The 65,637-nt window shown below is 46.0% G+C and overlaps 4 protein-coding genes and 2 pseudogenes across 5 annotated transcripts in view; 1 reads left to right on the forward strand and 5 right to left on the reverse strand.

Annotated features, from left to right (window-relative positions):
- The window catches only part of mfap5 (microfibril associated protein 5), a 5,044-nt gene extending 4,852 nt beyond the window's left edge, over positions 1-192 (forward strand). Inside the window, exon 7 of the mRNA XM_036968731.1 lies at positions 1-192. This exon is cut by the window's left edge and continues 507 nt beyond it. The gene's annotated coding sequence lies outside the window, so the exon portion shown is untranslated.
- Positions 193-1,877: 1,685 nt separating this feature from the next.
- On the reverse strand, positions 1,878-10,653 carry LOC110509040 (adaptin ear-binding coat-associated protein 1). The gene is made up of 8 exons (XM_021589987.2): positions 10,502-10,653; positions 9,444-9,544; positions 8,848-8,952; positions 7,630-7,711; positions 5,790-5,898; positions 5,332-5,590; positions 2,704-2,809; positions 1,878-2,608 (listed from the first exon to the last, which is right to left on the reverse strand). Exons 1-8 carry the CDS (start codon positions 10,594-10,596, stop codon positions 2,554-2,556), a joined length of 912 nt encoding a protein of 303 aa, XP_021445662.2. The 5' UTR covers positions 10,597-10,653; the 3' UTR covers positions 1,878-2,553.
- A 124-nt stretch (positions 10,654-10,777) lies between these two features.
- Positions 10,778-13,081, reverse strand: LOC110520834 (annotated as a pseudogene).
- Positions 13,082-24,399: 11,318 nt separating this feature from the next.
- Positions 24,400-25,884, reverse strand: LOC110520907 (annotated as a pseudogene).
- Positions 25,885-27,435: 1,551 nt separating this feature from the next.
- On the reverse strand, positions 27,436-38,481 carry znf628 (zinc finger protein 628). Its single transcript, XM_021590011.2, has 9 exons — positions 38,321-38,481; positions 37,252-37,862; positions 36,857-36,929; positions 35,823-36,695; positions 35,442-35,621; positions 32,477-32,831; positions 32,135-32,289; positions 31,529-31,771; positions 27,436-29,923 (listed from the first exon to the last, which is right to left on the reverse strand). Exons 2-9 carry the CDS (start codon positions 37,755-37,757, stop codon positions 27,836-27,838), a joined length of 4,473 nt encoding a protein of 1,490 aa, XP_021445686.2. The 5' UTR covers positions 37,758-37,862; positions 38,321-38,481; the 3' UTR covers positions 27,436-27,835.
- Positions 38,482-38,885: 404 nt separating this feature from the next.
- Positions 38,886-46,040, reverse strand: LOC110509048 (interleukin-11). 2 transcript variants are annotated; one of them, XM_021589998.2, is made up of 5 exons: positions 45,172-46,040; positions 44,064-44,230; positions 41,150-41,242; positions 40,867-41,028; positions 38,886-40,582 (listed from the first exon to the last, which is right to left on the reverse strand). In XM_021589998.2, the coding sequence occupies exons 1-5, from the start codon at positions 45,176-45,178 to the stop codon at positions 40,397-40,399; spliced, it is 615 nt and encodes a 204-aa protein (XP_021445673.1). In that variant the 5' UTR covers positions 45,179-46,040; the 3' UTR covers positions 38,886-40,396. The 2 variants fall into 2 exon arrangements, with proteins under 2 accessions (XP_021445673.1, XP_036824640.1); XM_036968745.1 differs by lacking the exon at positions 45,172-46,040 and having other exon boundaries at positions 44,064-44,385.
- Between the last annotated feature and the right edge of the window lie 19,597 nt (positions 46,041-65,637).

Here is a 65,637-nt window from a genome sequence, read left to right on the forward strand (position 1 = left end):
TGTATCATACTGTTCAGATGGAACGCTGTTGAGTTCCTGTAGTTGTGTACTGAAGAGACAGTCTGAGAACAAAGTATCCACTCTGTCATTGCTGACACCTTATTGTAAAGCACTCTATCACAATCCAATACCAAAGCAGTGCAATACTACAATACAGTGCAATACTACCCAATAAAATGTCATTCATTGGTTTGTGTGGATCACTTTATTGATGTAGTCCAGTTTTTTTCCTCACGTAGATAAAAAGAAAACAAGTCAACCTTGACTCAACATTAGTTGATATCTTTATGCTTTGATTTTCAATACATCAGCATTTACATACACATATACTGTATTTGTAATGTCAAGAATAAACACATAAACCAACATGAGTAGAGTCTACACAGACTCTCACCAGTTCATACCAATTCTCCCACTAGCTGTGTTCTCACACAGGAAATCAATCAATTATCACCTCATTAATAAACATCATGTCATCAGTCAATGCAAATCTTTGAGTCCATGTGTGTCCATGAGAGAAAGACACACACAATGATAAGTACAAAAGCCACATAACTGGCTTACTGTAATATTATGATGTCCTGTACAGCATTATAACCCTTCCCTCCCTCCCTCCCTCTATCCATCCATCCATCATCCATCCCTCCATCCATCCCTATATCCCTCCATCCATCCCTTTATCCCTCCCTCCCTCCATCCATCCATCATCCCTCCCTCCATCCCTCTATCCCTCCCTTCCTCCATCCATCCATCCATCCCTCTATCCATCCATCCCTCCCTCCCTCCCTCCCTCCCTCCCTCCCTCCCTCCCTCCCTCCCTCCCTCTATCCATCCATCCCTCCCTCTATCCATCCATCCCTCTATCCATCCCTCCATCCATCCATCCCTCTATCCATCCATCCCTCCCTCCATCCATCCATCCATCCATCCCTCTATCCATCCCTCCCTCCATCCATCCATCCCTCTATCCATCCCTCCCTCCATCCTTTTTCTCTCAATAACAACACAACAGTAAAGTAAAACACTGCATCTCACAAGGACTGGAATAGTCTGACTGCATTGACAGAGTTACGTTAGTTCCAGGGTTCAACGTATAGAATACAGACAGACGGACGGACAGACAGACAGTTGTATGTACACACACAGGGCTATTCATCCAGCAGGGCAAAAGTCGTGACCTAAATTAGTCATCTCTACCCAGAAACCCCTAGGGACTGTTTACATCACAAGGCCTAAATTATTACCTCACAAGGCCTTAATCAGGCCTGTCTATCACCCCATGGGTTTAAGCCCTTCCTCACCCTCCATCCCTCCTCAGAACCCACTCATCTTTCCCCTTCATCCCCTCACTCTGCTGTCCCTTCCCTCAATTAGCAAACTTTTTTCCTCTCACTCCCTCCATTTCTGTGTTAACTAACACCAGCCTCCTGTTAAAACAATGCAGCCAAGTGATCCAGACAAGTGCCCATCCCCAGCCAGCAGTGATAATGTCCACAGCAGCTGCTGTTGTGCATCTCACCACTCTCCCCGTCAGACTGTGGTTGTAGGACCGCAATAGCCCACTAAGGGGCGCCAAACAGCATGCCTGCTGTGTAAACTTACAGTAGATCAGTGTCCACTCAAAGCAGAAGCTGCTCCAAAGCACAGCTCCAGACTCACCGTGGCCTGACCTTAGCAATTAAGAGGAAAACGCAAATCTGACCTTAGATCAGATATGAGATAACTTGGTCATATACTAATGCATCCAGGCAAGCCTGTAAATCAGTTATTTCAGGCGATAATTCCAGTTGGAGATTCTAAAGGAAAATTAGCTACAACACTACCACAACAACCATGGGAATTACAAACTACTGACAATATATACATTTACAATAATATATTATGTACATAAATTAACTAATGTATTTATTTATCAAGACTATATTAGTGTGAGTCACCATCATTCCTTTCTGTACCATCTTTCATTTAAAGAGATTTGCCCTCAGTCTTTTCCCTCAGTAATAAATAAATACTCTGTTGCAATAGATAGAGAGACAGAGGGAGAGAAGGGCAAGGAGAGGAGATGGGGGGAGAGAGTGTAACTTTGGGGCTGAGAGGGAAAGATGTAGAGGGAGAGGATGGTAAGGAGAGGAGACGGGGGGAGAGAAGGGCAAGGAGAGGAGACGGGGGGAGAGAAGGGCAAGGAGAGGAGATGGGGGGAGAGAGTGTAACTTTGGGGCTGAGAGGGAAAGATGTAGAGGGAGAGGATGGTAAGGAGAGGAGACGGGGGGAGAGAAGGGCAAGGAGAGGAGACGGGGGGAGAGAAGGGCAAGGAGAGGAGACGGGGGGAGAGAGTAACTTTGGGGCTGAGAGGGAAAGATGTAGAGGGAGAGGATGGTAAGGAGAGGAAGCCAGGAGAGGGGTGAAGAGAGAGAGATAAATAAAGAGAGGGGGAAGAGAGAGAAAGAGTACACTGAGGTTGAGGTGATAATATACAGTGTTCTGCTGGAGTCCTCCTCTGGTCAGGGGTTAAAGGTCAGGTGAAGGTCAAGTGAAAGAGATTGTGCGACGACCTCAGAACTGCTGCCAGTTGGTGGAACCATCATCGTTGGTGAGAGAAGACATTGACCTTCATTATGGGGAAAAAGAGGAGAGCATTAATGGGGGGAACAGAATAATGAAAGAAGAGAGAAAAGGATGAAAGAGAGAGGATTTTCCCCTTACTTTTCTGGGGCAGAGAAGTCTCCCCACATGTCCGAGCCGCCTGCAGGGTTGGGGTTCGGCTGCACCACAGAGTTGGAGTTACTGCTGTCCAGGTCTAACAAACAGCCTGAGAACAGAGAGACAACGATAGAATTAGGAAACTAATGTAATAGGATCTCTATGGAGACAACACACATCAAACCCTTCAATACACACCCTCTACTGCTTTCTCTACATTCATACTCTAACGACAATAGCCTTTTTTCTTGGTTAGCTCATAAAACTAAAAAAAACAAACACGCAGGGCCCCATTCAACCCTTAACCTAATTACACAGTGGCATATAAAACATACACTTTTTCCCTTCAGTCAAATGAATTCACAGCATGGTTTGGGGAACTGTAAAAATAGTCTTCAACAATGGTAGCAAAATGCGCTATACAGAAAAAGCAGTTACTAGGGTAACTGAACAAGATAAACAAACAGATGAATCAGAAGCAGCAATATAAAAACAGGGTTGCATTCAGGAGAACACAACGCTCTGAACGTTGCACATAGAATTGTATTGTATGGAGCTGACATCTTCCCTAATCTACATGCCAGAGCAGATCTATACTGAACAAAAATATAAACGCAACATGCAGCAATTTCAATGATTTTAATGAGTTACAGATCATATACGGAAATCAGTCAATTGAAATAAATAAATTAGGCCCTAATCTATGTATTTCACAAGAGAGGCCAGGAGCACAGCCATAGGTGGGCTTGGGGGGACATAGGCCCACCCACTTGGGAGCCAGGCCCAGCCAATCAGACAGACAGTATTTCTGACAGACAGAGATACTGCTCAATATCATCAGTTGTCCGGGTGGCTGGTCTAAGACGATCCCGCAGGTGAAGAAGCCAGATGTGGAGGTCCTGTGTTGGTGTGGTTACGCGTGGTCTGCGGTTGTGAGGCCTGTTGGACGTACTGCCAAATTCTCTAAAACAGCGTTGGAGGCGGCTTATGGTAGAGAAATTAACATTAAATTATCTGGCGACAGCTCTCGTGGACATTCCTGCAGTCAGCATGCCAATTCCACACTCCCTCGAAACTTTAGACATCTATGGCATTTTTTGTGACAAAACTGAACATTTCAGAGTGGCCTTTTATTGTCCCCAGCACAAGGTGCACCTGTGTAATGTTATTTAATCAGTTTCTTGATATGCCACACCTGTCAGGTAGTACGATTACAGTATCTTGGCAAAGGAGAAATGCACACTAACAGGGATGTAAACACATTTGTGCACAAAATTTGAGAGAATTAAGCTATTTGTGCATATGAAACATTTCTGAGATATTTTATTTCAGCTCATGAAATATGGGACCAACACTTTACATGTTGCGTTACATTTTTTGGTTATTATATACACTATATATACACAATATGTGAATATCCCTTCAAATTAGTGGATTTGGCTATGTCAGCCACACCTGTTGCTGACAGGTGTATAAAATTGAGCACACAGCCATGGTCTTACTGAAGAGCTCAGTGACTTTCAATGCGGCACTGTCATAAGATGCCACCTTTCCAACAAGTCAGTTTGTCAAATTGTCAAACTTCCCTGCTAGAGCTGCCCCAGTCAACTGTAAGTGCTGTTATTGTGTATGGAAAGGTGGAAACGTCTAGGAGCAACAACGGCTCAGCCGCGACGTGGTAGGCCACACAAGGTCACAGAATGTGACCGGCGAGTGCTGAAGAGCGTAGCGAGTAAAAATTGCCTGTCTTCTGTTGCAACACTCACTACCAACTTCCAAACTACCTCTGGAAGCAACATCAGCACAGGAACGATTCGTCGGGAGCTTCATGAAATAGGTTTCCATGGCCGAGCAGCCGCACACAAGCCTAAGATCACCATGCACAATGCCAAGCGTTGGCTGGAGTGGTGTAAAGCTCACCTCCATTGGAGTCTAGAGCAGTGGAAACGTCTTCTCTAGAGTGATAAATACGCTTCACCATCTGGCAGTCCGACGGACGAATCTGGGTCTGGCAGATGCCAGGAGAACGCCACCTGCCCCAATGCATAATGCCAACTGTCAAGTTTGGTTTAGGAGGAATAAAGGTCTGGGGCTGTTTTTCATGTTTCGGGCTAGGCTCCTTTGGTCCAGTGAAGGGAATTCCTAAAATTACAGCATACAATGACATTCTAGACGATTCTGTGCTTTCAACTTTGTGGCAAAAGTTTGGGGAAGGCCCTCTCCTGTTTCAGCATGACAATGCCACAGTGCACAAAGCGAGGTCCAGACAGAAATGGTTTGTTGAGATCGGAGTGGAATAACTTGACTGGTCTGCACAGGGCCCTGACCTCAACCCCATCGAAGACCTTTGGGATGAATAGGAACGCCAATTGCGAGCTAGGCTTAATTGCAGAACCTCACTAATGCTCTTGTGGCTGAATGGAAGCAAATCCTCACAGAAAGCCTTCCCAGAAGAGTGGAGGCTGTTATATCAGCTAAGGGGGGACCAACTCCATAATAATGCACATGATTTTGGAATGAGATGTTCAGGGAGCAGGTGTCCACATAGATATGCACTCCATGACCAAATGTATCTGAACAACCAGTAGCATTACACTTCGCTGAACGTGGCCCAAAATGCTGTTCACCTACCTGTGTTATTTCCCTCTGAGAGCATGTCACTTCCTGCTGAGTATGTGTTGTTTCCTCCTGAAAATGTGTCACTTCCCCCTGAAAACGAGTCACTTCCCGCAGTGAATAAGTCTCCCCCTGAGAATAAACCTTCGTTGTCATTGGAGGAGCTTGACATAGGGGGAGGGGCTATCTTGGTGCCTCCACCGCTAGGGGGAGGAGGGAGGAGCCCAAAGCCACCAGCGCTCTGGGGGCGGGACTTGTCTCTCTTTCTGCCTTGCTGAGAGAGGAACAGAAAGAGAGAGGGGTGACGGGTGAGAAGGAAGAAGAGAGGAATAGGTGTTTGAGTGATAGCTGGACAAAGCTTATAAACAGAGCATGGGTTTGCAACGTGTGTGTGCATGTTCGTTTTTAGTTGTTAGGCGCTAACCAGATGGTACCATGGAAGGAGTATTATGGGTATGAGTTGAGGAAGTTACCCCGATATTGAGAGTGATGGTCTGTCCTTCTTTGAAACCCAGGTCCAGTTTAGGAGTGTTGTCTGGAGTCTGAGACTGCTTACTGATCTCAAGCTCCTGTTTCACCCACCTGAGAGAGAGACAGAGAGACAGAGGTGGCGAGCGAGCAGTAAACAGAGAGAAAGAATGAGAGGGAAAAAGGGACAGAGTTATTAGATATATATATGATCTGTAGATATTACATTTCAAGCGCCTTTATTCTTTTGAAAAATGTTCTGTGCATAATGTTTACTCTTAATTTGTGATTGTTTATTTCACTTGCATTGGCAAGACAAAAGAGATGATTGTGGACTACAGGAAGAGGAGGACAGAGCACGCCAACATTCTCATCGACGGAGCTGCAGTGGAGCAGGTTGAGAGCTTCAAGTTCCTTGGTGTCCACATCACCAACAAACTAACATGGTCCAAGCACACCAAGACAGTTGTGAAGAGGGCACAACAAAGCCTATTCCCCCTCAGGAGACTGAAAAGATTTGGCATGGGTCCCCAGATCTTCAAAAGGTTCTACAGCTGTACCATCGAGGTTACATCACTGCCTGGTATGGCAACTGCTCGGCCTCCGACCGCAAGGCACTACAGAGGGTAGTGCATACGGCCCAGTACATCACTGGGGCCAAGCTTCCTTCCATCCAGGACCTCTATACCAGGCGGTGTCAAAGGAAGGCCCTAAAAATGGTCAAAGACTCCAGCCACCCTAGTCATAGTCTGTTCTCTCTGCTACCACACGGCAAGCGGTACCAGAGCGCCAAGTCTAGGTCCAAGAGGCTTCTAAACAGCTTCTACCCCCAAGCCATAAGACTCCTGAACATCTAGTCAAATGGCTACCCAGACTTTTTGCAGTGCCCCTCTCACCCCCTCTTTACACCACTGCTACTCTGTTGTCATCTATGCATAGTCACTTTAATAACTCTACCTACATGTACATACTACCTCAACTAACTGGTGCCTCCGCACATTGACTCTGTACTGGTACTGTTACGACTTCTAGCTCCTCTCCCTGTTCGGGCGGCGCTCGGTGGTCGGCGTCGCCGGTCTACTAGCCATCACCGATCCCTTTTTCCTTTTCTGTTTGTTTTGTCTTTGGTTCTTTTTCACACCTGGTTTCATTTGCGTTAATTTCTGTGTGTATAATTGTAACCTGTTGCCTGCCTCAGTTTGTGCGGGATTAGTCGTTGATTGTGAGGTTCTCGGTAAGGTATTACCGTTATTTGTTTTCACAGGTTCTGAAGTATATGAGTGTCGGAACTTTGTTTGTTCCTCCGTACGTTTGTACGGGTTTTTTGTTGTCGAGGGCGTTGTCCTTTTGATTGTGCCATTCCCGTGCTGGTGGACTTTCTTATTAAACACGCTTCTCAGACATCCCTGCTCTCCTGCGCCTGACTCCTACACCTACCACCTAGACGCACGTTGTCACAGGTACCCCCCTGTATATAGTCTCGCTATTGTTATTTTACTGCTGCTCTTTAATTGCTTTTGCTTTTATCTCTTATTCTTATCTGTATTTTTTTGAAACTACATTATTGGTTAGGGGCTCGTAAGTAAGCATTTCACTGTAGGATCTACACCTGTTGCATTCTGCGCATGTGACTAATAACATTTGATTTGATTTTGATTTGAATATAAACATATTTTCCATGTCAATAAATCACCTTGGAATTGAATCGAGAGTTATAGAGTGAAACAGATGACAGGCCATTACTAATTCATGTCAGTTAGAAGTCAACATTGTAGCTCTGAGCTGCACTTGTTTGCTAATGTTATGAGTGTCATCTCTGTTGTGACAGCTGTAAGAGCAACACACTTGAAGTGGTCCTGCAGCGCCACGTTGAAGTCAAACGAGTCTCCTCTGTCCCCAAACCCGATGCCTATGAACGCACTGCGACCTGAGAGACAGGGGCCAAAGAAGAACAACAATGTAAATTACAAATCAAATCACTTGGTACACACACTGATCCTAAAACAGAGACGTAGCACAGTGAGAAACAACTGATCGTGTACTCCAAATGCTGTAGTAGAATACTGTTTCATACTACACACTCAAATGATCCAAAACAAACCTTGTTATTACTGTGGTATACTACTACTAATACTACTACTACTACTATACTGAACAAAAATATGAACGCAACATGCAACAATTTCAACGATTTTATTGAGTTACAGTTCATGTAAAGAAATCAGTAAATTGAATTAAATAAATTAAGCAATAATCTATGGATTTCACATGACTGGGCACACCCATGGGTTTGGCTTGGGAGGGCATAGGCCCACCCACTTGGGAGCCAGGTCTAGCCAATCAGAATAAGATTTCCCCCCCCGGTTGGATGTCCTGGGCTGGCGTGGTTGAATGTGGTCTGAGGTAGTGAGTCCGGTTGGATGTCCTGGGCTGGCGTGGTTGAATGTGGTCTGAGGTAGTGAGTCCGGTTGGATGTCCTGGGCTGGTATGGTTGAATGTGGTCTGAGGTAGTGAGTCCGGTTGGATGTACTACCAAATTCTCTAAAACGATGTTGGAGTTGGCTTATGGTAGAGAAATAAACATTAAATTCTCTGGCAACAGCTCTGGTAGACATTCCTGCAGTCAGCATGCCAGTTGCACACTCCCTCAAAACTTGAGACATCTGTGGCATTGTGTTGTGTGACAAAATGGAACACTTTAGAGTGGCCATTTTTTGTCACCCGCACAAGATGCACCTGTGTAATGACGATGCTGTTAAATCAGCTTCTTGATATGCCACACCTATAAGGTAGATGGATTATCTTGGGAAAGGAGATATGCTCACTAAAAGGGATGTCAACAAATATGTGCAAGTTTATTTTGATAAATAAGCTTTTTGGGCGTATGGAACATCTCTGGGGTCTTTTATTTCAGCTCATGAAACATGGGACCAAAACTTTACATGTTGCGTTTATGTTTTTGTTCAGTATAATAACTGCTAATAGAACATGTGGGGAAGTAGTGTGTGATACTTATTTCTAATTTGGCCAGATGGTGACTAGTGATGACAACCAACAACCCACCACTCTCATCCTGGATCCGAAGCACAAAGTACCGACTGGAGTCACTGACGGTTTCTATGGCGATGCCAGGGTACTCGTCCACTGGTGCCTGTGCAAACAGCTCCCCTGCAGAGACGGAGGGTAATTAGAACTTAGGCATTATAACTAATGGTTCGAGTCAAGAGTCAGAGGGCAAGGTGGAGAAGTTAACATAGTCCTTTCAGATCAACAAGAAGTGCCCAGGGGACAATTTGGAATTGGGCACGATGATCTTCTGACTAGAAGTGACTTGAGGTGGGCTAGGGGCTAGGGTAGGAGTCCCCGATTACATTCAGCAGTGGGCCAATTTTTCCTTGAGCGGATGCTCGGAACATAGTTATAAATAATTTGCACACTGCAAATTGACCGCAAGAAACAGATATAGTATTTGACAAAAACAGAATAATTTCAAACTTTGATTACATTGGGATACGATCACATATGCCTCTCTATTTATACGTGAGAATACTTGGGAACAGACTTCCTAAATAAAAATTACTTTGATCTCTTCCTGGTGATTTTACAGTCTTTTATGTCCATGAACAAAAGTGATTATTTGTAAAGATTTGGCTTCTCACCAGAGATCTTGTCCTCCAGTTTGATGAAAGCCACTTTTCCCCGAGCCGTCACTCTCATACGGCCTGTCCAATCAGGGGCGTCCAGCTTCCAATCCGCAGCCCTGAGGGCGACACAGACAGCCAATCAGGGATGAGACTGACTGTATAGGTGTGTGTGTGTGAGAAAGAGGGAGACCATGTTGATAGCCAACCACCACACTTTGCTACTGAAATGAGAGTGTCTGGGCTGGCAGTTCACCAGACCTGGGGTGGAATACCCCCTCATTATTATTATTCACTACATCACATAACAGACTCAGCTTTGTGCGTGGTCATGGCACGTTACTGGTGGTCAGCCAATCAGCTCCCAGGAGACAGATACAGCATGGAGACTGGATCACGTTAAAACACCAGCCAATGAACAAATGGGTAAACACAATATAGTCACATTGCCAAACATAGACTGTACCCTAACAGGACTGAAGTCACTGTCAACAAGATATTCTTTAACGAACCCTGGTCAGAAAGTAATAGGATAGGCGACAACAGAGAAAATGCCCAGATAATCCTCAAAGGGAGTAAAAATCTCACCTAATCCTCTGGACTTTAAAATACCGTAGTATCTGCTATAGCCTTTCATTCAACATTCGCCCCAAATAAGAGTGCAGTCAAAGCGCATTTTATAAAACGGGGACACGACACAGTCACGTTTTCGCACTGAAAACAGGATTCCGTGTCATTCATTGTCAAATACCGAAAGGTGGACATCAATAATGACATGTGTATTCTCCCGATCCATCCCACTACGCACAACTTTGACATCTGGTGGTAGACTATTCCTCCCCAACCAGTTTGCCTAGTAAACCACCTTAGAAAAAGCTATTGCGCACTGCAAAGGCAACATAGACGAGCATTATAGCCTTTATATGGGCTATGCATTGCCTTGATGTGGGGACAAGAGCTTTGCCTACGGGGAGGTTGATATATCGCCGCATCAACAATGGATACTGGAGTCAGACCAGGGCAAGGTCACCGGTTGATGGTCACCGGTTGACCGGTTGATGAACCGTGTCTCTTACCTGACTCCCCGGTTCGATGCCCGCGGCGGGATTCGGTAAACGTTGACGTCAGGTTTCACACACAGGATCGACTCGTATTCGCCCTCGGTCGCCATCTTGACTTTAATTCAATCGGTGTGTGGTGATCGTGCACGTTAACGGGTGCGAGAGCGTAATACACTGTGTATTTGCGCACATGAAGCGTTCACATCCATTTCTAATGTCATTTATCCAGATGAATCAACCATTGTCAGTGATAGTTTAGGGATCATTGTAATCAATTAGCCTACGTTTTATTTAGTTGTTTATCGTTGGCTATGTGAGAGATAAAGAGCTGGTCAAATGTAAATAGAGGATAGGATAATGTCAACACAAAACGACTCAAACACAGTTGGAGGGAATGATTTAATGGATGTGTTACAAGACAGTAATAATGCTACAAAGGGTAAAAATGTAAATCCCATGGATTAAATAACAGTATATAAACACATTATTGAGTTGTACAGTTGACCTATTTCAGTTATTATTATTTTCTTTACCGTGATAGATTAAAGTGATCTTTACAGTAAAACACTGACACCAGTGGGAGGAGCAGAAATAATATAGCTCCATATCAGTAAATACTTTTAGCCTACTAACTCAAGAGTACAGTGTGTGTGCATGTGTGTGTGTGTGTGTGTGTGTGTCCTACCTGGAGGATGTCGTTAAGTTTCCTGGCCAGTTGAACAGAGTTCTGATGCAGTCCGTCCCAGGCCTTAAACACACGCTGTCTGCAAGCCACAAAGGTCTGCCAACAGTAGACAACAGTAGAAATAGTCTACAGGGAAGAGCCAGAATTATAATGAGAGAAGTGCTCACACACCCACACACGCCCTCTCTACCTTCATAGTTCATGACAGTGATCTGCACCCCGGCTCTCTGCAGCATGCGGAGACCCTCTCTCGCACTGCTGTCTTCCGGGTCACAGAAGTAGAGCCTGGAGACGTAGATCCTGAGGCGGAGGTTGGGGTTCTGGCTGAGGAACTGGGCCAGCCTGTAGGAGCAGTCTGAGCAGGGGGACCAGGAACAGAACCAGGTGACTGAGTAACACAGTCCCACACTGTCTGGAGCTCCATAACCCCACAGGCAGGGACATAGGGCGCCTGCTTCCATGAGGCGCAGGAACAGAACCAGGTGACTGAGTAACACAGTCCCACACTGTCTGGAGCTCCATAACCCCACAGGCAGGGACACAGGGCGCCTGCTTCCATGAGGCACAGGAACAGCAGCTGGGGGGTGGAAGGAAAGAGCATGATGGAGGTGTGTGAGAAAAGGAGAGGGGTGAGGAATGAGGGAGAGATAGTGATGGAAATAGGGGAGGAAGTGAGAGGGATGAGGGAGAGTGAGTGATGGAGGTAGGTGAGGAATGAGGGAGTGATGGAGACAGGTGAGGAAGGTAGACAGGTGAGGAATGAGGGAGAGAGTGATGGATGTAGTTGAGGGAGAGAGAGAGAGAGAGGGGGGGGTAATGACTGAGGGAGGAAGATGTAGATAGAGGGAAAGGAGAGGTAATGCATGGATAGAGAGTGGAGAGTAGAATGAGGGGAAAGAGAGTGATGAAGACAGGGGAAGGAAATAAAGAAAATGGGAGAGATAGGAAATATATAACGACGGATGACAGATGATAAAATTTGTTCCATGTTTCCTCCTCTCCTCTCCTCTCCTCTCCTCTCCTCTCCTCTCCTCTCCTCTCCTCTCCTCTCCTCTCCTTTCCCTACTCTCTCCCCTCCCTCTTCTCCCTACTCCCTCTCCTCTCCTCTCCTCTCCTCTCCTCTCCTCTCCCTCCCTCACCTCAACAAGACAGCCGGACCGGTTGCGCAGGTGTCCAAAGTCGAAGGAGAGGGAGTTTGGTCTCACCCGCCTCTTGACCACGATGCACAGGTAGGTTTCGTGTCGGCCCTTGGCCCAGCGCATGTTCTTATAGTGGTAGATAAACTTATTCTGGGCCAACAGAACACTGAGACACAGAAAGTAGGTTTTCACTGAAATAAGTAGTAGAGATGAATGCTACATCTATTTTTATACGCAAACTGAGGCAGGCCTATGGTGAAAAGGTGAATGGTTATAGCCACTACCATTGCTTTTCCCTCCTCTGCCCCTGCAGTGTCTCCTCTGGTGTGGAAAAGCCATATATTCTGGTTATGAGGACTGCACTAACTACTCAACACTTTCTTCCTCTTCTTTAACAAAACCACAGGTTTGGTTAACCATCTGTCAATGAACTGGTGTCTAACAAACTGGCCCTGGTTCTCTCAGTCTCAGTTTCAATCAGACAACTTTCAGTGAAACTAGCGAAAGCTATTCAATACATTGTTGTCATCATCACCGAAACTTCTGATTGTGCTGCATAAGAGAAAGATGACAGGAGTGGTTTCATAAAGCATCATCAATAATAAATAGGACAGCATTCACCAATTGGCAGGGATTAGTTGTAAAAATGTACTACACCATTAGTTGATCCCGTCATGTGATATTATATCATATACCTTTTCTCAACTCATTAAACAATGAATACATAAAAACAGATGTTCATTTTACTCACCTGTCAAATGTGTTGATCATTTCAGAAGCCTAATTTGCCTAATATATATATATATACCTATACACTCAGTCAAACAGCTTGTGTAGAGAGGTGGCTCTGGTTGGATGGAGAGGTTTTTCAAAACAAGAATAGGGGAGGGGTGACAGCAGTACCAAAACTAGAACAGGGTCGTATAGATACGTATACTACAGGACATTGTTCTTCAGCAAACAACGATGTAGGCCCACAAACTGTCAAACTAGATAAGAAATACTAGTTATACTAGATAGATGCAGTCTGTGTGTTGATTATGACTAATAGTAAACTGAACAAAAATAGAAATGCAACATGCAATAATTTCAAAGACGTTACTGAGTTACAGTTCATGTCTGTAAATCAGTCAATTGAAATGAATTCATTAGGCCCTAATATATGGATTTCACCACTGGGAAAACAGATATGCATCTATTGGTCACAGATACCTTAAAATAAAGGTCGGGGCGTAGATCAGAAAACCAGCCAGTATCTGGTGTGACCACCATTTGCCTCATGCAGCGCAACATATCTCCTTCACATAGAATTTATCAGGCTGTTAATTGTAGCCTGTGGAATGTTGTCCCACTCCTCTTCAATGACTGTGTGAAGTTGCTGGATATGGGCGGGAACTGGAACACGCTGTCGTACACGTTGATCCAGAGCATCCCAAACATGCTCAATGGGTGACATGAATATGGAGGCCATGGAAGAACTGGGACATTTTCAGCTTCCAGGAATTGTATACAGATCCTTGTGACATGGGGTCGTGCATTATCATGCTGAAACCTGAGGTGATGGTGGCGGATGAGTGGCATGACAATGGGCCTCAGGATCTCATCCCAGTATCTCTGTGCATTCAAATTGTCATCGATAAAATGCAATTGTGTTTGTTGTCCGTAGGTTATGCCTGTCCATACTATAACCCCACCACCACCATGGGGCACTCTGTTCACAACGTTGACATCAGCCAACCGCTCACCCACACAACGCCATACTCTGCCATCTGCCCGGTACAGTTGAAACCGGCACTCATCCGTGAAGAGCACACTTCTCCAGCGTACCAGTGGCCATCGAAGGTGGGCATTTGCCCACTGAAGTCAGTTACGACACCGAACTGCGGTCAGGTCAAGACCTTGGTGAGGACACAGAGCATGCAGATGAGCTTCCCTTCTCTGTTTTGCAAACCCACAGTTTCATCTGTGGCATTATGTTGTGTGACAAAACGGAACATTTTAGAGTGGCCTTTTATTGTCCCCAGCACAAGGTGCACCTGTGTAATGATCATGCTGTTTAATCAGCTTCTTGATATGATATGCCACACCTGTCAAGTGGATGGATTATCTTGACAAATGAGAAATGCTCACTAACAGGGATGTGAACAAATTGGTGCACAACATTTGAGAGAAATAAACTTTTTGTGCAAATGGAAAATATCTAAGATCTTTTATTTCAGCTCATGAAACATGGGACCAACACTTTACATGTTGCATTTATGTTTTTGATCAGTATAGTTATACTACATAGATATAGTCCATGAGTTGATTATGACTAATTAGAGAACCACAAGAAACAAATCCCTTTCACAATGCAGGAAACACAAAGTCATTATAGTGACCACACATGAGTCCAGGAGTGTTTGACTGATTTGTAACCTTTTGATTTTCTCACATACGTCAGTAAACTCAGCCAAATGGGTGGAAATTTCCAAAGGCGCTTCGCTCGCTCCCCCAGACAGTCACCCAACCCTCCACTCTGGTTTTCCCAGATCATAAAAAATGAAAACTTCCAGATACCTTCTCGCCTTGATGCAGACTGGGTTTACCACCCTTCCTCGTTCCACTCCACTCCTCCCTCCTTTCCTTCCCTCCTCCCCCTCGTCACCGTTTCCAGGCCCCAGAGTTGGGGTAGACATGGGCATCCCCCATAACCCAGAGGCCCTGACACCTATACCTCTGATTTGGGTTGTGTGAGTGAATGTGCTTGCACGTGTCATATTTGGGTTTTCCCAAAGTGTGTCAATCATAAAAACCGTAGGAGCTGTGAGTGACCTCTCACCCCAGGCTTCCCTCTCTGCTCCACCACCGCAGTGTGTGGCTCTCTCCCCTTACCCACAGTGTGTATAACTCAGACCAACCAGCCTTTGAACCATGAGATGTTGTCATCCATCCTCCTCCATAGACAAGGGTGTGTTCACTCTCTCTCCGGCTTTGTTCTGTGCCGTCGTTCTGTCTGTTTTTGCTCCGGCCTGGTCCCGTTCACTGCAGCTGCACGCATCCTGTGCCTCTGTTTCCCATGACTCCCCACTCCCCTCTCCCTCTCATGCACTCTGTGGTTTGGGGAATTCACCGTTTCCCAGGGTGGGTGTATTTGGAGCTCATCTGTACTGTGTGTGTGTGAGTGTGAGTGTGTGTTTGGTTGGCTTGTGGAGCCCATCTGTGTGAGTGTGTCATAATGATGATCTTTACACATCATCTGGAACGGATTTATCCACTGCCATTTACGTACCAACCACCGGTGGTGCGGTGCCCCAACATCAAGATTTACACTCCTCTGCCATGTTTGTCTGTGTATGTGTCTGTGTGTGTATCTATCTGTGTGTGTGTGTGTGTCTGTGTGTGTATGTCTCTGTGTGTGTATGTGTCTGTGTGTGTATCTATCTGTGTGTATATGTCTCTCTGTGTGTATGTGTCTGTGTGTGTATGTCTCTGTGTGTGTGTATGTGTCTGTGTGTGTATGTGTCTGTGTGTGTATGTCTCTGTGTGTGTACGTGTCTGTGTGTGTATGTCTCTCTGTGTGTATGTCTCTGTGTGTGTATGTCTCTGTATGTCTCTGTGTGTGTGTCTCTGTGTGTGTATGTGTCTATGTGTGTATGTCTCTGTGTGTGTATGTCTCTGTGTGTGTATGTGTCTCTGTGTGTGTATGTGTCTCTGTGTGTGTATGTGTGTGTGTGTATGTGTCTGTGTGTGTATGTGTCTGTGTGTGTATATGTCCGTGTGTTTATGTGTCTGTGTGTGTATGTGTCTGTGTGTGTCTGTGTGTATGTGTCTGTGTGTGTATATGTCCGTGTGTGTATGTGTCTGTGTGTGTATGTGTCTGTGTGTATATGTGTCTGTGTGTGTATGTGTCTGTGTGTGTGAGAGAGAGAGAGTGACTATGTGTTGACAGCAACTAACCTTAGTAACCTTGTTGCACTATGTTGATAAAGCACCTAAAATTCACTGTGAATGTGTCTATGGAATGTTACCATTTATAACCTCCAGTCTGGATCTGTGTGTGTGTGTGTGTGTGTGTGTGTGTGTGTGTGGTTTTAAGTAAGACATATGGATTATACATCACCATCTTCCATGGTTTGACCACAGTTTACCGAGGTCGCCTTTCGGTCACATATCAACTCACATGCACTGGCCCTACTGTAACAGACAGTGTGTGTGTCAGAGTACAGTAGGTTATGGTAGACATGGCTGTGCATTTAGCCCATAGTCAGGGGGGAACCAACCGGCAGCAGGATGTGCAAAGCCATACTTTCCGAAACCCTTCCACCCCCCACCCACACACACACACCCACCCACACACCCACCCCCACCCACCCCCCACCCCCGCACACACACAAACACACACACCCACCCACACACCCCCAACCACACACCCCCACCCCCACACACACCCACCCACACACACACCCCCACCCACACACACACACACACACACACACAGCCATACCGTGCAGAACCACATGACCACAGTCACAAACAGGCTTACTTTCCAGTAGCGTGAACTCACATCTGTTTCCTCACAACAATAATAGTTTCAGATGTGTTAGACTATATAAGGCCAGCTAACAGGTGTCTGCAGCAGGGCAGGGCAGCCATGGAGAGAGAGAACCATGAATCTCAATAATAAAATGACCTCATGCTCAACGGGAAGAATGAGGAAGACTGTTTCAAGGATAACAATTACTCCCACACTCACCATTACATCTGTCTGCACATTTCCTTCACTAATGTGCATGGCCACTGGTAGTGCTAAATGTGTGAGTGGGAGGGATATTTAATGGGGTTTTACTGTAATCCCAGCACTACAAAGAGTTGTGGCATTGTAATGTATTTATTCTGAAGATTACACATTGTTTTACTGCAGAGAAATCACTTTACGTTAGAATCCTAGAGGCTTAGAGCTAAGGTTTTGTTCTGGTTAAACAGTTGATGCAATCTTTGGTGGTTCTGTTTTCGTAAACTTTGTATTAGGGGAGATACTCCTCCCCAAGACCACACACACACCTCTAGTTGTTTAATTTACAACCTACCAACACTGCATGTCTGTAACAAACAGGTTAATGTAGTTATGATACGGTCTGAGGTTAGCACGGTGAGCGCACGTTTAGCTAACCACACTCTAATTCTGGTTAGGCCGAGACAGGGCTGAAGAGCAGTGTCACTCATACCCTTCCACCCACACACAAACTGACATTCACCTGCTAACAGCACACTTCACTACTGGTATAATTTACTACGAATGCCATGGGGTGTAATCTGTACCAGGGATAATATAGCTGAGACTTGTGTCCTGCCATGTGACAGGTGTGCAGTGTGAGGAAGGAAATTAAGTGTCATTAAAAGGAGGGATGAGGAGAGCGAGAGAGAGAGATGAATGAAGGAGAGCATGTGTTTTGCAGACTCATACAAATCTCATAAAAAGCCACACGCAGGTGAGGAGGAGTGAGAGAGAAGAGGGGGGAGAAAGAGAGAAAGGCGAACAGAGAAGTTCTGCAGACTCACATAAACCACATACTTCCTCACACACAGTAAATGTATACTCACTGACACAGGTGTGAACACAGCCCCGCGTACACACACATTTATTTGCAAAATCACTTATTAATAAAAATAAGTATTTACAAATAAAGAGCCAGACAGACATATAAACAGATATATTTATCAATTTTCCTATAGTATCTCTCCTCCTCCTCTCTCTATTTCCCTATAGTATCTCTCCTCCTCCTCTCAATATTTCCCTATAGTATCTCTCCTCCTCCTCTCTCTATTTCCCTATATTATCTCTCCTCCTCCTCTCTCTATTTCCCTTTAGTATCTCTCCTTCTCCTCTTATCTCTATTTCCCTATAGTATCTCTCCTCCTCCTCTCTCTATTTCTCTATAGTATCTCTCCTCATCCTCTCTCTATTTCCCTATAGTATCTATCCTCCTCATCCTCTCTCTATTTCCCTATAGTATCTCTCCTCCTCCTCTCTCTATTTCCATAGAGTATCTCTCCTCCTCCTCTCTCTATTTCCCTATAGTATTTCTCCTCCTCCTCTCTCTATTTCCCTATAGTATCTCTCCTCCTCCTCCTCTCTCTATTCCCCTATAGTATCCCTCCTCTGCTCTCTATTTCCCTATAGTATCTATCCTCCTCCTCCTCTCTCTATTCCCCTATAGTATCTCTCCTCCTCCTCTCTCTATTCCCCTATAGTATCTCTCCTCCTCCTCTCTCTATTTCCCTTTAGTATCCCTACTCCTCTCTCTATTTCCCGATAGTATCTCTCCTCCTCCTCCTCTCTCTATTCACCTATAGTATCTCTCCTCCTATCTCTATTTCCCTATAGTATCTCTCCTCCTCCTCCTCTCTCTATTTCCCTATAGTATCTCTCCTCCTCCTCCTCTCTCTATTTCCCTATAGTATCTCTCCTCCTCCTCCTCCTCTCTCTATTTCCCTATATTATCCCTCCTCCTCCTCTCTCTATTTCCCTATAGTATCTTTCTACCTCCTCCTTTCTCTATTTCCCTATAGTATCTTTCTTTCTCCTCCTCTCTCTATTCCCCTATAGTATCCCTACTCCTCTCTCTATTTCCCTACAGTATCTCTCCTCCTCCTCCTCTCTCTATTTCCCTATAGTATCTCTCCTCCACCTCCTATCTCTATTTCCCTTTAGTATCTCTCCTCCTCCTCCTCTCTCTATTTACCTATAGTATCTCTCCTCCTCCTCTCTCTATTTCCCTATAGTATCCCTCCTCCTCTCTCTAGTTCCCTACAGTATCTCTCCTCCTCCTCTCTCTATTCCCCTATAGTATCTCTCCTCCTCCTCTCTCTATTTCCCTTTAGTATCCCTACTCCTCTCTCTATTTCCCTATAGTATCTCTCCTCCTCCTCCTCTCTATATTTCCCTATAGAATCTCTCCTCTTCCTCCTCTCTCTATTTCCCTATAGTATCTCTCCTCCACCTCCTATCTCTATTTCCCTATAGTATCTCTCCTCCTCCTCCTCTCTCTATTTCCCTATAGTATCTCTCCTCCTCCTCTCTCTATTTCCCTATAGTATCTCTCCTCCTCCTCTCTCTATTTCCCTATAGTATCTTTCTTCCTCCCACTCTCTCTATTTCCCTATAGTATCTTTCTTCCTCCCACTCTCTCTATTTCCCTATAGTATCTTTCTACCTCCTCCTTTCTCTATTTCCCTATAGTATCTTTCTTTCTCCTCCTCTCTCTATTCCCCTATAGTATCCCTCCTCCTCTTTCTATTTCCCTATAGTATCTCTCCTCCTCCTCTCTCTATTCCCCTATAGTATCTCTCCTCCTCCTCTATTCCCCTATAGTATCTCTCCTCCTCCTCCTCTCTCTATTCCCCTATAGTATCTCTCCTCTTCCTCCTCTCTCTATTTCCCTTTAGTATCTCTCCTTCTCCTCTTATCTCTATTTCCCTATAGTATCTCTCAATTTCCCTATAGTATCTCTCCTCCTCCTCTCTCTATTTCCCTTTAGTATCCCTACTCCTCTCTCTATTTCCCTATAGTATCTCTCCTCCTCCTCTCTCTATTTCCCTATAGTATCTCTCAATTTCCCTATAGTATCTCTCCTCCTCCTCTCTCTATTTCCCTTTAGTATCCCTACTCCTCTCTCAATTTCCCTATAGTATCTCTCCTCCTCCTCTCTCTATTTCCCTTTAGTATCCCTACTCCTCTCTCTATTTCCCTATAGTATCTCTCCTCCTCCTCCTCTCTCTATTCCCCTATTGTATCTCTCCTCCTCCTCTCTCTATTCCCCTATAGTATCTCTCCTCCTCCTCTCTCTATTTCCCTTTAGTATCCCTACTCCTATCTCTATTTCCCTATAGTATCTCTCCTCCTCCTCATCTCTCTATTTCCCTATAGTATCCCTCCCCCTCTCTCTATTTCCTTATAGTATCTCTCCTCCTCCTCTCTCTATTTCCCTATAGTTTCTCTCCTCCTCCTCTCTCTATTTCCCTATAGTATCTATCCTCCTCCTCTCTCTATTTCCCTATAGTATCTCTCCTCCTCCTCTCTCTATTTCCCTATAGTGTCTCTCCTCCTCCTCTCTCTATTTCCCTATAGTATCTCTCCTCCTCCTCTCTCTATTTCCCTATAGTATCTCTCCTCTTCCTCTCTCTATTTCCCTTTAGTATCTCTCCTCCTCCTCTCTCTATTTCCCATGAGTATCTCTCCTCCTCCTCCTCTCTCTATTTCCCTATTGTATCTCTCCTCCTCCTCTCTCTATTTCCCTATAGTATCTCTCCTCCTCCTCTCTCTATTTCCCTATAGTATCTTTCTTCCTCCCACTCTCTATATTTCCCTATAGTATCTTTCTACCTCCTCCTTTCTCTATTTCCCTATAGTATCTTCCTTTCTCCTCCTCTCTCTATTCCCCTATAGTATCCCTCCTCCTCTCTCTATTCCCTGTAGTATCTTTCCTCCTCCTCTCTCTATTCCCCTATAGTATCTCTCCTCCTCTCTCTATTTCCCTTTAGTATCCCTACTCCTCTCTCTATTTCCCTATAGTATCTCTCTTCCTCCTCCTCTCGATATTTCCCTATAGTATCTCTCCTCTTCCTCCTCTCTCTATTTCCCTATAGTATCTCTCCTCCACCTCCTATCTCTATTTCCCTTTAGTATCTCTCCTCCTCCTCCTCTCTCTATTTACCTATAGTATCTCTCCTCCTCCTCTCTCTATTTACCTATAGTATCTCTCCTCCTCCTCTCTCTATTTCCCTATAGTATCTCTCCTCCTCTCTCTATTTCCCTTTAGTATCTCTCCTTCTCCTCTTATCTCTATTTCCCTATAGTATCTCTCAATTTCCCTATAGTATCTCTCCTCCTCCTCTCTCTATTTCCCTTTAGTATCCCTACTCCTCTCTCTATTTCCCTATAGTATCTCTCCTCCTCCTCTCTCTATTCCCCTATAGTATCTCTCAATTTCCCTATAGTATCTCTCCTCCTCCTCTCTCTATTTCCCTTTAGTATCCCTACTCCTCTCTCAATTTCCCTATAGTATCTCTCCTCCTCCTCCTCTCTCTATTCCCCTATTGTATCTCTCCTCCTCCTCTCTCTATTCCCCTATAGTATCTCTCCTCCTCCTCTCTCTATTTCCCTTTAGTATCCCTACTCCTATCTCTATTTCCCTATAGTATCTCTCCTCCTCCTCATCTCTCTATTTCCCTATAGTATCCCTCCCCCTCTCTCTATTTCCTTATAGTATCTCTCCTCCTCCTCTCTCTATTTCCCTATAGTTTCTCTCCTCCTCCTCTCTCTATTTCCCTATAGTATCTCTCCTCCTCCTCTCTCTATTTCCCTATAGTATCCCTACTCCTATCTCTATTTCCCTATAGTGTCTCTCCTCCTCCTCTCTCTATTTCCCTATAGTATCTCTCCTCCTCCTATCTCTATTTCCCTATAGTGTCTCTCCTCCTCCTCTCTCTATTTCCCTATAGTATCTCTCCTCCTCCTCTCTCTATTTCCCTATAGTATCTCTCCTCTTCCTCTCTCTATTTCCCTTTAGTATCTCTCCTCCTCTCTCTATTTCCCATGAGTATCTCTCCTCCTCCTCCTCTCTCTATTTCCCTATAGTATCTCTCCTCCTCCTCTCTCTATTTCCCTATAGTATCTTTCTTCCTCCCACTCTCTATATTTCCCTATAGTATCTTTCTACCTCCTCCTTTCTCTATTTCCCTATAGTATCTTCCTTTCTCCTCCTCTCTCTATTCCCCTATAGTATCCCTCCTCCTCTCTCTATTTCCCTGTAGTATCTTTCCTCCTCCTCTCTCTATTCCCCTATAGTATCTCTCCTCCTCTCTCTATTTCCCTTTAGTATCCCTACTCCTCTCTCTATTTCCCTATAGTATCTCTCTTCCTCCTCCTCTCGATATTTCCCTATAGTATCTCTCCTCTTCCTCCTCTCTCTATTTCCCTATAGTATCTCTCCTCCACCTCCTATCTCTATTTCCCTTTAGTATCTCTCCTCCTCCTCCTCTCTCTATTTACCTATAGTATCTCTCCTCCTCCTCTCTCTATTTACCTATAGTATCTCTCCTCCTCCTCTCTCTATTTCCCTATAGTATCTCTCCTCCTCTCTCTATTTCCCTATAGTGTCTCTCTTCTTCCTCTCTCTATTTCCCTTTAGTATCTCTCCTCCTCCTCTCTCTATTTCCCTATAGTATCTTTCTTCCTCCCCCTCTCTCTATTTCCCTATAGTATCTTTCTACCTCCTCCTTTCTCTATTCCCTATAGTGTCTTTCCTCCTCCTCCTCTCTCTATTTCCCTATAGTATCTTTCCTCCTCCTCTCTCTATTTCCCGATAGTATCTCTCCTCCTCCTCTCTCTATTTCCCTATAGTATCTTTCTTCCTCCTCCTCTTTCTATTTCCCTATAGTATTTTTCTTCCTCCTCCTCTCTCTATTTCCCTATAGTATCTTTCTTCCTCCTCCTCTCTCTATTTCCCTATAGTATCTCTCCTCCTCCTCCTCTCTCTATTTCCCTATAGTATCTCTCCTCCTCCTCTCTCTATTTCCCTATAGTATCTCTCCTCCTCCTCTCTCTATTTCCCTATACTATCTCTCCTCCTCCTCCTCCTCTCTCTATTTCCCTATAGTATCTCTCCTCCTCCTCTCTCTATTTCCCTAGAGAATCTCTCCTCCTCCTCCTCTCTCTATTTCCCTATAGTATCTCGCCTCCTCCTCTCTCTATTTCCCTAGAGTATCTCTCCTCCTCTCTCTATTTCCCTAGAGTATCTCTCCTTCTCCTCCTCTCTCTATTTCCCTATAGTAGCTCTCCTCCTCCTCTCTCTATTTCCCTAGAGTATCTCTCCTCCTCCTCCTCTCTCTGTTTCCCTATAGTATCTCTCCTCCTCCTCCTCTCTATTTACCTATAGTATCTCTCCTCTTCCTCTCTCTATTTCCCTAGAGTATCTCTCCTCCTCCTTTCTCTATTTCCCTTTAGTATCTCTCCTTCTCCTCTTATCTCTATTTCCCTATAGTATCTCTCCTCCTCCTCTCTCTACTTCTCTATAGTATCTCTATTCCTCCACCTCTATTTCCCTACAGTATCCCTCCGCCTCCTCCTCTCTCCATTTCCCTATAGTATCTCTCCTCCTCCTCCTCTCTCTATTTCCCTATAGTATCTTTCTTCCTCCCCCTCTCTCTATTTCCCTATAGTATCTTTCTACCTCCTCCTTTCTCTATTTCCCTATAGTATCTTTCCTCCTCCTCCTCTCTCTATTTCCCTATAGTATCTCTCCTCCTCCTCTCTCTATTTCCCTATAGTATCTTTCCTCCTCCTCTCTCTATTTCCCTATAGTATCTCTCCTCCTCCTCTCTCTATTTCCCTATAGTATCTTTCTTCCTCCTCCTCTTTCTATTTCCCTTTAGTATCCCTACTCCTCTCTCTATTTCCCTATAGTATCTCTCCTCCTCCTCCTCTCGATATTTCCCTATAGTATCTCTCCTCTTCCTCCTCTCTCTATTTCCCTATAGTATCTCTCTTCCACCTCCTATCTCTATTTCCCTTTAGTATCTCTCCTCCTCCTCCTCTCTCTATTTACCTATAGTATCTCTCCTCCTCCTCTCTCTATTTCCCTATAGTATCTCTCCTCCTCTCTCTATTTCCCTATAGTATCTCTCTTCTTCCTCTCTCTATTTCCCTTTAGTATCTCTCCTCCTCCTCTCTCTATTTCCCTTTAGTATCTTTCCTCCTCCTCTCTCTATTTCCCTTTAGTATCTCTCCTCCTCCTCTCTCTATTTCCCTATCTTATCTCTCCTCCTCCTCTCTCTATTTCCCTATAGTATCTCTCCTCCTCCTCTCTCTATTTCCCTACAGTATCCCTCCTCCTCTCTCTATTTCCCTATAGTATCTCTCCTCCTCCTCTCTCTATTTCCCTATAGTATCTCTCCTCCTCCTCTCTCTATTTCCCTACAGTATCCCTCCTCCTCTCTCTATTTCCCTATAGTATCTCTCCTCCTCCTCTCTCTAGTTCCCTATAGTATCTCTCCTCCTCCTCTCTCTATTTCCCTACAGTATCCCTCCTCCTCTCTCTATTTCCCTACAGTATCCCTCCTCCTCTCTCTATTTCCCTACAGTATCCCTCCTCCTCTCTCTATTTCCCTTTAGTATATCTTCTTTGTCTTATTTTCCACATTGCCTTCGTTGTCTCCTCCATCACTTGAGGTCTTTGACAAACACCTTGGTGACATGGAAGCCCTGAAATGTCCTCTCTGGCTGCTCTTCATCCTCCTCTTTTTCCTCCCCATCGTAGCCCACCTCCTCTTGCAGCCTGTAGCCCAGCTTCCTGAAGAAGGCCTCTCCTACTGCAGAGGGGTAGGGGACGTGGGCGTAGACCCTCCTAGCCCCCACCTGCCTGTCCCTCTGCTCCAGACTCTGAACCAGCAGTCTGCCGAGGCCCTCCCGGCGGTACCAGCAGCCCACCACCACCCTGCAGAACCTCCTCATCCCCAGATGACAGTCACCCTCCCTGGACACACAGCCCACGATCTCCCCCTCACAGTCCGCCACCCACACCTGCCCTGCTGCCTTCTCCCTCTCCACGTCTACGATCTCAGGAGACGAGTCTTTGTCCTTGTCCTCTGCCTTGGGTTTGGTCTTTCGTCTGGCCTTGCCCTTTAATGACAGATAATAATCAACTTTATTTGTGCAGCAACTCAGCCCAAAGCACGAAAAGTCCAAATCACTAAAACACCATAGTAAAACTGAGCAATGCATGTAACATCCACAACATACAGTACCTAAAGTCAAAGAAAAGGAAACCTACTTTAGCCGGTGGGGGTTTCCCACTGATCCTGCTATAGGGGTTGGGAAGGGTCTCGTCCTGCGCCCCTCGGTAACTGCTCCCCACATAGTCCCAGTAGGGCCCGGCTGGTGCCCAGCACTCCGGTGGAGCGTGGCATGGTGAACTTGAGGTAGATGATGAGCAGGAAGAGAGAGAGGGAGAGGGGTCGTAAGGGATGGGGCCAGAGAGAGGAGGAGAAAGATCGAGAGAGAGAGAGAGAGAGAGAGAGAGAGGGGGGAGGAGAAAGATCGAGAGAGACAGAGAGAGAGAGAGAGAGAGAGAGAGAGAGGGTGGTAAGGGATGGGGCCAGAGAGAGGAGAAAGATTGAGAGAGAGAAAGAGAGAGAGACAGAGAGAGAGAGGGGTCGTAAGGGATGGGGCCAGAGAGAGAGAGGGGTCGTAAGGGATGGGGCCAGAGAGAGAAACGTAAGTTTGAGTGTTAACCTGAAAAAGTACTCTTACAAAAAAAAGGTTCTAAGGCAGCTGAGAGTGTAGAGACAGAGCATAACTCAGGCTTGAAGTGTGTATGTGGGTGTGTGTGCATAACTTTGAGGATAAAACACACACCTTGATGATAGCTTTGACAGTCTCGATGTCATCCTCCCTCATCCTCCTCATTACCACCTGATCTAGCTCCAGCTTTACCATGTCTGGACTTCACACACACACACACACCCTCACTCACGTACACCTCACACAGCAACACACACACCCTGACTCACGCACACCTCATACAGCAACACACACACACACCCTCACTCACGTACACCTCATACAGCAACACACACACACACACCCTCACTCACGCACACCTCATACAGCAACACACACACACACACCCTCACTCACGTACACCTCATACAGCAACACACACACACACACACCCTCACTCACGTACACCTCATACAGCAACACACACACCCTCACTCACGCACACCTCATACAGCAACACACACCGGTCTGCAAATATAGAAAATCTCATGGTCACATAACACATTGCTTTGTACAGATACACTATGTGGTTGAATTTAGCATATTTGATTACATACAGCACTACAATGACAATATACAGCTGAGTATTTACATTCTGGTTACCATAGTAGCTAAATGGTATAAAATCGTATTCAAGATGATGGGAATGTGGTGGGTTATATTTGATCCAGGCTATTTGGGGTTTGAGGCCATGACTCATTAGGAAAGCAATCCATCCCTGTAACACTGTATATGTAGCCTACATATATACCCGGGTTGGTCTCAATTTTGAAATAAATTGCTTCTACTTTTCAGTTTATTGAGAAGTCATTGAAAAGAAAGGCCCTTTTTTCAATTATTGGATAGTCATTTTTGTTTATTTCCTGAATTGACTGCCTTCATTTGACAGATACACGTTGAAAACCCATGACATTATAGTATGAGGGCAGACCCCTATGATATCCCTCTATCAGAGACTATGAATGCCAGGATACATACAGTAGGTGGCTGCATTGTGCAACAAAGTAACAGCACAACGTTTGTTACTCCAATGTAACAACCGATGCGTCACACTGGCACAGGTTGGCACAATGTGTCAGTTGTGAGTGCAGTGGCGTTTCCTCCCAAAATCAAGCTAAAGAACGGGGGATTATTTGAGGGGGTCGGGAAAGGATTTGTCTATTGCATGGCCACACTGCTTCTACAAGGCGTATCAACAACTAACAACGGGCCAAGAGACTCCTTTAGACCACTGTTGGTCTTCTATGTACAATAAAATGGAGTTCAAATTAAAAGACAAATCATATTATTTTGAGCCTGTTTTAAACCCGTTGACATGTTTTAAATGGTGGGTGGAGAAGGGTTCTTCATACGTAATGTCTAAATAAACGTTGAATCTTTTCGTTCAGCCCGGTCGAACCTACCTCGCCTACCTTGCAAACGTGCAGCGTTGGACCACCGCCAAATGCAGGGAAACGGATGTATATATTCGCTGTGTATTTATTCCTTCAAAACCATTTTTCTTATGTCTGATTGAATGATATACTTGCGTGGCCACCATGGCCACCTATTGCAAATGTAGTGTTACGTAGTTTAACGATAACATTTACTGTCATGAATGAATCTCTACGCCATTTGCATAGCGAGTACCTGGGCCGCAGAAAATTGACTAACCTGCTACGTGAACGTGGTCAGTCGCACTCGTGGAGAACCGCTATTTCCCATAATAAACTGGGATTGTCCGTTATTCTGAGCTGATCCTCTTCCTCTTTAGATAAAGGGACATATTTATATTTACGAAATAAGAAAGGTGAATTAATCAACATTCATTCAAAAATAGTAACAACTTTATTAATAATGACTATTTCCTAGTATGAATATTTATAGTGAAACCGAGCCAACATAGCCATCTATTCATCCACAAATATCAACACTGTCAACATGACAGTTTAATTGAAACTCATAAGTCATTTGTTGAGGTCCCTCTTCATTAACAGTCAGTGAATGTAACTCCTCATGTTTCTGGCACCTTGGTATTGTTTCCTACAGTACTTTCTATAGTGTCTTTCTGAACAACCATACTCTCCTTTAGTTCAGTAGCTGGAAAAGGCCTCCACATCAAAAACACACACACACATTGCGCACACGCATATGTACATTCATGTGTGCACATACATGCACACGCCTTCACACACATTTCCTGACAGTGGTTGTTTGGTTTAGGTTTAAGAGAATTGAGAGTTAGGTGTAGGGCCATTCGTAGCTGTGTTTTCTCCTTCATTCGCTCCAGTCTCTATTTCAATGCATTCCGCTGAGTTCCTGTCTTTTTCAGGCCTCTCAGTTATTCCACTCCCTCCTTTTGCTTCACTCCTGTCTACAGTTACTCCTCCTTCCCCTCTGTCCATCCCCCCTTCTCTTAGACTGCTGGTGCTAACCTCAATTATGACGATCCCCTCTCCTCCCTCCAGCTGAAAGATGCCCTCCATTGGCACCCTTCCCTCCCCTACTGCCCCCCCTGCCCCGCTGTAACTGCCCCCTTCTCCCTCCCCACCCCCTTCACCTTGGATCAGGGCTATCATCTGCACACTCTCTCCAGACCCCTGGCCCACCATCTTGTTCTCATCCCCCAGCTCAAACACCACCTCCTGCCCATTCAGAGGCATTAAGGCCTGGGGAGGCGGGCAGGAAAGTTCCAGGCTGTTGCTGGGGCCTTCTGGATAGCCACGGTCAGAAGTGGTCCGTTCTTCGCTCTGCGGCTCTGTTTGGAAGTGAAGCACAAAGGACTCTCCCTCGCCACCATCCTCCCCTACTCGCCTTTCTCCTTCCCTCACTCCTCCCCATTCCTGTAGCAGGTTCAGTGACACCAGGCCTCCATTCTCCTTCCCTCCCTCTCTCTGTCCTTCTCTCTCTCTTTCTCTCTCTCCCTCAGTCTGAAAGCGCAGCACGTATGACTCCCCATCCCCCTCTCTGCCCATTCCTCCTTGTCCCCCCTCCCCGGACCCCTCCCCTTCAAACTGCAACACGTAGGACCCTCCTCCCTCTCCTCCTATCTTTACCTCTTCCTTCTTCCTTCCTTCTTTCTGGAAGCAGAGGACATACTGTTCCCCTCTCATGTCCTGCTCAGTGGACTTGCCCAACTCTGGGGCGGTTTGGCGTTCCCCAACCCAGGCCACAGGGTCAGACGGCAGGGAGGACGGGGTAACCGTGGTAACTGAGTTAACTGTGGCAACCTTTAGGGGTCCTGAGGTAACAGTGACAGAGGAAGAGGAGGAGGGGGTAGAAACAGAGACAGAGGCTGTTGGTGGTGAGAAAGGACTTTGTGACTTGGCGGGTAAAGACGATGGCAATGATGATGTCATAGTGTTGGCAGCAGTAACAGTAGCTGGAGTGACACTAGTTACATTACAGCTAGACACAGCTATTACATCCCCCGACTGACTGACGGGGGCTGTTGTCATTGTGACAGAGGTGGTTGTCGTAGCAACCAAGGAGGTAGTATGCCGACCTACAGCGGCTTTGGGTTTCCGTCCTCTCCTGGACCTGGCTGTCCGGGTACTTTTCCCTAAAATGGGCTTGTTCAGCATAGAGTTCAGGGAGGGAGTTGTTGTCTTAGCAATGGGAGGGTTGTTTACATTGTTGTTGTTGGTGGTGATGATGAACCTGGGCTGCTGTTGTTGCTGGGATATGGTCTGGAAATGTTGCATCTGGGTTTGGGCAGGGTTTAGAACTGTCTGGACCAATGGGAGGCCCTGGGGCTCCAGGGTGGGCTGGGGATTGGTCGCTGTGGTGGGGACAAGAATCAGGCTGGGCTGGCTCCCATTGGTGGAGGGGCATTGTAGGAGGATGTACTGTGTCTGGGGGGGAGGCGGAGGGGGAGGAGGGGGGGCGGGGGCAGACAGGGGGATGAGCTGAAGCCCATTTGCTGTCTGGATCATGAAGTAGTTCTGGGAGGTGTTGGGGGGAATGTCCAGCGCAGGCTGAGACACGATCAGAGACCCAGAGTTCCCTGTGGTCTCTAGGGTGATGGGGTTTAGTAAGGTGGTGGTGGTTGTCACCCCTCCACCCCCTTTACCTGCCCTGCCTCCCTCCTTCCCCCCCACCCCAGCGTCCCCGGCCTCAGCCCCATTCCCATGGGTCCTCATGTGCCTCTGCAAGTAGGACTGCATGACAAACTCCTTCCCACAGAAGGGACACTTGTAGTCCTTCCTGGAGGAGTGGGTTCTCAGGTGGAGCTGGAGATTGGAGGAGTGGGTGAAGCTCTTGTGACATTGGGCACACTGGAAGGGCCGCTCGCCTGAGTGGGTGCGTTCGTGCTGATGGAGAGAGAGGAGGGTAGGGAGGATGAGAGAAAGATAAAGGGAGAGGAGAAAGTGTTTGTGACAGAGTGATACAGTGCATTCGGAAAGTATTCAGACCGCTTGACATTTTACACATGTTGTTCTAAAATGGATTCAATTGTTTTTTCCACATTATCAATCTCCACACAATACCGTGTGCAAATGTATAATTGAAATATCACCTTTACATACAGTTGAAGTTGGAAGTTTACATACGCCTAAGCCAAATACATTTAAACTAGGTTTTTTACAATTCCTGACATTTAACCTTAGGAAAAATTCCCTGTCTTAGGTCAGTTAGGATCACCACTTTATTTATAGAATGTGAAATGTCAGAATAATAGTAGAGAATTATTTATTTCGGTTTTGATTTATTTCATCACATTCCCAGTGGGTCAGAAGTTTACATACACTCAATTAGTATTTGGTAGCATTGCCTTTAAATTGTTTAACTTGGGTCAAACGTTTCGGGTAGCCTTCCAAAAACTTCCCACAATAAGTTGGGTGAATTTTGGCCCATTCCTCCTGACAGAGCTGGTGTAACTGAGTCAGGGTTGTAGGCCTCCTTGCTCGCACACGCTTTTACAGTTCTGCCCACAACTTTTCTATAGGATTTGAGGTCAGGGCTTTGTGTGGCCACTCCAATACCTTGACTTTGTTGTCCTTAAGCCATTTTGCCACAACTTTGGAAGTATGCTTGGGGTCATTGTCCATTTGGAAGACCCATTTGCGACCAAGCCTTAACTTCCTGACTGATGTCTTGAGATGTTGTTTCAATATATCCACATAATTTTCCCGCCTCATGATGCCATCTATTTTGTGAAGTGCACCAGTCCCTCCTGCAGCAAAGCACCCCCACAACATGATGCTGCCTCCCCCTTTTTCCTCCAAACACAATGATGGTCATTATGGCTAAACAGTTCTATTTCTGTTTCATCAGACCAGAGGACATTTCTCCAAAAAGTACAATCTTTGTCCCCATGTGCAGTTGCAAACCATAGTCTGGCTTTTTCACGGTGGGTTTGAAGCAGTGGCTTCTTCCTTGCTTAGCGGCCTTTCAGGTTAGGTCAATATAGGACTCGTTTTACTGTGGATATAGATACTTCTGTACCTGTTTCCTCCAGCATCTTCACAAGGTCCTTTGCTGTTGTTCTGTGATTAATTTGCACTTTTCGCACCAAAGTACGTTAATCTCTTGGAGACAGAATGCGTCTCCTTCCTGAGCGGTATGACGGCTGCGTGGTCCCATGGTGTTTATACTTGCGTACTATTGTTTGTACAGATGAACGTGGTACCTTCAGGCGTTTGGAAATTGCTCCCAAGGATTCCACCATAATTTGCAAATAAATTCAATTTTTCTCATTTTGTCTGTCATAGTTGAAGCGTACCTATGATGAAAATTACAGGCCTCTCTCATCTTTTTAAGTGGGAGAACTTGCACAATTGGTGGCTGACTAAATACTTTTTTGCCCCACAGTATATATATATATATATAGAGAGAGAGAGATGGAGCGAAGGAGCAACTATACACAATATCATAAGAATCCTAGCAACGGCCATAGCAGAGCTATCTGTGCTGACCTGTTTGAGGTTGGAGGTCTGTGAGAAGGACTTGGAGCAGATGGGACAGATGTGAGGGCGCAGGCCAGAGTGGAGCTGACTGTGTCTCCTCAGACAGCTGCTGTTTTTGAAGGACTTTCCACACTCCTGACACACGTAGGGCCGCTCGCCCGTGTGCTGGCGCAGGTGGTACTGGTAGTGGGAGCTCCACTTGAAGGTGAGCTGGCAGTAGGGGCACTGGAACGCTCGCACACCTGTATGCACCTGGAGAGGAGGGGGGGGGGATCAGTCAGAAAACAACTGAATACGGCCTGGATTCTTCTGAAAGTACAGGTACATTCAAAAGGTTGAACAAGCAAAGCAGGTCATAAAGTGCTATAATGCAGCAGTGCCACTGTTCTGCACATTGTGACAAATGCCATAAGCTGCGTTCAGACAGGCTCCCAATTCTGATCTTTTTTTCTCACTAATTGGTCTTTTGACCAATCACATCAGATCTTTTCATATCAGATCTGTTTGAAGGTTGATCTGATTGGTCAAAAGACTAATTAGTGAAAAAAAGATCAGAATTGGGCTGCCTGTCTAAACGCAGCCTTAGTGAGATAGAAATGGACGGATGCGTCTTACCCTCTGGTGTATGGAGAGCAGCGAGGACCTCTTGAAGCTCTTGCCACACTCTGTGCAGCGGTAGGGTCTCTCTCCTGTGTGGTCCCTCATGTGGTACCTCAGACCTGATGAGCCCTTGAAGGCCTTCCCACACTCAGAGCAACGGTACGGCCTCTCTGTACCGTACCCACAGGGACAGGGAGAATGTACAGAAAGAATGTTATATAGACATATAGACTTTCCCCACACATGAATTCTACAGGTAATTTCATGAGCAGCAGTTGGTTCGGCTCGGTTACTGTCAAGGTATCTAATTTTAAAAGTATTTTCTATCAAAATGCCAAAAGAAAAAGACTAACTCACCATTGTTCCCCCCAGCGGTCTTACTAGCTGCTCCTCTCCTCTGGCCCTTGACCACTGCTCTGCTGGATGCCTTCACCACCTCCCTGTCCCCCTCCTCGGTCACAGCCATCAGGCGGACGTGGATGTCCCCCTGGGTGTCCTGGTGCTGGTCCCCCTGGCTGGGGGAGGAGGGCAGGGGCAGGGAAAGGGACAGGGACGCGGGGCAGACGATCTCCGCCTCAGCCTCGGCCAGGAGGCGCTGCTCAGGGGTGTGGGAGTGCTGGTGGGTGAGCAGGGAAGAGAGGAGGGTGAAGGAGCGGTCGCATGCAGAGCAGCTGAACTGGGAGCGAGACTGGGAGGGAGAGAGGGAGTGGACCTGGAGAGGGAGCAGAGGGAGAGAAGAATATTTGGGAAGAGAGAGGGTCATCAAAACAGACTATTTATAGATCAGATAACGTCAGCTTTACAGACACCAAGGAGTAGATCAGTTCACACTAATCAAAGTGTAGATTACATCACACATTCCAGAGTTCCAACTTGTAATACAGCTGGAGGGGCTTTCTACTAATGCATCCAATGGAACTGTCTGGGAAAGGCATACCGCCCGGGAGCTGCATGTGGATATGACAGCTCTCAAGCAAAACCAATGATACGCTATGCAATTGTCGGTTATCGCAGGTTAATGCTTAACTGATTGAAACTAGGCCCAAGTTAGACGAAGTAGAAACAAACTGGCATCCAGGACAGAGACCTTATGACATAGTAGTGAGGATGTGCAGCCCACCAGCTGATTCGGTGAGCGAGTTCATTAGAAAGTGCATTGACGATGTTATACCCACAGCAACGATTAAAACATTCCCAAACCAGAAACCGTGGATTGATGGCAGCATTCGCGAAGAAACTGAAAGCGCGAACCACTGCTTTGAACCAGGGCAAGGTGTCCGTAAACATGACAGAATACAAACAGTGTAGCTATTCCCTCCGCAAGGCAATCAAACAAGTTAAGCGTCAGTATAGAGACAAAGTAGAGTCGTAATTCAACGGCTCAGACACAAGAGGTATGTGGCAGGGTCTACAGTCAATCACGGATTACAAAAAGAAAACCAGCCCCGTCGCGGACCACGATGTCCTGCTCCCAGACAAACTAAACAACTTCTTTGCTCGCTTTGAGGACAATACAGTGCCAACGACACTGCCCGCTACCAAAACCTGCGGACTCTCCTTCACTGCAGCCGACGTGAGCAAAACATTTAAACGTGTCAACCCTCGCAAGGCTGCAGGCCCAGACGGCATCCCCAGCCGCGCCCTCAGAGCATGCGCAGACTAGCTGGCTGGTGTGTTTACGGACATATTCAATCAATCCTTATCCCAGTCTGCTGTCCCCACATGCTTCAAGAGGGCCACCATTGTTCCTGTTCCCAAGAAAGCTAAATTACTACTGCCCCGTAGCTCTCACTTCCGTCATCATGAAGTGCTTTGAGAGAATAGTCAAGGACCATATCACCTCCACCCTACCTGACACCCTAGACCCACTCCAATTTGCTTACCGCCCAAATAGGTCCACAGACGACGCAATCGCAACCACACTGCCCTAACCCATCTGGACAAGAGGAATACCTATGTGAGAATGCTGTTCATCGACTACAGCTCAGCATTTAACACCATAGTACCCTCCAAACTCGTCATCAAGCTTGAGACCCTGGGTCTCGACCCCGCCATGTGCAACTGTGTACTGGACTTCCTGACGGGCCGCTACCAGGTGGTGAGGGTAGGCAACAACATCTCCACCCCGCTGATCCTCAACACTGGAGCCCCACAAGGGTGATTTCTGAGCCCTCTCCTGTACTCCCTGTTCACCCATGACGGCGTGGCCATGCACGCCTTCAACTCAATCATCAAGTTTGCGGACGACACTACAGTGGTAGGCTTGATTACCAACAACGACGAGACGACCTACAGGGAGGAGGTGAGGGCCCTCGGAGTGTGGTGTCAGGAAAATAACCTCACACTCAACGTCAACAAAACAAAGGAGGTGATTGTGGACAGCAGAGGGAGCATCCCCCTATCCACATTGACGGGACAGTAGTGGAGAGGGTAGTAAGTTTTAAGTTCCTCGGCGTACACATCACAGACAAACTGAATTGGTGCACCCACAGAGACAGCGTGGTGAAGAAGGCGCAGCAGCGCCTCTTCAACCTCAGGAGGCTGAAGAGATTCAGCTTGTCACCAAAAGCACTCACAAACTTCTACAGATGCACAATTGAGAGCATCCTGTCGGGCTGTATCACCGCCTGGTACGGCAACTGCTGCGCCCACAACCGTAAGGCTCTCCAGAGGGTAATGAGGTCTGCACAACGCATCACCGGGGGCCCTCCAGGACACCTACACCACCCGATGTCACAGGAAGGCCATAAAGATCATCAAGGACAACAACTACCCGAGCCACTGCCTGTTCACCCCGCTATCATCCAGAAGGCGAGGTCAGTACAGGTGCATCAAAGCAGGGACCGAGACACTGAAAAACAGCTTCTATCTCAAGGCCATCAGACTGTTAAACAGCCACCACTAACATTGAGTGGCTGCTGCCAACATACTGACTCAACTCCAGCCACTTTAATAATGGAAATTGATGGGGGAAAAAAATGTATCACTAGCCACTTTAAACAATGCTACCTTATATAATGTTTACATACCCTACATTACTCATCTCATATGTACAGTATATACTGTACTCGATACCATCTACTGCATCTTGCCTATGCCGTTCTGTACCATCACTCATTCATATATCTTTATGTACATATTCTTTATCCCTTTACACTTGTGTGTATAAGGTAGTAGTTCTGGAATTGTTAGGTTAGATTACTCGTTGGTTATTACTGCATTGTCGAAACTAGAAGCACAAGCATTTCGCTACACCCGCATTAACATCTGCTAACCATGTGTATGTGACAAATACAATTTGATTTGCTCAGCTGATTGGTACCTGTGCCAGGTGTCTGTTGAGCCCTCCGCTGGTCTTGAAGCTCTTCCCACAGTAGGCACACTCTGTGCCCGTCCCTGTACCGGTGGTGTTACCCGCTGTCTCCACGCTGTCTGTGGGGATCTGAGTCCCCACTGTGAAGCTCTGCAGCAGGTCAAACTGGGCCTGGGTAGTCCCCATATTCTGACATGGGACACAACACTATTAGGTCAGAGTCATTGCACTACAACATCAACATCACGGCAGTCATATTAGCTGATATATTGACCTAGAGGGTAGAGTAAGAAACAAAATATTGATCATGAATGGATGAATCTGGTGTGACCCTAAAACAGAGCCTTAGGGGTAACCTCCCCAGGCTGAGACAAGAGTCCTACTACTCACCCCTCCGTCCACTCCCCCAGTCAGTCCCAGTAGTTCAGCAGTAGTGTGTCCATTCTCTGCTGCTGCCGTCGTCTCCACCACCTCCTCAAAGTCAGCCAGCAGATGCCCCACCCCTCCCTCTCCCCCCTCCCCCACCCCGCTGCCCCCCTCCTCCCCGGGGCCCAGGTGCATGGCCTGGTGGTCCTCTAGCTCTGTCCGTGTGCTGAATGTCTGACTACAGCTGCCACAGCTGTACAGCAGCACGCTGGCGCCCGACTCCGTGCTCATGTGCACTTCTGTCCCGATGGCCCTGGATGTGCACACGCCCCCCTGGGTGGGGGTGAGGGTGAGATGGGGCAGGAGGTGACCTGACGATAGGAACACCTCCCCAACCCCCAACCCCACCGTGGCCTCCTGGCTCACAAAGCCCATGTCCGTCAACATTTGTGATGTCATGTCCTCCCCCACTATCACTTCCTGTATCTCATCCCCTATCTTGTCTCCCCCTGTCTCCCCCCCCTTTCCTTCACCAGTGTGACTTTGAGAATTCCGGTGCAGGGCCAGATTGGACGAGTGTGTGAAACTGCGTCCACACTCTCCACAGATGTAGGGCCTCTCTCCTGTGTGGATTCTCATGTGTTGTCTGAGGTTGGTGGACTGGGTGAAGGCCTTGGTACACACGGTGCACACGTAGGGTTTCAGACCCAGGTGAACGTTCTTGTGTCGGCGCAGGCTGCTGGAGTTCTTGAAGGCCTTGGGGCAGCTGTCGCAGGGGTAGGGGCACTCGCCCGTGTGCTGGCGCAGGTGGTACTGGTAGTGGGAGCTCCACTTGAAGGTGAGCGGGCAGTAGGGGCACTGGAAGGTCCGCAGGCCTGTGTGGACGCTACGATGGACCTGGAGACATGCACAAGAGAGAGAACGTCCATGACTGGTCCCTTAACCCCCAAAAGAGCCTTTTACTACTGTAACATTCAACTTTTTTTCAACAATCAACAAAAGTTTTAACACATTTTTACCACAAAATGGGGGAACCACTACTGCCCATTGTTTCTCACCTGGAGCAGAGAGGAACGTTTGAAGGCTTTGTCACAGTCGTCACACTTATAGGGCTTCTCCCCTGAATGAGACCTGCACAGAAAAAACAATCATGAAAACAGACAATCTACTGACCCTTCAACAGATCTACAGGACATCATACCGGCTACAGAAAGAATTCCTGCTTGTATTGATTATTCCACTAGTTTCTAACGGCCCTAAATAGACTCACATTATATTGTTCACGGCACCTTTCCCTCATTTGGATTATTGTGACAGAACTAAACAGATGAAAACAGATGGACACAAGGAGAAGAATACTCTTCATAAAGTGAGATGTGTGTTATAAGCTGCAAGCATTTCTATAGCTAACTTTCACTGTGCCAGTCCCCCTCTGTCTCCCTCCCGGCAGTACCTCTGGTGGTACAGGAGTGCGGAGGAGCCCTTGAAGGCCTTGGGGCAGAGGTTACAGCGGTAGGGTCTCTCGTTGTTGTGGCTGCGCTGGTGGTGGGCCAGCCTTGAAGACCACTTGAAGCTCTTGCCACAGTCCAGGCACTGGAACGGGTGCTCAGGGTGCTCCTGGAGATGGGGCGCAGCCAGGACCGATGACGTCACCATCTGCACCCCTACCCTGGTTAGCACTATATCCTCATTCCCCTCCACCATCCCTTTCTCCACATCCACTTCTTCCCCCCTTTCCCTGTCCTCCTCCCCTTCTCCTGATCCCTGCAGCGATGGGAAGGGAGAGAGGGAGGAGGACGATTGAGGGGGTAATAGTTCCGCTTGGACCACTAGAGTGGCCACTGAGTTTGCCATGTTGAGGCAAGACACGATTAGGGAATAAAAGGTTGTATGTTTGGTATTAATGTAAGTGTGTGTATTATTGTTGGTGGAGCTGCATCTCTTCTTTCCTGGTTTCATTCATTGCAGGTGGAAAGGTTCCTTCAGCTGATGTGACTCTGTTCCTCGGTGTGGAAACAACAGCTGAGCTGATGTAGTGTGTGGTCTCCTTTCTTAAGAGTAGGACTGTAAAATAAAATAAAACACAAAGTATTGATCAATGACACAAGGTCCATGAACTAACACCAAAGCAATTCAAACATTCAAACATTTACAAATAATAAAGTCGGCCAAAAGGCGAACCCGTCTATCCCTTTAAATCCCACCTCCTCCCGACCCCTCCCTCCTTCTTCTTCTTCTTCTTATTTCTCCCCTCCCTCCTCCCTGGCCGTCTTTCTGTTTATACGCGTCTGTCCCTGATGAGCGTGTGCGAAAAATGTCGGTTTCTCCCAGCTAAAAGGCAGAAAACAAACAAATGCTACCTACCCTGTTGTAAACTATAAGCATAAAATGTTACAGATGCCGCCTTCAATGCCTCCTCTGCAACTGGCCTGCGAATCTATAAGCCTTCGTCCGTGCGTCATTCTTCGCTATATAATGTTTGATAGGAATGGTGCGTTAGTAATATTGCAACAATTACTCACCTAGTATCATTAACTCATGGCTAATGCTTTTGTTGATATTGTGAAAATGGATTGAGACTCGCAGTGCTACTCCATACAACCTTAACAATAAACCTGAGCACAAACTAACTAGCTAGCTAGTTGTCACCCACCCGCTGCCGCCTCCCAACAACGACGATCGCTATAGGCTGGGTCTAGCCCCGAATGCACCACTGCCACTGGGTAAGAGTTTCAACAGTCAACTCTTGTCTCTAGATCTGTTAAAAAATATATGATAATACTGTACTAATTTGTGATTTAGTACTTGAATTCACACATTGTTTTAAATTTAAACCCAAATATAAAAAATCGTATTATAGGTTAATTGGAAATAGGTTTATGAACTCTGTGCTTGTTGCAATGCCTGATGGTTAATGCAGTTTTTGGTAGAATGTAGGAAAGGCCCTGTAGTGTGTGATGATGGACGAGACACAGGAGGATGGTGAATAAGGGAGGGAAAGAAAAAAAAAGAGCGCATGACGTGTAGGCCTACCTAATATTGAAAATATGACAAAGTAACATGAAAAGCCCATCTCATTCATCTCAGTCATTGTGCATGTTCTTTATTAACTTTTTTTTCAAGGCACACATTTCACATTTAGGCCAATCAGTCAGTCTGTGCTGGAAACCCCAAGCACAAGGTTTTCCACAGCGTTCACACATGGTACTAAAATGATTTCAACATGGATGATAAGCAATGATAATGGTAAATATGAATAGAAACCGTATAAAAGTACAAAAACAACAGGAGACTTGCTCCTCTGCAGCGCAAATAAATAGTTCCACCAAAGTAACTTAAATAAATAGTAAATACTGTCACAAAATACTAGAATAGAATAATATTGATATTGCGACAAAACGATAGGGATAGCATTGACAGAGTGTTCTACATTAAATATCATAGAAAACTATAATAGACAATTGCATTGTATACAACAATTTACATTATTGTACAACTGTGCAGAACCGTAGTATCACAATATCACAATACATAGTATTTTAAGGCTTGGGGTGTTTTTTAATTTCTTATTTATGTCACTAAAACGCTCAAACATTATGTGTACCAAGGCACAGAGTAAGGGTCAGTTGACTCAAAAGGCTAATCCTAACAAATTTGTGCAAAGAGATTAGATCAGGTCCTAGATCAGTGCATACTCATAAACCTTTACCACAGCATTAGATATACCACCTGTTATTTTTCCATGTGGGACACAGTGACTGTAAATAGCAACTAAACCCATGGAAAAACGATCTACCCTCCTATGTTGTGTTGACATCCTGATTGAGCCATGGTTCAAAATTCTCTTTCTTAACAGTTTACAAAACCAAACAGGTGGCACATTTAACATGTTCAGTAGATTCTATGAGTAACCCTAAATCTACAAGGGAAAGTACAGCACTGTAAGAAAAATACATGTAGGCTCTCCCAAGATATGCTTGCTACAAGCCAAGTATGTTTGCTACATCTACTGGCGGAAATAGGCTACTCTTTGTAAAGAGAGACAGGTTAAATAGTTGAAAATACAATCCATATCATTAGAGACTGTAAGAAGTCAGGAAGTGCTACGGTGTGGTCTCTTTGTTTAGTTTGGGAAGAAGGATGAAGGGGGAGAGAGAGAGAACAAAATAGGAGTATTGACAAGGTACAAGGAATTAAATTCACAACAATAAAGTAAAAATGATATGTGACACGTTACAAAATCAAATAAATAATGACATCAAATAAATAAGTAAATAAATAAATAAATACATAAATAACACAGTCAGGAACAAGGTATTTGAGAGAGAGGATGGGGTGGCAGTGACATGTTTGTGAATATTGAAGACCATTACTGGTTGTAATAGTGTGAATACGGTGGATCCTCATAGGCTGTAGTTTGAATATGGAGCTCCCACATTGGCTACAATGAGAATGGACATTCAGTGACAACAGTGCAAGTTTGTAGTGTGGTTATCTTGAATCACCATTGTTTGTAGCGCCGGTTGAAGCTATTAGATCCCCATTGGTTGTAGTGTGGATTCTGTGTATCCCTATAGACTATAGCACTTCAGGAATCATCATTGTACTGCAGACATTTTGGACTTTGTACTGAGCACTGAGAACACTCGTTGGGCCCAATCACAGAAGAGTCTGAACTGTAGTAGCAGCTCCTGGGAAGACTGTAACACATCAAACTGGGAGGGGGGTGGAGGCGGCATCGAGGGAGAGGGAGGAGAGAGACGCTGAGCATCAACTCTCATCATCTATGAGGAGAACGGCGAGAAAGAGGGATGGTTTAGATTTCCTGTCTGAAGTGCTAGGCTAGACTAATGTACCTCCCATCCAAAAAATGTGATGCAACAGGCCTAAATGTAATATAATGATTGAAACTGACTGCAAGAACTGCAGAGCCATTATTAGACCATCACACAGTGTAAGAACAGTAGAACGATCTGATAAAATCTCATATGTATAATATATCCAAATGATATAAATGTACTAAGCTGCATTATGTTTCAGCCGTATTAGTGTTGAACAGAGCAGTTACCTGATGCTCTAGCATGCTGGTGAGAGACTTGATGAGTGACATCATCTGTCCCAGTTTAGGGAGAGCAGGGTGGTGGTGTTTCCTTGATGCTCTGCTCAACCAGGCAAAGTGGTGCTCAAACGACTTCAAGTCCGTGTGGAGCTGAGAGAGAGTGGGTCTCATCTGGAGGAGAGAAGAGGGGGGTGAAGAAAGAGAGAGAGATTTAGTATCAATGTCTGGGACATGACAGAACACATCTGGAAGGCAGAAAGACATAGACACACACAACGTAAAACACATTTACCTCAAGGGAGTTGATGTCACTGGCCCTGTTGTTCATTAGTGGCAGGGACTTAAATCTATGCTGTTCTGGGTCTGTCTCGAACGCATGTTCCTTCTGTAAGAAAAACGGACAAAACAACACGCTACGTCAGTCAAATACATCCTCACAAATTTGCACATCCTCACAAAAGTCACGTAAGCATAAGGCAAGTATTACTCCAGCAGCACCTAGATCAGATGATTGTCTGGTCTGGCCAGGACTAGAGACCCTAGCTTTCCCTGAGAAAAGTGTGGTCGGGTCAGGGAGAGTTCACCCAGATCGTAACCCCGAAAACGTCAACAATAAGAGCAAGTGACCTGAAACCACAGGATGTTTTCTACTGGGAGAGGAGGAGAACAACATATGCTGTGACTTAGAGAGCTCTGAGTGGGATAGACAACACAGAGCTGCAGGGAAACTCCAGGGTCGCAGCTATTAAAAAGTCTGAGATGACGTATTGCTGTGTAGTAATGTGTGTACAATCCTCAGTCTGTCGCCACTGCTCACAGCCACCACTAGGGGGAGGCAGATCACACAGAGATACAGTAGCAGGCCACAGAGATTCAGTAGCAGCCCCCCTAGTAGCACCCCCCCTAGTGATCTGTGACCAGGCGGGGGGGGGGGGGGGGGGGGGGGGGGGGGGCTGCTACTGTATCTCTGTGGGCCTTAAACAGGTGAAGAAGTGATTTATGAGTAAGAATGTAAATGAATGAGAATGACGTGAAGCACAACAGTGACTGATGCCATGTGCGTCAGAGCACCAATCAGTGGAGAAACATAACAGCATTAGGAAAACATGATGGATGGTGGTACACAATGGGTTGTGTACACTTAATGCTTCCTCATGCTATTGTGGTGTTCTGTCCTCATTGTGCTTTACCATCGTGTTTTGCAATTATTGTTGTTGCTATTATTGTTGTTTTCCCATCTCTCTCCCTCTCATCCCTCCCTCACTCCCTCACTTGCTTCTGTCTTTTACAAAAGACCATTAATGTTTGGCTTAATGTTTTGTCTTTCTTTCAGAAGTAATCCCACCCCTCTTATCCCTTTCACCCCTCTTTGGGTTATTTCTCCTTCTGCTTTCCTCTCTACCTTCGCTCTTACACCCTGTTACACACAGACACAGACACACACACACACACACACACACACACACACACACAGATAGGCTGGTGACCACTTCTTATACACCTCTCTCTGATCTCTTTTATATGCTCAGTCTCAGCCTGTAATTCTCTCTTATCCTCCCTTTCTCGTTCTCTTCATCATGACCTCACTCGACTGAACCTTGCACCCCCCCAACAATCTTTCTGAATGCAAATACTGGAATGTGATAAATCTCTGTGATTTTTATCAGGTCACTTTGCTGTGGCGACCGACAACCAAACACTAAACACCACACCTACACAACTATTTACAGCACCCTCAATACACACACTCACACTCTGACACACACAACACATGGACACACACACGAAAACACACAACAGACATGTAGAAACATTACACAGACATGCACACACACACACACACACACACACACACAGTTTTATTGCTTTCTTGCGGGGACTTTCCGTTGAATCAAATTCTATTTTTTTCCCCTAGCCTTGACCCCTGTTCAGTGGAACTCTGCACAAGAAGAAAAGAAACCAAAATAAATGATTCATGTCTTTGAAAAACAAACACAACATTTTGTTAAAGCAGCGTATTGCCGTTGCTGTGCAGAGTTCTTTGATAAAGCTACTTTACTCTTCTTTGATAAAGCTACTTCCTTACATCTGGCCCCCATACTACATTATTGCTATAGCACTGTGTCCTCATACAGAGATACTACACACACACACACACACACACACTTACTTATTGACCAATCCCCCTGCCAGAGACTAGTGTGTAACTATTTTCAGTTTTGTGTCTTAAACAAATGTGGTTTCTGATTTACATCATATAAAAATAGTATCTCTTGCGGTCATGAATAACCAAAGATAAGGATATGTTCTGGTTCACCTGTTCAAACACATTGCTTACAGGACACTTCCAGCACATCTGTAGGCCAAACGTACACAGCAATCATTTCCATTTCAATACAAACTCCCCAGCCGCTTTTACTTGGGCATCGAGATTAGAACAACTTCAGGAAACAGCACCAGATAAGCAACAGGTGCCAATCCACATTCCATTTCCTCACAGCTAATAAACAGAGTTAATCAGTTCCAGAAATACCTATTACCGATAGTTACTTTCTATTCTCTTTGAGTGTGTTTCTACTCCAGGTATAAGATGTCCATAGCCACAGATCTAGGACCAGCGTACCTGCCCCCAATCATAACCCTTAGCATTAACACTAAACTGACCTGAGATCAGTGTCTAGAGGCGAAGTTAGTCGGCGCTCCAGTTGGTCCTGTCTGGATCAAGGCTGACCTTAAGGCTGACCTCACATAGTGAAATCTCTACTGACACTTGCCCTGACTGTCCTTCTCACACAGCTAAGGGACTCTTAATACACTGGCTGACACAACACAAGCAGGTTAACGTAGCCATGAGAATAAGACGTCTAAGTCAACTGTCCAATTCAGCTGTCCAGAGTTGTATTGCGTCACAGTCAGGGAGAGTGAGGCAGAAGGAGCAGGGCTTCTTATGACTGTTCTATGCAAATATGCCACTATAGTAGTCATTAAGGGGTCATAAAGGTGAGCTATTGGACAGAAACTTCAGCCAGTCTCTTTTCATGTGCCTCAGGAAACTGGTGAGATTGCTATACTGATCTGGGTACTGTATTGATTGTGTGGTGGTGATCATGCCATGATCACCACCACACAATCAATACAGTACCCAGATCAGTATAGCAATCTCCCCATCATGACATCAGAAGTGAGTACAGTAACATTCCACTCACCAATAGATCTGCTGTGATCTGCCTCAGATTTTTCGTCTGATTGGCCAATCTATCCAGTTCGTGCACGACGTTCGGCCTCCGGTAGGGGGCGGGGACGGCAGACGTAAATAAAGGAAGCTGGGCCAATAGCAGCGAGAGCAACAGAGAGGAGGAGGAGTCGACAAGCACTGCAGGGTGGGAGGAAATGGAAGCAATTATTAGATTTATATGACCGCAGAGAAGAGCTGTCATGTCGATATAATGATAATGACCTCGGGGTACGATATTGCACCATAATGTAAACATAAACCCAGACTTGGCAGTGGAATCCTTCAGAGTTGCACAAAGCCAGCAGAGTCATGTTTTCACAGGTTACATGAAATTATGTCTAAATCGTTCAATCCTATGACTCATAATATCATTAACAATAACAACACTTTCACAATTATCGACTTTCCTGAATGCCTCTAATTGTCACACCTGCAATACGACACATCAGTTGTTGGATGTGACCAGAGTCCTAAATGCAAATCATTACATGCAGGACACTTCACACACTATAATATTATGTTGATCTTCACAATTATTGACTTTCATGAACGCCTCCAATGGTCACACCTGCAATAGTATACATCAGTTGTTGGATGACATGCATTACACAGCCTAAACCAAGACAGTTTTGTAACAGTAAGCTCATTCATTCCTTCTCTTTCAAGTTCAAATACAAGGTAAAGAAAGTCCCAATTGCTGCTGAAATGATAAATGCCTGTGTAATTACAGGAGAACCACAAGAAGCACAAGCCAGGACTCAGGAGAGCATCACTCCTTGTTCAAACTTTAACCACCTGCTGGTATAAGACGTCAGTGTCTAGGCTTCTTGAAACAAATGGATCACTCAGTGGTCACTGAACATGGCAATGCTTAGCTGCAATTAAGTAACATTTGCATGCTCAGTAATTGCATTGGAATATGGAATAGCCCAATCAATGATCATACCCTGAGAATCGTGACAGCATATTATTATGCCAACATATTAGACATAGACTTAACTAAACAAGACACGTTAGAGAGAAAGGATGATAATAATAAGAAAATTCAGAAACAATTGAAAGAATAATCAGGCACTTACATTTCATATTTGTTCGTGTACAATAAATAAATGCACGACTTACAATAAATAAATAGTTTTAAAAAACAAGGTAAGAAAATTTATAAATAAATCGAACTCCGGAAATTGTCACGTGCTCCAGTTTCTTCTCGCTTTCACACTCCGCGAAAAGAGTGGAGGCAAGAGATTGCAGAAAAGGAAAATAACGAGAGAATGAATGAAAAAGTAGAGGAATGAGGGCGAACTATCCAATAAAGAAATAAAATACAATGCCTCCAAACTTTTTGTTCAGTAAAGTTTGAGTGTAGTTCTAGTAATGAACTGATAGTAACGATAGACAGACACTCAGACAAATGGTTAGGGAGGGATGCGAGTGTGTGTAAGTCAAATTTTCGCGCAGTGAAATGTTTAGGCTTGTTTTAAACGTCCTTTTATAAAGACTGGGCTGTATGACACATCGACTGAGTCACCGACATTCATTCATAAAAACACACGCGCTCCCTCTTTCCTCCTCCCCTCCCTGCCAGAGCTGTCTGTCTCCCTTAGCAAATTTTTCAAAATGTTCCGTTGTTTTTTCTTCTTTTTTTTCTGTCTGTATCACTTTCTCTCGTCCATCCTGTCCCTATCTCCAGTAGTCTACACTTCCTCCGTCGCATCCCGCTACCAATTTATCAGTCCATCTACCTCTTTCTATCTTTCCATCTCTAAATCTCTTCCCCCCTCTCTCTATCACTGCAGAAGTTTAAAAAGGCCATTGTTTAATTTTATATCAGTCTATCTCCAGTCCTGTATCCTTTATACAGTGGATCTACCTTGTTTTCTCTCTCTCTCCCTCTCATTGTTTATTGTGTTTCTCTGAGTGTTAAAAATGCTTTTTGACTGTGGCTTTACAGTAGGACGCTGCTCCATATGGCACGTTCCCCACTTCATAGTCCATACACAGAGAAAACACCTCTCCCCCCACTCTCATTTTTTACAGACAGCCACTCCTGAGACATCATCCTGTTATTTCCACTTTCCCCCCTTCTTTTTTCTCTCCCTCTCTCCCTCTCCAGGGTGAAGGAAAGAGTGAGAGACAGAGCGGGACGGGAGAGAGGTGTTGTCCAGAAGGGGCCTAGTGTTGCATAGAAACAGTGACAGGACTCTAGTCCAGTAACACAGTGTCAAGGGAGGGGGAATAAGATGGGGTTAAAACAGTACACACACACACACACACACACATAAACCAACAAAAGGATAAAATGCTTATAGGAGGTGTGGGTCTTCAAGAGAGAACATCAGACACACTAATAATGATGTGGGTAGTGGGTACAAGTGTTAAGTGATGGGCTTACACACACACACGGATACACAAATAAACACACTGACACTTATGAGGGCATAGTGGCGAGGAGACTGGGTGGTAGAGGTGTTGTGGGAAACAAGTAGTACTCTCTTTTCCTGGGTCAACAGCAGACAAGAAAAGAGAGGAGAGAAGGAGAAGGGGAGAGGAGGAGAGGAAATGGATGAATGTGGTGGACCGAGGGAGATATTGATACACTCGCTCTATTTAATTTCCCACATCAAAGGGCTGTTTGAAGACACAGCTGGGGCAAGAAGAAAAGAAAGAGTGAAGTTAGTCACTCTCCCTCCCTCGTCCCCTCTCTCTCCTTCTCTCCGTCTGCCTACCATGATGGGGGTCTCCTGGGTGGTTCTGAGGCACTGAGAGTCTGTTAGACAATCTGCCAGTGGTGATCACTCATATCACTCATACACATTGTCACTCTATGTGTTTGTGTGTGAGTGAGAGGGAGGGGGTGCACATGTATGCAGTGTGTGTGTGTGTGTGTGTGAGGGAGGGAGGGAGAGAGTGCACATGCATGCAGTGTTTGTGTGTTTGTATGCTCATGGGGGGCTATTTTTTGGGAAAGAAGGCCTCTGTGCCATGGTGTGTGTGTGTGTGTGTGTTAGGAGAAGGTGTGTGTGTGTGTGTGTGCATGTGTGTGGGTAATTAGTAGGCTGGTGGTGTGAATGTGGTGTATATATGTGTACAATAATATTAAGTGTTTGTGTGTTTGTGCCACCCATTACATCACCAATGTGTATAAGCCACCGGAGGAGGAGTAGCAGAGTGAGCCACTGAATTAAACCTCAAACACATCAGAGAGAACGGAACCTGTGACATTGTCTATACCAGCCGTGTGTGTGTGTTAAAATGTTAGACATCGCCTCGCGGTTGGCGCAGTGGTCTAAGGCACTGCATCGCAGTGCTAGCTGTGCCACCAGAGACTCTGGGTCCGAGCCCAGGCTCTGTCGCAGCCGGCCACGACCGGGAGGTCCATGGGGCGACGCACAATTGGCCTAGCGTCGTCCGGGTTAGGGAGGGTCTGGCAGGTAGGGATATCCTTGTCTCATCAGGCACTAGCGACTCCTGTGGCGGACCTGGCGCAGTGCATGCTGACCAGGTTGCTAGGTGTTAGTGTTGCATAGAAACAGTGACAGGACTCTAGTCCAGTAACACAGTGTCAGGGAGGGGGAATAAGATGGGGTTAAAACAGTACACACACACACACACACATTGGTGCGGCTGGCTTCCGGGTTGGATGCGCGCTGTGTTAAGAAGCAGTGCGGCTTGGTTGGGTTGTGTTTCGGAGGACAGGAGTTGTAGTGATGAGACAAGACAGTAACTACTAACAATTGGATACCACGAAATTGGGGAGAAAAATGGGGGTACATTTAAAAATATAGTTAGACATCAGAGGAACCTGTGTCACGACGTACTACAGCCCTCCCTATGTCTGTGACTGTCACGGCATACTACAGCACTCCATCTGTCTGTGACTGTGTCGCGGCTTACTACAGCACTTCTTGTGTCTGTGACTGTGTTGCGGCTTACTACAGCCCTCCATATGTCTGTGACTGTGTCACCACGTGCTACAGCCCTCCATATGTCTGTGACTGTGTCACGGCTTACTACAGCCCTCCATATGTCTGTGACTGTGTCGCGGCTTACTGCAGCCCTCCATATGTCTGTGACTGTGTCGCGGCTTACTACAGCCCTCCATATGTCTGTGACTGTGTCACGGCTTACTACAGCCCTCCATATGACTGTGACTGTGTCGCGGCTTACTACACCCCTCTGTATGTCTGTGACTGTGTCACGGCTTACTACAGCCCTCCATATGTCTGTGACTGTGTCATGGCATACTACAGCCCTCCATATGTCTGTGACTGTGTCACGGCGTACTACAGCACTCCATCTGTCTGTGACTGTGTCGCGGCTTACTACAGCCCTCCATATGCCTGTGACCGTGTCACGGCTTACTACAGCCCTTCATATGTCTGTGACTGTGTCACGGCGTACTACAGCCCTCCCTATGTCTGTGACTGTGACTGTGTCACGGCGTACTACAGCTCTCCCTATGTCTGTGACTGTGTCGCGGCTTACTACAGCCCTCCATATGTCTGTGACTGTGTCACGGCGTACTACAGCCCTCTGTATGTCTGTGACTGTGTCACGGCGTACTACAGCCCTCCCTATGTCTGTGACTGTGTCACGGCTTACTACAGCCCTCCATATGTCTGTGACTGTGTCACGGTGTACTACAGCCCTCCATATGTCTGTGACTGTGTCACGGCGTACTACAGCCTCCCTATGTCTGTGACTGTGTCACGGCGTACTACAGCCCTCTCTATGTCTGTGACTGTGTCACGGCGTACTACAGCCCTCCATATGTCTGTGACTGTGACTGTGTCACGGCGTACTACAGCCCTCCCTATGTCTGTGACTGTGTCGCGGCTTACTACAGCCCTCCATATGTCTGTGACTGTGTCACGGCGTACTACAGCCCTCTGTATGTCTGTGACTGTGTCACGGCGTACTACAGCCCTCCCTATGTCTGTGACTGTGTCACGGCTTACTACAGCCCTCCATATGTCTGTGACTGTGTCACGGTGTACTACAGCCCTCCATATGTCTGTGACTGTGTCACGGCGTACTACAGCCTCCCTATGTCTGTGACTGTGTCACGGCGTACTACAGCCCTCTCTATGTCTTTGACTGTGTCACGGCGTACTACAGCCCTCCATATGTCTGTGACTGTGTCACGGCGTACTACAGCCCTCCCTATGTCTGTGACTGTGTCGCGGCTTACTACAGCCCTCCATATGTCTGTGACTGTGTCAAGGCGTACTACAGCCTCCCTATGTCTGTGACTGTGTCACGGCGTACTACAGCCCTCCATATGTCTGTGACTGTGTCACGGCTTACTAAAGCCCTCCATATGTCTGTGACTGTGTCACGGCATACTACAGCCCTCCCTATGTCTGTGACTGTGTCACGGCTTACTACAGCCCTCCATATGTCTGTGACTGTGTCACGGCGTACTACAGCCCTCCATATGTCTGTGACTGTGTCACGGCGTACTACAGCCCTCCATATGTCTGTGACTGTGTCACGGCTTTCTACAGCCCTCCATATGTCTGTGACTGTGTCACGGCTTACTACAGCCCTCCATATGTCTGTGACTGTGTCACGGCGTACTACAGCCCTCCATATGTCTGTGACTGTGTCACGGCGTACTACAGCCCTCCCTATGTCTGTGACTGTGTCGCGGCTTACTACAGCCCTCCATATGACTGTGACTGTGTCGCGGCTTACTACACCCCTCTGTATGTCTGTGACTGTGTCACGGCTTACTACAGCCCACCATATGTCTGTGACTGTGTCATGGCGTACTACAGCCCTCCCTATGTCTGTGACTGTGTCGCAGCTTACTACAGCACTCCATATGTCTGTGACTGTGTCACGGCGTACTACAGCCCTCCCTATGTCTGTGACTGTGTCACGGCTTACTACAGCCCTCCATATGTCTGTGACTGTGTCATGGCGTACTACAGCCCTCCATATGTCTGTGACTGTGTCACGGCGTACTACAGCACTCCATATGTCTGTGACTGTGTCACGGCGTACTACAGCCCTCCATATGTCTGTGACTGTGTCACGGCGTACTACAGCCCTCCATATGTCTGTGACTGTGTCACGGCTTTCTACAGCCCTCCATATGTCTGTGACTGTGTCACGGCTTACTACAGCCCTCCATATGTCTGTGACTGTGTCACGGCGTACTACAGCCCTCCATATGTCTGTGACTGTGTCACGGCGTACTACAGCCCTCCCTATGTCTGTGACTGTGTCACGGCTTACTACAGCCCTCCATATGTCTGTGACTGTGTCGCGGCTTACTACAGCACTCCATCTGTCTGTGACTGTGTCGCGGCTTACTACAGCCCTCCATATGTCTGTGACTGTGTCACAGCTTACTACAGCCCTCCATATGTCTGTGACTGTGTCACGGCGTACTACAGCCTCCCTATGTCTGTGACTGTGACTGTGTCACGGCGTACTACAGCCCTCCCTATGTCTGTGACTGTGTCGCGGCTTACTACAGCCCTCCATATGTCTGTGACTGTGTCACGGCGTACTACAGCCCTCTGTATGTCTGTGACTGTGTCACGGCGTACTACAGCCCTCCCTATGCCTGTGACTGTGTCACGGCTTACTACAGCCCTCCATATGTCTGTGACTGTGTCACGGTGTACTACAGCCCTCCATATGTCTGTGACTGTGTCACGGCGTACTACAGCCTCCCTATGTCTGTGACTGTGTCACGGCGTACTACAGCCCTCTCTATGTCTGTGACTGTGTCACGGTGTACTACAGCCCTCCATATGTCTGTGACTGTGTCGCGGCTTACTACAGCCCTCCATATGTCTGTGACTGTGTCACGGCGTACTACAGCCCTCGCTATGTCTGTGACTGTGTCACGGCTTGCTACAGCCCTCCATATGTCTTTGACTGTGTCACGGCGTACTACAGCCCTCCATATGTCTGTGACTTTGTCACGGCGTACTACAGCCCTCCATATGTCTGTGACTGTGTCACGGCGTACTACAGCCCTCCATATGTCTGTGACTGTGTCGCGGCTTAGTACAGCCCTCCCTATGTCTGTGACTGTGTCGCGGCTTACTACAGCCCTCCATATGTCTGTGACTGTGTCACGGCGTACTACAGCCCTCGCTATGTCTGTGACTGTGTCACGGCTTGCTACAGCCCTCCATATGTCTGTGACTGTGTCACGGCGTACTACAGCCCTCCCTATGTCTGTGACTGTGTCACGGCTTACTACAGCCCTCCATATGTCTGTGACTGTGTCGCGGCTTACTACAGCACTCCATCTGTCTGTGACTGTGTCGCGGCTTACTACAGCCCTCCATATGTCTGTGACTGTGTCACAGCTTACTACAGCCCTCCATATGTCTGTGACTGTGTCACGGCGTACTACAGCCTCCCTATGTCTGTGACTGTGACTGTGTCACGGCGTACTACAGCCCTCCCTATGTCTGTGACTGTGTCGCGGCTTACTACAGCCCTCCATATGTCTGTGACTGTGTCACGGCGTACTACAGCCCTCTGTATGTCTGTGACTGTGTCACGGCGTACTACAGCCCTCCCTATGCCTGTGACTGTGTCACGGCTTACTACAGCCCTCCATATGTCTGTGACTGTGTCACGGTGTACTACAGCCCTCCATATGTCTGTGACTGTGTCACGGCGTACTACAGCCTCCCTATGTCTGTGACTGTGTCACGGCGTACTACAGCCCTCTCTATGTCTGTGACTGTGTCACGGTGTACTACAGCCCTCCATATGTCTGTGACTGTGTCGCGGCTTACTACAGCCCTCCATATGTCTGTGACTGTGTCACGGCGTACTACAGCCCTCGCTATGTCTGTGACTGTGTCACGGCTTGCTACAGCCCTCCATATGTCTTTGACTGTGTCACGGCGTACTACAGCCCTCCATATGTCTGTGACTTTGTCACGGCGTACTACAGCCCTCCATATGTCTGTGACTGTGTCACGGCGTACTACAGCCCTCCATATGTCTGTGACTGTGTCGCGGCTTAGTACAGCCCTCCCTATGTCTGTGACTGTGTCGCGGCTTACTACAGCCCTCCATATGTCTGTGACTGTGTCACGGCGTACTACAGCCCTCGCTATGTCTGTGACTGTGTCACGGCTTGCTACAGCCCTCCATATGTCTGTGACTGTGTCACGGCGTACTACAGCCCTCCATATGTCTGTGACTGCGTCACGGCGTACTACAGCCCTCCCTATGTCTGTGACTGTGTCACGGCGTACTACAGCCCTCCCTATGTCTGTGACTGTGTCGCGGCTTACTACAGCCCTCCGTATGTCTGTGACTGTGTCACGGCGTACTACAGCCCTCTGTATGTCTGTGACTGTGTCACGGCGTACTACAGCCCTCCATATGTCTGTGACTGTGTCACGGCGTACTACAGCCCTCCATATGTCTGTGACTGCGTCACGGCGTACTACAGCCCTCCCTATGTCTGTGACTGTGTCACGGCTTGCTACAGCCCTCCATATGTCTTTGACTGTGTCACGGCGTACTACAGCCCTCCATATGTCTGTGACTTTGTCACGGCGTACTACAGCCCTCCATATGTCTGTGACTGTGTCACGGCGTACTACAGCCCTCCATATGTCTGTGACTGTGTCGCGGCTTAGTACAGCCCTCCCTATGTCTGTGACTGTGTCGCGGCTTACTACAGCCCTCCATATGTCTGTGACTGTGTCACGGCGTACTACAGCCCTCGCTATGTCTGTGACTGTGTCACGGCTTGCTACAGCCCTCCATATGTCTGTGACTGTGTCACGGCGTACTACAGCCCTCCATATGTCTGTGACTGTGTCGCGGCTTACTACAGCCCTCCATATGTCTGTGACTGTGTCACGGCGTACTACAGCCCTCTGTATGTCTGTGACTGTGTCACGGCGTACTACAGCCCTCCCTATGCCTGTGACTGTGTCACGGCTTACTACAGCCCTCCATATGTCTGTGACTGTGTCACGGTGTACTACAGCCCTCCATATGTCTGTGACTGTGTCACGGCGTACTACAGCCTCCCTATGTCTGTGACTGTGTCACGGCGTACTACAGCCCTCTCTATGTCTGTGACTGTGTCACGGTGTACTACAGCCCTCCATATGTCTGTGACTGTGTCGCGGCTTACTACAGCCCTCCATATGTCTGTGACTGTGTCACGGCGTACTACAGCCCTCGCTATGTCTGTGACTGTGTCACGGCTTGCTACAGCCCTCCATATGTCTTTGACTGTGTCACGGCGTACTACAGCCCTCCATATGTCTGTGACTTTGTCACGGCGTACTACAGCCCTCCATATGTCTGTGACTGTGTCACGGCGTACTACAGCCCTCCATATGTCTGTGACTGTGTCGCGGCTTAGTACAGCCCTCCCTATGTCTGTGACTGTGTCGCGGCTTACTACAGCCCTCCATATGTCTGTGACTGTGTCACGGCGTACTACAGCCCTCGCTATGTCTGTGACTGTGTCACGGCTTGCTACAGCCCTCCATATGTCTGTGACTGTGTCACGGCGTACTACAGCCCTCCATATGTCTGTGACTGCGTCACGGCGTACTACAGCCCTCCCTATGTCTGTGACTGTGTCACGGCGTACTACAGCCCTCCCTATGTCTGTGACTGTGTCGCGGCTTACTACAGCCCTCCGTATGTCTGTGACTGTGTCACGGCGTACTACAGCCCTCTGTATGTCTGTGACTGTGTCACGGTGTACTACAGCCCTCCATATGTCTGTGACTGTGTCGCGGCTTACTACAGCCCTCCATATGTCTGTGACTGTGTCACGGCGTACTACAGCCCTCGCTATGTCTGTGACTGTGTCACGGCTTGCTACAGCCCTCCATATGTCTTTGACTGTGTCACGGCGTACTACAGCCCTCCATATGTCTGTGACTTTGTCACGGCGTACTACAGCCCTCCATATGTCTGTGACTGTGTCACGGCGTACTACAGCCCTCCATATGTCTGTGACTGTGTCGCGGCTTAGTACAGCCCTCCCTATGTCTGTGACTGTGTCGCGGCTTACTACAGCCCTCCATATGTCTGTGACTGTGTCACGGCGTACTACAGCCCTCGCTATGTCTGTGACTGTGTCACGGCTTGCTACAGCCCTCCATATGTCTGTGACTGTGTCACGGCGTACTACAGCCCTCCATATGTCTGTGACTGCGTCACGGCGTACTACAGCCCTCCCTATGTCTGTGACTGTGTCACGGCGTACTACAGCCCTCCCTATGTCTGTGACTGTGTCGCGGCTTACTACAGCCCTCCGTATGTCTGTGACTGTGTCACGGCGTACTACAGCCCTCTGTATGTCTGTGACTGTGTCACGGCGTACTACAGCCCTCCATATGTCTGTGACTGTGTCACGGCGTACTACAGCCCTCCATATGTCTGTGACTGCGTCACGGCGTACTACAGCCCTCCCTATGTCTGTGACTGTGTCACGGCGTACTACAGCCCTCCCTATGTCTGTGACTGTGTCGCGGCTTACTACAGCCCTCCGTATGTCTGTGACTGTGTCATGGCGTACTACAGCCCTCTGTATGTCTGTGACTGTGTCACGGCGTACTACAGCCCTCCCTATGTCTGTGACTGTGTCACGGCTTACTACAGCCCTCCATATGTCTGAGACTGTGTCACGGCGTACTACAGCCCTCCATATGTCTGTGACTGTGTCACGGCGTACTACAGCCTCCCTATGTCTGTGACTGTGTCACGGCGTACTACAGCCCTCTCTATGTCTGTGACTGTGTCACGGCGTACTACAGCCCTCCCTATGTCTGTGACTGTGTCCGTATGTGTATGAAACATTAGTAAGACATCAGAGAGTGAGAGTAGGGAACCTGTGACATGGCCTTCCCTTGCCCTTCTGGCCAGACAAACCTGACTCACTTAGTCCAACTTTACCGTGTTAGTCAATCCTTGCGTAGCCTTGACAAACCCTGACGCCATGTAGTTCTGCACGCAACTGACTCTTACATGGTTTCCTCACTGTCATATGAAGCCTTTTGATGGGTCAGAGTGTCTGCTGGGTTTGATCCTTAACTGGCTGGAAGTTGGACTCGATCATCCCTGGTATACAATAAGGGCACATTTGAATAATTTCATAATATTTATCATACTTTTTTACATTTACATACATTTGAATATGTTGGTATTGTCCAAATAACCCTTCTGGTATTCCAATTGATTTCTGTAGTGTAAAACTCCTGTTCTAAATGACACCAATAGTTACTGTAAGGGACTGTAGTGTAATGGAGGTGAAGGTTAAGGCTCTGATCCTGCCTTGGATGTGTAAACAGAGGGAATGTTGTATATGACGCAATGCTGGAAACACCGGAAGCTCCAATTGCAAACGTGATTTTGGGAGCCAATCATTTCATCATGCTGATATTGCTCCACCATTTCCTCCTCCAGGGAATTCCACCAAGCTGTAGAATAAACAGCGTTTACACTCAAAGGGAACGGACGAGAGGCCGACATAGTATACTACTGTTAATGTTTACTCAACTATGACTGGGTAGATGGACAACCCCTTAACTCTCTCCATAACCTCCGCATTACTCCTCTCATACATCCCTCCCTCCATCCCCTCCCTCCATCCTTCCATTCCTGCCTCATGATTCCAGTAGGGCATCCTATCTGACCACCTGTCCTGGTAACCCTAACTCACCACCCCCCTACATACACCATCATTTCCCCCCCTACCCCCTCTCCCCACATGCCCTTTATGCATCTACGTACGTCAAAGAGCAAGTGAGTGTGTTGATGTCTTTTGGGAAAAAGAGAATGAACTAGTGACACGGGGATGATAGTCATTGGGTAATAAAGTGACGTCTCTCACTCTCTTTCTCACGGTCAGTGATCACAGTTAATGTGCTGATGTCTTCCGTCCAAGAGATTTCCAACACCCCCCCCCCCCCCCCCCCCCCCCCCCCCTCCTCCTCCACCTCCTACCCCCCTGCTCGCCCATTCACCCCCTTCACCTCTGGCAAGTTTAGTTAGGAAAACTCCCCACGGATGTGATTTTCAAATTATGCGTGTCAATTGCTCTTTTCCTTTCCATTTGTCTCTCTCTGCCTTCAACATGCAGATATGGCTGTGTTGTGTTGTCCTGTGTTGTGTTGTCTTGAGTTGTGTTGTGTTGTGTTGTCCTGTATTGTGTTGTCCTGTCCTGTGCTGTCCTGTATTGTGTTGTCCTGTATTGTATCGTGTTGTCCTGTGTTGTGTAGTCCTGTATCGTGTTGTGCTGTCCTGTATTGTGTTGTGTTGTCTTGTGTTGTGTAGTCCTGTATCGTGTTGTGCTGTCCTGTATTGTGTTGTGTTGTCTTGTGTTGTGTAGTCCTGTATTGTGTCGTGTTGTCCTGTATTGTGTAGTCCTGTATTGTGTTGTGTTGTCCTGTATTGTGTTGTGTTGTCCTGTATTGGGTTGTGTTGTCCTGTATTGTGGTGTTGTCCTGAATTGTGTTGTGTAGTCCTGTCCTGTATTGTATTGTGTTGTGTTGTACTGTATTGTGTAGTCCTGTATTGTGTTGTCACGTATTGTGTTGTATAGTCCTGTATTGTGTTGTGTAGTCCTGTATTGTGTTGTCCTGTATTGGGTTGTGTAGTCCTGTATTGGGTTGTGTTGTCCTGTATTGTGTTGTCCTGTGTTGTGTTGTGTAGTCCTGTATTGTGTTGTGTAGTCCTGTATTGTGTTGTGTTGTCCTGTATTGGGTTGTGTAGTCCTGTATTGGGTTGTCCTGTATTGTGTTGTGTTGTCCTGCATTGTGTTGTCCTGTGTTGTGTTGTGTAGTCCTGTATTGTGTAGTCCTGTATTGGGTTGTGTAGTCCTGTATTGTGTAGTCCTGTATTGGGTTGTGTTGTCCTGTATTGTGATGTGTAGTCCTGTATTGTGTTTTGTAGTCCTGTATTGTGTTGTGTAGTCCTGTATTGTGTAGTCCTGTATTGTGCTGTGTTGTCATGTATTGTATTGTGTTGTCCTGTATTAGTTTGTGTTGTAATGTATTGGGTTGTGTAGTCCTGTATTGGGTTGTCCTGTGTTGTGTTGTCCTGTATTGTGTTGTGTTGTCCTGTGTTGTGTTGTCCTGTATTGTGTAGTCCTGTCCTGTATTGTGTTGTCCTGTATTGTGTTGTGTTGTCCTGTATTGGGTTGTGTAGTCCTGTATTGTGTTCTCCTGTGTTGTGTTGTCCTGTATTGTGTTGTGTTGTCCTGTGTTGTATTGTCCTGTATTGTGTTGTGTTGTCCTGTATTGGGTTGTGTAGTCCTGTATTGTGTTGTCCTGTATTGTGTTGTGTTGTCCTGTATTGTGTTGTCCTGTGTTGTTGTGTAGTCGTGTATTGTGTTGTGTTGTCCTGTATTGGGTTGTGTTGTCCTGTATTGGGTTGTGTTGTCCTGTATTGTGTTGTGTAGTCCTATATTGTGTTGTGTAGTCCTGTATTGTGTTGTGTTGTCCTGTATTGTGTTGTGTAGTCCTGTAATGTGTTGTCCTGTATTGTGTTGTCCTGTATTGTGTTGTGCTGTATTGGGTTGTGTAGTCCTGTATTGTGTTGTCCTGTATTGTGTTGTGTAGTCCTGTATTGGGTTGTGTTGTCCTGTATTGGATTGTGTAGTCCTGTATTGGGTTGTGTTGTCCTGTATTGTGTTGTGTAGTCCTGTATTGTGTTGTGTTGTCCTGTATTGTGTTGTGTAGTCCTGTAATGTGTAGTCCTGTATTGTGTTGTGTAGTCCTGTATTATGTTGTGTAGTACTGTATGGTGTTGTCCTGTATTGTATTGTGTTGTGTAGTCTTGTATTGTGTTGTCCTTTATTGTGTTGTGTTGTCCTGTATTGGGTTGTGTTGTGTTGTCCTGTATTGTGGTGTTGTCCTGTATTGTGTTGTGTAGTCCTGTACTGAATTGTATTGTGTTGTGTTGTCCTGTATTTTGTAGTCCTGTATTGTGTTGTCCTGTATTGTGTTGTGTAGTCCTCTATTGTGTAGTGAAGTCCTGTATTGTGTTGTCCTGTATTGGGTTGTGTAGTCCTGTGTTGGGTTGTGTTGTCCTGTGTTGTGTTGTGTAGTCCTGTATTGTGTTGTGTAGTCCTGTATTGTGTTGTGTAGTCCTGTATTGTGTTGTGTTGTCCTGTATTGGGTTGTGTTTTCCTGTATTGGGTTGTGTTGTCCTGTATTGTGTTGTGTAGTCCTGTATTGTGTTGTCCTGTGTTGGGTTGTGTAGTCCTGTATTGTGTTGTCAAGTATTGTATTGTGTTGTGTAGTCCTGTATTGTGTTGTCCTGTATTGGGTTGTGTTGTCCTGTATTGTGTTGTGTAGTCCTGTAGTGAGTTGTGTTGTCCTGTAGTGAGTTGTGATGTCCTGTATTGGGTTGTGTAGTCCTGTATTGGGTTGTGTAGTCCTGTATTGTGTTGTGTAGTCCTGTATTGTGTTGTGTTGTCCTGTATTGTGTTGTGTAGTCCTGTATTGGGTTGTGTAGTCCTGTATTGTGTAGTCCTGTAGTGTGTTGTCCTGTATTGTGTTGTGTTGTCCTGTATTGTGTTGTGTAGTCCTGTATTGTGTCGTGTTGTCCTGTATTGTGTAGTCCTGTATTGTGTTGTGTTGTCCTGTATTGTGTTGTGTTGTCCTGTATTGTGTTGTGTAGTCCTGTATTGGGTTGTGTAGTCCTGTATTGGGTTGTGTAGTCCTGTATTGTGTTGTGTAGTCCTGTATTGTGTTGTGTTGTCCTGTATTGTGTTGTGTAGTCCTGTATTGGGTTGTGTAGTCCTGTATTGTGTAGTCCTGTAGTGTGTTGTCCTGTATTGTGTTGTGTTGTCCTGTATTGTGTTGTGTAGTCCTGTATTGTGTCGTGTTGTCCTGTATTGTGTAGTCCTGTATTGTGTTGTGTTGTCCTGTATTGTATTGTGTTGGGTAGTCCTGTATCGTATTGTGTTGTCCTGTATTGTGTTGTCCTGTATTGGGTTGTGTAGTCCTGTATTGTGTTGTCCTGTATGGTGTTGTGTAGTCCTGTATTGTGTTGTGTAGTCCTGTATTGGGTTGTGTTGTCCTGTATTGGGTTGTGTAGTCCTGTATTGGGTTGTGTAGTCATGTAATGTGTTGTGTAGTCCTGTATTGTGTTGTGTTGTCCTGTATTGGGTTGTGTTGTCCTGTATCATGTTGTCCTGTATTGTGTTGTGTATTCCTGTATTGTGTTGTCCTTTGTTGTGTTGTCCTGTATTGTATTGTGTTGTGTAGTCCTGTATTGTGTTGTCCTGTATTGTGTAGTCCTGTATTGTGTTGTCCTGTATTGTGTTGTCCTGTATTGGGTTGTGTAGTCCTGTATTGTGTTGTCCTGTATTGGGTTGTGTTGTCCTGTATTGGGTTGTGTTGTCCTGTATTGTGTTGTGTTGTGTAGTCCTGTATTGTGTTGTCCTGTATTGTGTTGTCCTGTATTGGGTTGTGTAGTCCTGTATTGTGTTGTCCTGTATTGTGTTGTGTAGTCCTGTATTGGGTTGTGTTGTCCTGTATTGGATTGTGTAGTCCTGTATTGGGTTGTGTAGTCCTGTAATGTGTTGTGTAGTCCTGTATTGTGTTGTGTTGTCCTGTATTGGGATGGGTTGTCCTGTATTGTGTTGTCCTGTGTTGTGTTGTGTTGTGTTGTCCTGTATTGTGTTGTCCTGTATTGTGTTGTACTGTGTTGTTGTGTAGTCCTGTATTGTGTTGTGTTGTCCTGTATTGGGTTGTGTTGTCCTGTATTGTGTTGTGTAGTCCTGTATTGTGTTGTCCTGTGTTGGGTTGTGTAGTCCTGTATTGTGTTGTCAAGTATTGTATTGTGTTGTGTAGTCCTGTATTGTGTAGTCCTGTATTGGGTTGTGTTGTCCTGTATTGTGTTGTGTAGTCCTGTAGTGAGTTGTGTTGTCCTGTATTGGGTTGTGTAGTCCTGTATTGGGTTGTGTTGTCCTGTATTGTGTTGTCCTGTGTTGTGTTGTGTAGTCCTGTATTGTGTTGTGTAGTCCTGTATTGTGTTGTGTTGTCCTGTATTGGGTTGTGTAGTCCTGTATTGGGTTGTCCTGTATTGTGTTGTGTTGTCCTGCATTGTGTTGTCCTGTGTTGTGTTGTGTAGTCCTGTATTGTGTAGTCCTGTATTGGGTTGTGTAGTCCTGTATTGTGTAGTCCTGTATTGGGTTGTGTTGTCCTGTATTGTGATGTGTAGTCCTGTATTGTGTTTTGTAGTCCTGTATTGTGTTGTGTAGTCCTGTATTGTGTAGTCCTGTATTGTGCTGTGTTGTCATGTATTGTATTGTGTTGTCCTGTATTAGTTTGTGTTGTAATGTATTGGGTTGTGTAGTCCTGTATTGGGTTGTCCTGTGTTGTGTTGTCCTGTATTGTGTTGTGTTGTCCTGTGTTGTGTTGTCCTGTATTGTGTAGTCCTGTCCTGTATTGTGTTGTCCTGTATTGTGTTGTGTTGTCCTGTATTGGGTTGTGTAGTCCTGTATTGTGTTCTCCTGTGTTGTGTTGTCCTGTATTGTGTTGTGTTGTCCTGTGTTGTATTGTCCTGTATTGGGTTGTGTTGTCCTGTATTGTGTTGTGTAGTCCTATATTGTGTTGTGTAGTCCTGTATTGTGTTGTGTTGTCCTGTATTGTGTTGTGTAGTCCTGTAATGTGTTGTCCTGTATTGTGTTGTCCTGTATTGTGTTGTGCTGTATTGGGTTGTGTAGTCCTGTATTGTGTTGTCCTGTATTGTGTTGTGTAGTCCTGTATTGGGTTGTGTTGTCCTGTATTGGATTGTGTAGTCCTGTATTGGGTTGTGTTGTCCTGTATTGTGTTGTGTAGTCCTGTATTGTGTTGTGTTGTCCTGTACTGTGTTGTGTAGTCCTGTAATGTGTAGTCCTGTATTGTGTTGTGTAGTCCTGTATTATGTTGTGTAGTACTGTATGGTGTTGTCCTGTATTGGGTTGTGTTGTGTTGTCCTGTATTGTGGTGTTGTCCTGTATTGTGTTGTGTAGTCCTGTACTGAATTGTATTGTGTTGTGTTGTCCTGTATTTTGTAGTCCTGTATTGTGTTGTCCTGTATTGTGTTGTGTAGTCCTCTATTGTGTAGTGAAGTCCTGTATTGTGTTGTCCTGTATTGGGTTGTGTAGTCCTGTGTTGGGTTGTGTTGTCCTGTGTTGTGTTGTGTAGTCCTGTATTGTGTTGTGTAGTCCTGTATTGTGTTGTGTAGTCCTGTATTGTGTTGTGTTGTCCTGTATTGGGTTGTGTTTTCCTGTATTGGGTTGTGTTGTCCTGTATTGTGTTGTGTAGTCCTGTATTGTGTTGTCCTGTGTTGGGTTGTGTAGTCCTGTATTGTGTTGTCAAGCATTGTATTGTGTTGTGTAGTCCTGTATTGTGTTGTCCTGTATTGGGTTGTGTTGTCCTGTATTGTGTTGTGTAGTCCTGTAGTGAGTTGTGTTGTCCTGTAGTGAGTTGTGATGTCCTGTATTGGGTTGTGTAGTCCTGTATTGGGTTGTGTAGTCCTGTATTGTGTTGTGTAGTCCTGTATTGTGTTGTGTTGTCCTGTATTGTGTTGTGTAGTCCTGTATTGGGTTGTGTAGTCCTGTATTGTGTAGTCCTGTAGTGTGTTGTCCTGTATTGTGTTGTGTTGTCCTGTATTGTGTTGTGTAGTCCTGTATTGTGTCGTGTTGTCCTGTATTGTGTAGTCCTGTATTGTGTTGTGTTGTCCTGTATTGTGTTGTGTTGTCCTGTATTGTGTTGTGTAGTCCTGTATTGGGTTGTGTAGTCCTGTATTGGGTTGTGTAGTCCTGTATTGTGTTGTGTAGTCCTGTATTGTGTTGTGTTGTCCTGTATTGTGTTGTGTAGTCCTGTATTGGGTTGTGTAGTCCTGTATTGTGTAGTCCTGTAGTGTGTTGTCCTGTATTGTGTTGTGTTGTCCTGTATTGTGTTGTGTAGTCCTGTATTGTGTCGTGTTGTCCTGTATTGTGTAGTCCTGTATTGTGTTGTGTTGTCCTGTATTGTATTGTGTTGGGTAGTCCTGTATCGTATTGTGTTGTCCTGTATTGTGTTGTGTTGTCCTGTATTGGGTTGTGTTGTCCTGTATCATGTTGTCCTGTGTTGTGTTGTGTAGTCCTGTATTGTGTTGTGTTGTCCTGTATTGTGTTGTCCTGTATTGGGTTGTGTAGTCCTGTACTGTGTTGTCCTGTACTGTGTTGTGTTGTCCTGTTTTGTGTTGTGTATTCCTGTATTGTGTTGTCCTTTGTTGTGTTGTCCTGTATTGTATTGTGTTGTGTAGTCCTGTATTGTGTTGTCCTGTATTGTGTAGTCCTGTATTGTGTTGTCCTGTATTGTGTTGTCCTGTATTGGGTTGTGTAGTCCTGTATTGTGTTGTCCTGTATTGGGTTGTGTTGTCCTGTATTGGGTTGTGTTGTCCTGTATTGTGTTGTGTTGTGTAGTCCTGTATTGTGTTGTCCTGTATTGTGTTGTCCTGTATTGGGTTGTGTAGTCCTGTATTGTGTTGTCCTGTATTGTGTTGTGTAGTCCTGTATTGGGTTGTGTTGTCCTGTATTGGATTGTGTAGTCCTGTATTGGGTTGTGTAGTCCTGTAATGTGTTGTGTAGTCCTGTATTGTGTTGTGTTGTCCTGTATTGGGATGTGTTGTCCTGTATTGTGTTGTCCTGTGTTGTGTAGTGCTGTATTGTGTTGTGTTGTCCTGTATTGTGTTGTCCTGTATTGTGTTGTACTGTGTTGTTGTGTAGTCCTGTATTGTGTTGTGTTGTCCTGTATTGGGTTGTGTTGTCCTGTATTGTGTTGTGTAGTCCTGTATTGTGTTGTCCTGTGTTGGGTTGTGTAGTCCTGTATTGTGTTGTCAAGTATTGTATTGTGTTGTGTAGTCCTGTATTGTGTAGTCCTGTATTGGGTTGTGTTGTCCTGTATTGTGTTGTGTAGTCCTGTAGTGAGTTGTGTTGTCCTGTATTGGGTTGTGTAGTCCTGTATTGGGTTGTGTTGTCCTGTATTGTGTTGTCCTGTGTTGTGTTGTGTAGTCCTGTATTGTGTTGTGTAGTCCTGTATTGTGTTGTGTTGTCCTGTATTGGGTTGTGTAGTCCTGTATTGGGTTGTCCTGTATTGTGTTGTGTTGTCCTGCATTGTGTTGTCCTGTGTTGTGTTGTGTAGTCCTGTATTGTGTAGTCCTGTATTGGGTTGTGTAGTCCTGTATTGTGTAGTCCTGTATTGGGTTGTGTTGTCCTGTATTGTGATGTGTAGTCCTGTATTGTGTTTTGTAGTCCTGTATTGTGTTGTGTAGTCCTGTATTGTGTAGTCCTGTATTGTGCTGTGTTGTCATGTATTGTATTGTGTTGTCCTGTATTAGTTTGTGTTGTAATGTATTGGGTTGTGTAGTCCTGTATTGGGTTGTCCTGTGTTGTGTTGTCCTGTATTGTGTTGTGTTGTCCTGTGTTGTGTTGTCCTGTATTGTGTAGTCCTGTCCTGTATTGTGTTGTCCTGTATTGTGTTGTGTTGTCCTGTATTGGGTTGTGTAGTCCTGTATTGTGTTCTCCTGTGTTGTGTTGTCCTGTATTGTGTTGTGTTGTCCTGTGTTGTATTGTCCTGTATTGGGTTGTGTTGTCCTGTATTGTGTTGTGTAGTCCTATATTGTGTTGTGTAGTCCTGTATTGTGTTGTGTTGTCCTGTATTGTGTTGTGTAGTCCTGTAATGTGTTGTCCTGTATTGTGTTGTCCTGTATTGTGTTGTGCTGTATTGGGTTGTGTAGTCCTGTATTGTGTTGTCCTGTATTGTGTTGTGTAGTCCTGTATTGGGTTGTGTTGTCCTGTATTGGATTGTGTAGTCCTGTATTGGGTTGTCCTGTATTGTGTTGTGTTGTCCTGCATTGTGTTGTCCTGTGTTGTGTTGTGTAGTCCTGTATTGTGTTGTGTAGTCCTGTATTGTGTTGTGTTGTCCTGTATTGGGTTGTGTAGTCCTGTATTGGGTTGTCCTGTATTGTGTTGTGTTGTCCTGCATTGTGTTGTCCTGTGTTGTGTTGTGTAGTCCTGTATTGTGTAGTCCTGTATTGGGTTGTGTAGTCCTGTATTGTGTAGTCCTGTATTGGGTTGTGTTGTCCTGTATTGTGATGTGTAGTCCTGTATTGTGTTTTGTAGTCCTGTATTGTGTTGTGTAGTCCTGTATTGTGTAGTCCTGTATTGTGCTGTGTTGTCATGTATTGTATTGTGTTGTCCTGTATTAGTTTGTGTTGTAATGTATTGGGTTGTGTAGTCCTGTATTGGGTTGTCCTGTGTTGTGTTGTCCTGTATTGTGTTGTGTTGTCCTGTGTTGTGTTGTCCTGTATTGTGTAGTCCTGTCCTGTATTGTGTTGTCCTGTATTGTGTTGTGTTGTCCTGTATTGGGTTGTGTAGTCCTGTATTGTGTTCTCCTGTGTTGTGTTGTCCTGTATTGTGTTGTGTTGTCCTGTGTTGTATTGTCCTGTATTGGGTTGTGTTGTCCTGTATTGTGTTGTGTAGTCCTATATTGTGTTGTGTAGTCCTGTATTGTGTTGTGTTGTCCTGTATTGTGTTGTGTAGTCCTGTAATGTGTTGTCCTGTATTGTGTTGTCCTGTATTGTGTTGTGCTGTATTGGGTTGTGTAGTCCTGTATTGTGTTGTCCTGTATTGTGTTGTGTAGTCCTGTATTGGGTTGTGTTGTCCTGTATTGGATTGTGTAGTCCTGTATTGGGTTGTGTTGTCCTGTATTGTGTTGTGTAGTCCTGTATTGTGTTGTGTTGTCCTGTACTGTGTTGTGTAGTCCTGTAATGTGTAGTCCTGTATTGTGTTGTGTAGTCCTGTATTATGTTGTGTAGTACTGTATGGTGTTGTCCTGTATTGTATTGTGTTGTGTAGTCTTGTATTGTGTTGTCCTTTATTGTGTTGTGTTGTCCTGTATTGGGTTGTGTTGTGTTGTCCTGTATTGTGGTGTTGTCCTGTATTGTGTTGTGTAGTCCTGTACTGAATTGTATTGTGTTGTGTTGTCCTGTATTTTGTAGTCCTGTATTGTGTTGTCCTGTATTGTGTTGTGTAGTCCTCTATTGTGTAGTGAAGTCCTGTATTGTGTTGTCCTGTATTGGGTTGTGTAGTCCTGTGTTGGGTTGTGTTGTCCTGTGTTGTGTTGTGTAGTCCTGTATTGTGTTGTGTAGTCCTGTATTGTGTTGTGTAGTCCTGTATTGTGTTGTGTTGTCCTGTATTGGGTTGTGTTTTCCTGTATTGGGTTGTGTTGTCCTGTATTGTGTTGTGTAGTCCTGTATTGTGTTGTCCTGTGTTGGGTTGTGTAGTCCTGTATTGTGTTGTCAAGCATTGTATTGTGTTGTGTAGTCCTGTATTGTGTTGTCCTGTATTGGGTTGTGTTGTCCTGTATTGTGTTGTGTAGTCCTGTAGTGAGTTGTGTTGTCCTGTAGTGAGTTGTGATGTCCTGTATTGGGTTGTGTAGTCCTGTATTGGGTTGTGTAGTCCTGTATTGTGTTGTGTAGTCCTGTATTGTGTTGTGTTGTCCTGTATTGTGTTGTGTAGTCCTGTATTGGGTTGTGTAGTC

This window comes from Oncorhynchus mykiss, chromosome 3 (genome assembly GCF_013265735.2).
Source record: "Oncorhynchus mykiss isolate Arlee chromosome 3, USDA_OmykA_1.1, whole genome shotgun sequence".
NCBI classification, from domain to species: Eukaryota; Metazoa; Chordata; class Actinopteri; order Salmoniformes; family Salmonidae; genus Oncorhynchus; species Oncorhynchus mykiss.

What these genes read in the sequence shown, in the direction of transcription:
- LOC110509040 (XM_021589987.2), bottom strand. Translation starts at nt 10,596, where the DNA reads ATGGCGACCGAGGGCGAATACGAGTCGATCCTGTGTGTGAAACCTGAC. An exon ending in ACTGGAGGACAAGATCTCTG is followed by an intron (nt 8,953 to 9,443) that starts GTGAGAAGCCAA and finishes CCGTCTCTGCAG; the next exon opens with GGGAGCTGTTTGCACAGGCA. An exon ending in TCGGATCCAGGATGAGAGTG is followed by an intron (nt 7,712 to 8,847) that starts GTGGGTTGTTGG and finishes CCTGTCTCTCAG; the next exon opens with GTCGCAGTGCGTTCATAGGC.
- LOC110509048 (XM_036968745.1), bottom strand. Translation starts at nt 44,348, where the DNA reads ATGTTTACATTATGGTGCAATATCGTACCCCGAGGTCATTATCATTAT. An exon ending in AGATCACAGCAGATCTATTG is followed by an intron (nt 41,243 to 44,063) that starts GTGAGTGGAATG and finishes TTTTTCTTACAG; the next exon opens with AAGGAACATGCGTTCGAGAC. An exon ending in GTGACATCAACTCCCTTGAG is followed by an intron (nt 41,029 to 41,149) that starts GTAAATGTGTTT and finishes TCTCTCCTCCAG; the next exon opens with ATGAGACCCACTCTCTCTCA.
- znf628 (XM_021590011.2), bottom strand. Translation starts at nt 37,757, where the DNA reads ATGAAACCAGGAAAGAAGAGATGCAGCTCCACCAACAATAATACACAC. An exon ending in AACGTTCCTCTCTGCTCCAG is followed by an intron (nt 36,696 to 36,856) that starts GTGAGAAACAAT and finishes GCATGTCTCCAG; the next exon opens with GTCCATCGTAGCGTCCACAC. An exon ending in GACCGCTGGGGGGAACAATG is followed by an intron (nt 32,290 to 32,476) that starts GTGAGTTAGTCT and finishes GGTACGGTACAG; the next exon opens with AGAGGCCGTACCGTTGCTCT.